This window comes from Arachis hypogaea, chromosome 9 (genome assembly GCF_003086295.3).
Source record: "Arachis hypogaea cultivar Tifrunner chromosome 9, arahy.Tifrunner.gnm2.J5K5, whole genome shotgun sequence".
NCBI classification, from domain to species: Eukaryota; Viridiplantae; Streptophyta; class Magnoliopsida; order Fabales; family Fabaceae; genus Arachis; species Arachis hypogaea.
Window position 1 is genome coordinate 74,059,762 of NC_092044.1, and position 72,089 is coordinate 74,131,850.

Here is a 72,089-nt window from a genome sequence, read left to right on the forward strand (position 1 = left end):
AACAACTAGCAAACTAAGGGGAGCTCTCTACCTATGGGGGTGCTAAATGCCAGACGCCTGGCAATCCGAACACAACCTCATCAAAGGAGCATATTTTGTGGGATTTAGCTTTTAATTATTATCTTATCTTTTATTTTTGTAATTTTTATTACAAACAAAATCTTTTAGGTTTAGAATTTATTATTTTATTTTAGTTCAAAACAAATTAGGTTAGATATAAAAGGGAAAAGATTCACCTTTTAAGGGGGATGATCTCACTTCCGTATGTTTCACTTTTCAGAACCCTTGTTTTCTCTGTAAGTCATGAGCCACTAAACCTCCTCAGTTAAGGTTAGTAGCTCTGTTTATTTCTATGGATTAAGACTATTGATTTTCTATTTTAATTTATGTATCAATTCAGTTTCAAGGATTGCTTTCGTTCCTCATCTTATGAATCTAGGTAGAATGACAATATAACCCTTATTCTACATGTGTTCTTGTGATTCTCGACAGAGCTATTTCGCTTGAATAACAACTTGAAAGCAAATTCCTCCTAAATTGATAATTACTTGAACTAGTCAGAATATGTGACATATAATCCGCTTAGCTTTCGGTAATTAGGGTTTTTGTGACAATAAACTAGAATTGCTCTTAACCCTCTAATCTAAATTAAGTGACTAAGATATTGGCGGTTGATTTGGGTTAGAGGAGACTAAATTACCAAGACATTAGGGTTTAGTCAATTACAGTTTGCTATGAAACAAATCTTTCATGATTAAAATAGTTGGTAAGAAAACTTAATCTAGAAGAGTAAACAACTCCGAAGCTTTAACTACTTTCCATAATATATTTCACATCACTTTTATTGTTTGCTTTCCAATTCTCTGAGTTTACTGTTTAATGCATTTTACAACCCTCAAAACACAACTTTCTGCTTGCCTGTCTAAGTGAATCATTTGACCATTATTGCTTAGTCCATCAATCCTCATGGGATTCGACCCTCACTCACCTGAGGTATTACTTGATACGACCCAGTGCACTTACCGCTAGTTTGTGGATTTTCAAAATCCGCATCAAGTTTTTGGAGCCGTTGCCAGAGATTGACTGTGATTGACAACTACCAATTGTCTGATTGCTTAGATTAGGCATTTTTAGATTTGTTTTAATTTATTTTCCTTCTTTATTTATTAATTTTCAAAAATTAAGTTTTATCTTGATGAAAATTTTTCCTTAATTTTTGAAATTAAGTTTGGTGTTTTCAATTTTTATTCTTATTTGTTTTTGTTCTTAAATTTTTGAATTCTTAGCTTTATTTTGTTTAAAAAATTTTTTCTTTGATTTTTGAAATTAAGTTTGGTGTCCCCTAGTTATTTTATTTTATTTTATTTCCAAAATTTTCAAAAATATTAGAGTTTATCTTGTTTAATTTTTGAATCATTTAGCTTATCTTATTAGTTGATTTCGAATTCTCCTAGTTATTTGCTTAATAGCTTTCGAATTTTATTACTTTGTTTATTTAGTTTATTTCAATTTATTTCTTTTACACAAGATACCTCATTGAAAATTCTCTACACTTTGGTATAGAAATTCTCACCTTTTCTTATTTTTTGTTTGTTTATGAGCAGGAGCAGGAATAAAGAACCTTTTCTTGATTTCGATCCTGAACTTGAGAGGACCTAGAGGTGGCATTTGCAACAAGCTAGAATTTATAAGGCCGGTGAGAATCTCAGAGATAATTTTGAGAAGGAAGCTGAAGAGCTCATCATGGATCCCAACAATATGGTTAATGCTAATGTTGAGAATCTGAATGGTAATGAGCAGCCTAGGAGGATGCTTGGCTTATACATTACTTCTACCCCCTGATTTCCATGGGAACAACATTGTGGTACCTCCTATTGGTGCAAAAAACATTGAGCTGAAGCCTTAGTTGATCACTCTAGTGCAGCAGAACTGGCAGTTTCATGAACTCCCGCAGGAAGACCCAAACTTGTTTATCTTTAACTTCCTGCAGATTTGTGATACTAATGCGGTGAACCCAGATGTCTATAAGCTGATGCTCTTGCCATTTACTATGAGGGAAAGGGCAAAGAAGTGGCTTGACACTCAGCTTAAGAAAATCTTGGATACTTGAAAAAAGGTAGTCAACAGATTTTTGACCAAGTTCTTTCCTCGTCAGAAGCTAACTAAGTAGATGACAGATGTGCAGACTTTCAAGCCGAGAGATGGTGAGTCTCTCTATGAAGTTTGAGAGAGATACAAGTCAATGATCAGGAGGTGTCCTCCTGACATGTTCTCAGACTGGATTAGGCTACAGATCTTCTATGACAGCCTTTTTGAAATGGCCAAGATGTCATTCGACAATTTTGCAAGTGGCTCTCTACATATGAAGAAGACTCCTGAAGAGGCTAATGAGTTGATTGAGATGGTTGCTAAAAAATAATACTTGTACATGATGCGCTACTATTTTGTGGTATATTTTGTGCGTAATTTAGAGAATTTCATCAACTTTCATCACACTTATTCACATAGAATGTATAGTTTTGTGTTTCCTTCCTAATTTTGCTTAATGGTTGAAAACATGCTTTCTAGGCTCTAAAATAAGCTATATTTTAACATCTCTTTATTACCATTCGATACCGTGATCTATTTGTTAAGTGATTTCAGAGCTTATAGGGGCAAGAATGGTCTAGAAGAGGGAAAGGAAGCATGTATAAGTGGAAGGAGCATGAAAAATGGGGTTTTGAAGGATTGGCATCGGCGCGCACGCGCAGCCCACGCGCACGCGTGGAAGCTCAAATTTGAGATTGGCACGCAAAAGTCGATGCTTCCGCGTAGCTGGGTTGATTTCTTACCAACGCGTACGTGATGACAAGTCATCTTAGGCTAGTTTCACAAGCCTTGTTCATTTGTTTTTACTTGGTTTTATGCACTTTCTTGAGCCACAAGTAAGCCATTTGGGTGGAATTTCATGTTTCCTTTGATTCAATCAACCATGGATAAATTGAAAGTCAAATGGGAAGTGGCGGATGTGCACTGACTACACAGATCTCAATAAAGCCTGTCCAAAAGATCCCTATAAACTCCCAAGTATCGATACTCTAGTGGATGCCCCCTCCTTTGATACAAATACCTCTCGTTCATGAGTTTTTATGCCATAATTACTTAAATTTCAAGAAGAAGAAGAACTCTCATGATTATAGTATAGCTTTGATGTTTTTGATTGATTGATGATAGGTGAAAAGAGCTTTGAAGAAGGTTGAAAAAAGAAGGAATGGCAAGGACTAAGAGAGAACAAAAAGCTTGAACCAAAGCTTGCCTCAAACTTTAGCTCAAACTTTAGGAGGAGTTGAATTCACCCAGGAGAGCAAAAGCTTGCGCCAACGTTTGCGTCAAGCTTTTAGGCAAACGTTGGCACCACAACAAACAAACCCAGGAGAGCAAAAGCTTGCGCCAACGTTTGCCTCAAGCTTTTAGGCAAACGTTGGCCAAGAAGCATTCAAGGGGGATCCACGTTTGGCTCAAAGTTTGACCTCAAACTTTGGCTCAAACGCGGATGACAGCAAAGAGAGGCTAGCTGATATGAAAAGCTTGAGCCAAAGTTTGCCTCAAACTTTGACTCAAGCTTTAATGGTTCATGGCCCGGTTCACAAGTGGGTTTCTCTCCAACTCCAAGAGCAATCAACAGAGGCTTTTGTCAACCCAATTCCATCAAGAGCAAAGGCCTAATTCAAGGCTTGAAGATCATTTGAAGAGAGTGTATAAATAGCTTAGAATTTAAGTTTTCAGGGGAGATTTCCTTTTAGAATTTTAAATACTTACAATAGAGAGCTCATCTTTACATTGGGGTTGTTGCTTTTAGAATTTGAGAGTTCCTGGGAAGGAGAATTGAATTCTCTTCCTCTGGGTTATTTTTGCTTTCTTTTCTACATACTTTGTTTGAGTCTTGGGTGTTGAGAATTGGGGAAATTCTGTCTCAATCTCACCTTGAGATCTCTTGTTTACTTTTTCTGCACAAATTGAATTTGAATTTCTCGTCACTGCTTCATCTTCTTTCTACTGCTTGATATTTACTTTTCTTGCAATTGAATTTTAAATTTGGATCTAGGAAGGCATCGAGATCTAGACTTGGTTATCTAGTCTCTTGGGTCCTGAGATCTGGAATTTTCATTTCAATTTCCTTGTTTAATTGCTACACCAAGCTTATTTTCATTTCCGTTTGAGATCCGGTTTATTTGAATCCATCTTTTACATTTCTGTTTGTTGAATTTTACTTTTCTCTATTTAATTTTTGCAATCCCACATCCCTGAACCATTTATAATTCAAGCCATTTATATTCCTTGCACTTCAAGTTTTTGCAATTTACGTTTCTTGCTCTTTACGTTTTTGTCATTTACTTTCTGTACTTTAATTTTCCTTGCACTTTACATTTTGCTGGTCATATTTCATCCAATTCACTAATGTTAGCTTGACTAAATTAATCACCCACTAAATTTGCTTGATCCATCAATCCCTGTGGGATCGACCTCACTCCCGTGAGTTATTATTACTTGATGCGACCCGGTACACTTGCCGGTGAGTTTTGTTTTGGATCGTTTTCCGCACATTAAGTTTTTGGCGCCGTTGCTGGGGATTGATTTTGATCAACAATGATTAAGTGGGTGAGAAGTCTAGATCAAGCATTTTCTTTATTTTTGTTCTCTGTTTTAAATTTACAGTAAGGTGTTTGAGCTATTGCCTCATTAAGAAATTCTTTCTCTGTGACATGAATTTCAAATTTCATTGATGTTTACAAAATACAAATGGAGTTCAACTCATCTTATGGTCAAACAAAATTTTATGGGATATCACCCACCGTCACCAATCTCTTATGATGGCTGGGAATATCACCAAGAGAATACACATTCTGAGCACTCCAATACATGGAGATTTGCTTCAGAGACACAAGCTGAGCAAGAGAATTATATGGGATACTTCCCACCACCACAAAATGATTCAAGTCATTATTCTAATGGCGGCTGGGAGTATCACCAAGGAATGAAAGAGCATCCACCCTCACGTCCCAGTTTCTCATTTGAAAGTTCTTCATCACTTGATTATGCCTCAACACAAAGTTTCCTCCAAAATCCATACAAGTCATCCCATCAATCACACAACTCATTCCACACCCCTCAACACAACTTCACCACAACACATCCACGTCACCAAAATTACTCTCAACCTTCATCTCTTGAACCAACAGATGAGGATTATCTTCAAGCCATTGAAATACATAGAAAACTCATGGAAAGATACACACAACCCCAATCCTGGAAAGAAATCATCCTCAAGAAGATGAATGGGCCCTTAGAGCAAAAGGAGGTTGTGGAGGTGTTTGAACCTGTGGCTTCATATTCACAAAAGCCACTTGAGATGACAAGGGAACATGAAAACTCACAACTCTCTCAAACTTCCCTGAAACAAAATGGCTCAACAATCCAATTTATGATTGAAAGATATGAAGAGGAGATGAAGAAATCTTGGGAAGATCAACAAACCTCCTCCATGAAAGAGCTATTAAAGCAAATGTTGAGTGCAAAAGAGGAAGTGGAAGAACAAGCTAGTGAGGAGGACAATCAAGAGAATCCACACTCAAGTGAAGCAGAGAAGCACATGAAGGGAGAGCTCAATAAACCATCAATTCAAAATGCTCTTGATGAAGAGAACACTCCAACAATCACACAACCACCAAAGCTTGGATTCAAGGAAGTAAAGGCAATCAACAAAAGCACCGAGAAGAGGATTGTGACCAAGCTACAAAGGACAATATTCATGAGGAAGAGAAGGTCAACTACAAGCAATCCTCCCCCTGATCCAGCAAGCAAGCTCAATCAAGCCATTAACCAAAGAAAGCTTGCTGAGGAGAGACCAAGACAGGGGGCAATAGCTGAATCTTCTCCTTCCTTGAGGTCATTGCTCTTAACAAACTGGAAGAAGAGGAAGAAAGTCATCAGGTATAGGTCAGTAGTTTGTCTTTCTTAGTTATTTCAATAAAGAAGTTAAGTAGATTTCTTTGTATTGCAAGGAGCTAAGTTTGGTGTTGCACATCAAAATAATTAGGGGTGAATGTTGGATGTTAAGTTTGGTGTTCCACCAAAAAAATTTTACTAAGAACACATTACACCCTCAGCATGACTAGTATCGGCTCCAAACAATCAGAAAAACTACTTAATGATTATCATAGTTTGTTCTCTAGTTTACAGCCATTTTCTAGTTCATAGTCCACTTTCTTAATAAAAGTATTTGATGTTTCATGCATGTATTTATTCTGCTGCATATAGAAGTAGGAAAGGAACTAAGTTTGGTGTTCCCACACCAACTTAGGATCAGAGAAACACAAGCATACATGCATGCAAACTGCGTCTCAAGTGCTTGGGGAACAAGCAACTTTCAATATCTTTTGTAGGAAGTCATTCAATCTCTTAGAGGAAAAAATACATCATCATGGACAAAAGAAGGACATGGAATCTAACAAAGATGATGACACAGCGGAAACAAATAGACTCCAAGAGGTTGTACTGTTCTCTGACTGACTTTAGTTTAAATATTCTAATTGAAAGTGCAAATGTCCCCCTGTTGAGTAGTGTTCTTTAGATTTATTTACTGTCTGCTAGTTTGTTTATTTTCATGCTGTTTTGGCTTGATAGTTTAAGTGCTTGATTCACTTTCATCTTATTTGAATTATATGCTTTGTCCCTCATGCTTGAATAAAGAAAAATAACTGTGAAATAGAGAAAGAGTAAAAGTCTAGTATGATATGAGACAAAATGAGGTTATGTGGTGGTATGTGCTGGTTCATTAGTTGATAAATAAGGCTGAATATTGGCATGAATTTGTGATATGAACTTGAGTTACATTTCATGAGACTTGAAAAATGAAAAAAAAGGTCCGAAATAAAGAAAAAATGTAAGAAAAAGAAGCCAAAAAAAAGAAATAAACAAGGCTGGGCACCAATGGCTTGAGATTTGGATATATGCCTGTGATGCTTTTGTACAAAGATAAGCTTGGATAACTAGGTTCTAAGGGGTGCTTCATCAGCCGGCAACTTGGGTTAACTAACCTGGGATTACCAACCGAAAGTCCACCATCAAGAACTACTTTGAGACAAAGCATTTAGTGACCCAAAGAGGTGCTGGGCATCAATTTCCAAAGAAAAAAACAAAGCCAAATGCCTGTGATGTGTGTGTGCTAAGGAGAGGCTTGAGCAAGTAAGCCCATAGGGGTGTTTCAACGCCTAGCATCTTGAACCAACTGGGGCGGGAATGCTGGCTGAAAGCTTACTCTAAAAAGTCGTATTACTACATAGCATTAAGCCTCAGCAAAGAAAGATAACAAGAAAAAAAAACTAAGGACCAAGCAATAACAAATCTCATTTTTTGTGTGATTCAAGTAAGGATCCAGAGGAATGTTGATGCCTCAGCCACAGAATAAAAATCCCTAAGATACCATGCATAAAAACCCCATTTACCAGTATTCAATGTCTTCTAATAAAAGGGTTTATACACTTCTCTGCTTCTAGTAATTTTTCTTATGTTTTACTGCTTGCTTGGGGACAAGCAAGATTTAAGTTTGGTGTTGTGATGACAAGTCATCTTAGGCTAGTTTCACAAGCCTTTTTCATTAGTTTTTACTTGGTTTTATGCACTTTCTTGAGCCACAAGTAAGCCATTTGGGTGGAATTTCATGTTTCCTTTGATTCAATCAACCATGGATGAATTGATGCATTTTCATGAATTTTTATGCCATAATTACTTAAATTTCAAGAAGAAGAAGAACTCTCATGATTATAGCATAGCTTTGATGTTTTTGATTGATTGATGATAGGTGAAAAGAGCTTTGAAGAAGGTTGAAGAAAGAAGGAATGGAAAGGAGTAAGAGAGAACAAAAAGCTTGAACCAAAGCTTGCCTCAAACTTTAGCTCAAACTTTAGGAGGAGTTGAATTCACCCAGGAGAGAAAAAGCTTGTGCCAACATTTGCCTCAAGCTTTTAGGCAAATGTTGGTGCCACAACAAACACACCCAGGAGAGCAAAAGCTTGCGCCAACGCTTGCCTCAAGCTTTTAGGCAAACGTTGGCCAAGAAGCATTCAAGGGGGATCCACGTTTGGCTCAAAGTTTGACCTCAAACTTTGGTTCAAACGTGGATGACAGCAAAGAGATGCTAGCTGATATGAAAAGCTTGAGCCAAAGTTTGCCTCAAACTTTGACTCAAGCTTTAATGGTTCATGGCCCGGTTCACAAGTGGGTTTCTCTCCAACTCCAAGAGCAATCAACAGAGGCTTTTGTCAACCCAATTCCATCAAGAGCAAAGGCCTAATTCAAGGCTTGAAGATCATTTGAAGAGAGTGTATAAATAGCTTAGAATTTAAGTTTTCAGGGGAGCTTTCCTTTTAGAATTTTTAATACTTACAATAGAGAGCTCATATTTACATTGGGGTTGTTGCTTTTAGAATTTGAGAGTTCTTGGGAAGGAGAATTGAATTCTCTTCCTCTGGGTTATTTTTGCTTTCTTTTCTACATACTTTGTTTGAGTCTTGGGTGTTGAGAATTGGGGAAATTCTGTCTCAATCTCACCTTGAGATCTCTTGTTTACTTTTTCTGCACAATTGAATTTGAATTTCTCTTCACTGCTTCATCTTCTTTCTACTGCTTGATATTTACTTTTCTTGCAATTGAATTTTAAATTTGGATCTAGGAAGGCATCGAGATCTAGACTTGGTTATCTAGTCTCTTGGGTCCTGAGATCTGGAATTTTCATTTCAATTTCCTTGTTTAATTGCTACACCAAGCTTATTTTCATTTCCGTTTGAGATCCAGTTTATTTGAATCCATCTTTTACATTTCTGTTTATTGAATTTTACTTTTCTCTGTTTAATTTTTGCAATCCCACATCCCTGACCCATTTATAATTCAAGCCATTTATATTCCTTGCACTTTAAGTTTCTGCAATTTACATTTCTTGCTCTTTACGCTTTTGTCATTTACTTTCTGCACTTTAATTTTCCTTGCACTTTACATTCTGCTGGTCACATTTCATCCAATTCACTAATGTTAGCTTGACTAAACTAATCACCCACTAAAGTTGCTTGATCCATCAATCCCTGTGGGATCGACCTCACTCCCGTGAGTTATTATTACTTGATGCGACCTGGTACACTTGCCGGTGAGTTTTGTGTCGGATCGTTTTCCGCACATCAGTACACATGCTTGACGTGTACGCGTGAATCGCAAAAACCCATCAACGCGTACGCGTGACCTACGCGTACGCGTGACGTGCACACATGACCTCTTTAATAATGACGTGTCTGGCGATTTCAGAGAGCTTTAGATCCAGTGTAGAGCAAAATTTTGGCGGAAAAAGACATAAAGGACCAATGATTGAAGGGGATTGGGATCTTTGCTCATTTTTTTAGTTAGTTTTGGGAAGTTATACTTTTAGAGAGAGGAACTCCAACTTCTCTCTAGGTTTTTGGCTTTCTCAATCTCAATTGTACTTGGATTCTTTGGTGAGATCTGAATTTGATTCAATTATACATTGTTCTAGTTGTAGAGCTTCTTCTTCTACTCTCAATTTAGTGTGCTTGTTGTTCTAGCATTGTGATCTAAACTTTGTTACTTTGATTTCCATTAATGAATTGAGGAATTTCATGTTAATTGTTGAATTTTGTTAATTGTTTGCAATAGATATTTTTAATTCAATTTCCTTTCTCAATTTCATGATGTCTTCCATTGTTACTCACCAATTATTTGAGAAAATGTCTACTTTAGCTATGGAGTAGAATTTCACTCTTGGCTTAGGGGTTGGATAATTGGAGACACTTGAATTGTCAAAGCTTTTGTTGATTGATAATTGAAAATTCTTAATTGGCTTGAATGACACTAACTCTAGTCTCTCACTAGGATTTGACTAGGACTTGTGACTCAAGTTGATTACTTCCACTTGACTTTTCTTCATAGTTAGAGGTTGACTAAGTGGAGCAATAACCAATTGATATCACAATTGATAGAGATAGTGATGATAGGACCTCCAATCCCCAACCCTAGCCAAGGGTTTTATATTGGTTGATTGTTATTCACTCTGCTTGATTTCAAATTCTTGTGTCCCTTAGTTTCATTGCTCTTTGTTCATTACTTTTATGCGAGCTTGTTTACATTCTTCGTATTCAATCTCAAACACCAAGAGACTCCTAGCCGATGATATGCACTTTAGGGCAACTCCTAGGGAGAATGACTCGAGAGTAATACTCTTGGTTATTGATTTGAATTGTGGAAACACTTTCTTTGTTTGATGTATTATAGCTTGTTGGTTTAGACTATACACACGATGAACTCATTTGGTAAAATTCTATACCGACAAAATATAGCTCATCAAAATGGCGCCATTGCCGGGGAATTGCAATGGTGTTATGTTATTGGCTATTGTGAATATGTTCATATTATGAATATCTTGCTTTTTGGCTATTTCTTGGTTTTGCTAGTACTTAGGAGTTTATTTCTTTCTTTATTTCTTTTTGATATACTTTGTTTTGATTTCCTCTTTTCCATATGAATTCTCATCCTTTTGGTTTTGGATATGGTTATGACTATGTTGTAGGTGATGAAAACTTTAGTGATGGCTCACATTATGGGAGAGATGAATTCTTGAGAAGGGAGCCACATCCATGTGAGCAATCACCATGGCAACCTCCTCATTCAAGCTACTATGATGGTAATCCCTCCTATAATGCATATCATTCCAATGGATATGATGGTTCTTATCATGATTATGCCACTCAACCACCATCATTCCATGCACTATACTTTCAACATAGTCCTCAAACACCATCATTCCAACCATCATATTCTCAATCCACATCCTATTCCCACCAATTACCTCCACACAATCCTAATCCATATTCCCCCTATAAATATCCTTGTGATAATTATGAACAAGCAACCATTGAATTACCACCACTCTAACATCTTTACTCCTCCAACCAAGCCCCTATGGATGACAAACTTGGTATCATTTCTCAAGAGCAAGAAGAGCTCCAAACCGCACTCTCCGGTTTCACCTCTACCCTCCAAGAACTTATGTCCCGCATACTTTCATCCTCTACCAACAACTAAAATACCTTCCAACCTCCAAACTTTGATGAACCTCCTTTCCAACCATATGATGAATATCCTTTCCATCACAACCCTCCATGGAAGAATATCCATGTCCATCAATCCAAGAGCAATATGATCCTACTTATGTTAGCAAGGTGGAACAAGAATCAAATGATCATCTCAAGGAAGCAATAGATCGGTTTCAAGCAACCATCCGTCAAAAGTTGGACTCATGGGATTCATGCCACAAGCAAAGCAATTTCACAGATGATTGTGGAGAATCAACCGAAGAGATGAGTATGAGAGAGATTTTAGAGGCTCAACTTGAGAACAAGGAAATAGAGTGTGTTTTGCAACAAGTAGAAGGGATGGAGATTGTTGAAGAAGAAGAATTTGAAGAAGATCTAGGAGAGGTTGAACAAGAAGGAAACTCCATCATTGAAGACAGCTCTACACCAAGTGATAATGGTGATCTTGTTGAAGCTTTTCCCATTGAATGTGAAACCGATGTTGAGGAGGGTGTGCAACCTCCAACACATGACTTGATCAATGAGGAAGAGTTGCAAAAAGTTAGCAAACAAGTAGAAATTGAAGAAAGTTGTCAAAAGATGGAAGTCATCAAGGAGGAGCCAAAGGAAGTGGAGCCTACAATGTCAAGACCAATGGATATCTTCCTTGCTAAGTCACCATCCAAATTACAAGTTGAATGGGTAATCATCTCATCTTTAAATTTCCTTGGCCCATATCAATATGGATTGTTAGAAATGGATGGTCAACTTAGAACTCTTTGTGGGTTAGAGAGTAAGAAAGAGTTGGATGTTGATGGACAATTTGAATCAAGGTGCACAAGGGATGGATGTTCAAACTTTGAAATCCAAAAGTGGAGTGAAGCTCAATTCTATGGAATTAAGATGAGGATTAGGAGTTCTAAGGAGGATTCAAGAAGTTTGCCAACCAAGTCACCCAAGTGGAAGCATGAAGATCAAGAAAGGGGGTTGACAAATAAAGTATAGGACCCCGATATATATATATATATATATATATATATATATATATATATATATATATATATCAACTTTGGGGCCTTGGCACTCACTTGAGATCTCTTGGAAAAAAAAACAACAATGATAGATAAAGGGGGTTTTTTTCCTACTAGACCTCTAAGATACCTGTTCTTAGCAACCTAGGTCACCGGAAAGGATTCCCTACTAGACCTTCAAAGAACCTGTCCTTGACAACCTAGATCAGAGGGATGAAAATTGAATCACTCAATTTTCTCCATGCAACAAGCGAAGCAAATCACTCACCTCACTTAATCACACAATAAAAACATGCATAAAGCACTAAGGAAATTTTATTCATCAAAAGTTATCTAAATTGTCTCACCAAAGGTATTTAAATAGGCACCTAACAACTAACTAAAAGATAAAATAACTAATTTAAATCAGATTTGATCTTATTGGATTAGATCAGATTTGATTTAAATTTTAAAACCCTAAAGATATGATAACTAATTTAAATCAGATTTGATCTTATTAGATTAGATCAGATTTGATTTAAATTTAAAATTCCTAAAAATACTACTAAGCAAATCAGGAGTAATTCAAATCTTTCAACAAACTCTAAGAACAAAACAAACTAACATAAATGCCTAAAAATTCAAAAATTAATAATAAATTATGCCTCTCATTGAATTTGGAAAGTATTATTGGGCTTCTTGCTGTTCTGACTTAGTCCAATGGGCTTTATGAGTTGTCGCCCTTTCAGCTCCACTATTTTGGAGACGGACTCTTGGTCTTCTTGATGTCCAAGATTGGCATGATACAATTCTTCTAGTATTCAGATCCTTGAATATGACAAGATTACCATTCCGTCCCTTAGCTCTAAGATGACGAAAATGCCCTCCTGACCACGTATCAATGATACATGCTCGGAAAGACAACAGGGGCATTCTAAGACAAAAGGGCAGAATGGGAATTTCACACTTCCAGAAGGCCCCATCACTAGAGCACGTGCAAAGAAGCTCATGGAGAGTTTTGGAAACCTGGCAGTGCTTGTGCATATGGAGTTACATCAAGTTCTAACCAAGGAAGAATGGGCAAGGCCCATTGGGCTAAGTCAGGACAACAAGAAGCCCAATAATGCTTTCCAAATTCAGTGGGAGGGATACTTTATTTTTAAATTTCGAAATTCTAGACTCTTGTTTTAGTTTGTTATGTGGTCAAAAGTTTGTTAGAAGACTTATTTTAAATCTGTTTTTAAATTTAAATCAAATCTGATCTAATCCAATAAGATCTAATAGGGAATCCTTTCCGGTGACCTAGGTTGCTAAGAACAGGTATCTTAGAGGTCTAGTAGGAAAACCACCCCTTATCTTTCCTTTTTGTTTGTTTTTAATTCCTTATCATCTGGTATCAGTTACAGGTCGTAGGTAAATTATTATTTATCTACACGTTCCATGGGTCTTGTTTAATCTCTTTATTTTTCTCTTCAATTTCTGCAATTCACTTTAGATTAAAAAAAACGAAATTTTAAATTTTCCCGTTGTTTAACTTTACAAATTTTCCTTGGGTTCCACTTAGGATCCAATTTTGCTAGTTTTTGTCATTTTAGTATCACTCATTGTTTCCATTTTTTCACATACTTTAATTGTCTTCTTGTCAAGTTGAACATTTCTATCATTCAGATTATCTTAGTTTGGTGTCTCAATTCCTCATCTTCCGAAGTGCAACTTGTTAAGGCAATCCAAGACTGGAAAAAGACAAGAGTGGTAAGCTCATCAGAGGGTAAAAGCCACGTATTGAGTTAAACACGAGTGTCTATTTCGAGTGATACACGTGAGAAGAGTGCTGTAAGGTCTTTTCTTTTTTAGATTCACTGATGGCTAACACTGAAGGAAACCCCGATCCGCAACTAACTTTCCGCCTCGACGCATTTGCCAGCATCCTTACAGGGATTTAACAACGTCTTGATGACATGGATTCTCGAATTAACTCTTTTTCTCTTAGGCAAAAAGCACGGTCACGAGAATCTATTCATAATGATTCTACGGAGTCTGAAGAGGAGACTTCATCCAGAACCCGGCATCATAGACAACCGGTAGATGTGGATAATAACCTTAATGCTATCAAGATGCGCATCCCAGAATTTAAAGGCAGAAGTGACCCTGAGGCGTACCTGGAATGGGAACGCAAGGTAGAGCTCCTATTTCAGTGTCATGACTACACATATGTAAAAAAGGTAAGGCTAGCGGCTGTCGAATTCTCAGATTATGCCCTTGTCTGGTGGGCCGAGCTGGACAAACAGAGGAGGCGTAATGGAAAACTACCAATTCTGTCTTGGAAAAAGATAAAGAAAGTCATGCGACAACGGTTTGTCCCTTCTTACTACTACAAGGAGCTACATCAACGGCTCCAACGGTTATACCAAGGTTCTAAGTCTGTAGATGAGTATCATAAGGAGATGGAGATGCTACTAATCCAAGCAAACATTGAGGAGGAGTCTGAGGCTACTATGGCATGTTTCTTGAGTGGAATGAACTGAGACATTGCAAATACTGTAAAACATCTTCCATTTGTGACTATGGAAGACTTGGTGAACCTAGCTATCAAAGTGGAAAGACAGCAAAAAGCGAAAGGACTGCATAATTCTACTTCAAGGTGGGATTCGAGAGGTGCTAATTTCAGGGAGAAGACTGGATCCAAACCTACCGAATCAAAGGAGAAGCCCACAGAGAAGCACAGGAAGCCGCCCACACCTAATCCCACTTCTAAACCTCCTGCACGGCATCGTGATATTACCTGCTTTAAGTGCCGCAGATTAGGCCATTATGCTTTCGAGTGTCCAAATAAAAGGACCATGGTAATTAAAGAAAATGATATTTTCTCAGAATCTGATAACTCAGATGGGTATGAAGACATGCCATATACGGATGATGCTACAGATAATGAAGATATACTTGAGTATGCTGTTAGTGGCGAGACCCTTGTCACTAGGTGGATCTTAAATGTACAAGCCAATGATGATCGTCTAAAACAGCGAGAGAATATCTTTCATACAAAAGTTTTATTGGGAGGTAAGGTTGGACTCATGATCATTGATGCTGGAAGTCATACAAACGTTGCTAACTCTACTTTGATCACAAAATTGGGGTTGAAATGCACCAAACACCCTAACCCTTACAAACTGGAGTGGCTAAGTGATGTTGGTGAGTTGAAGGTTATGAAGCAAGCCCGCATACAGTTCTCTATTGGGAGATATAGTGACGAGGTACTTTATGACGTGGTTCCCATGCAGGCTTGTCATCTACTCATAGGCCATCCATGGCAGTATGATAGGAAGGTGGTCCATGATGGTTTCACAAATCGATACTCCTTCACTTATCTTGGGAAGAAGATTACCCTTGCACCTTTGACACCTAAAGAAGTGTACCTGGAGCAACTAAGCATGCGCAAATCTACTAAAGAGTCTTTAGGATGTGAGAAAATTGAAAAACAAGAGGGTAAATAGAGGGCTTTGAGAGATGAAACGTGTGAGAAAAAGAGTCAGGGTCTGAGTGAAAAAGAGAGTTCTAAAAGAAAAGCATATGTGGAGAGTGAGAGTGCTCACAAAATATGTTTTTATGCCAAAGAGAGGGATCTAAAACATGCTAGTTTAGGGCAAAAAACATTGGTGTTAGTACGATTTAGAGTCTTTACTTTCTACCATTGAAACTAACCATAACCTGCCTAGTACTTTTATTTCACTCTTGCAGGAATTTGGCGATGTATTTCTGGATGAGATGCCCTCAGATTTACCTCCATTACGAGGTATTGAACATTAGATTGAGTTTGTCCCCGGATCGAGCATTCCTAACCGGCCAGCTTACCGGACCAATCATGAAGAGACGAAGGAACTGCAACGGCAAGTCGAGGACCTTTTGGCTAAGGGTTTTGTGAGAGAAAGCATGAATCCTTGTGCTGTTCCGGTATTATTGGTGCCCAAGAAGGATGGCTCATGGAGGATGTGTGTTGACTGCAGAGCTGTAAATAAGATTACGGTAAAGTATCGCCATCCTATTCCTAGACTTGATGATATGCTTGATGAATTGCATGGTTCTGTTATTTTTACTAAAATAGATTTAAGGAGTGCTTATCATCTAATACGAATGAAACTTGGCGATGAATGGAAAACAACTTTCAAAACTAAACATGGTTTGTATGAGTGGTTAGTTATGCCATTTGGTTTGACTAATGCACCTAGTACATTCATGAGACTAATAAATCATGTTTTGCGAGAGTTTTTAGGTAAATTTGTGGTTGTTTATTTTGATGATATCCTTATCTACAGTAAATGTCTTGATGATCATATTTTGCATGTTCAATCTGTTTTAGAGGTACTTAAAAAGGAAAAATTGTATGCTAATCTCCAAAAGTGCTCGTTTTGTCTGAGTAAAGTCGTATTCCTAGGTTCTGTGATAAGTTCTACAGGAATTGAGGTAGATGACGAGAAGGTGAAGGCTATTAGAGAATGGCCCACACCTCAGAATGTCTCTGATGTTAGAAGTTTTCATGGTCTTGCGGGTTTTTATCGAAGGTTTGTTAAAGATTTTTCTACTATTGCTGCACCTTTAACTAAAATCATCATAAAACATGTCAACTTTAAATGGGATCAGGAACAAGAACTTGCCTTTAACACCTTGAAAGAATTATTGTGTTCTGCCCCCATTCTTATTTTACCAGATTTTTCTAAAACTTTTAAAATCGAATGTGATGCTTCCGGAATTGGTATAGGTGCTATTTTGATGCAAGAAAAGTGAGCAATTGCCTATTTCAGTGAGAAGTTGAATGGGCCCGTCTCAACTATTCCACTTATGATACAGAGCTTTATACCTTGGTGCGAGCTTTGGAAGTGTGGCAGCATTATTTGCTACCTAAGGAACTTGTGGTACATACTGATAATGAATCCCTCAAACACTTGAAGGGCCAAGGGAAGCTGAACAAGAGACATGCAAAATGGATAGAATTCCTTGAATCCTTTCCATATATAATCGCCTACAAGCAAGGTAAAGAGAATGTGGTTGCTGATGCATTATCTATAAGGTATTCCTTAATCACAACCCTTACTTTTAAACTGTTAGGTTTTGAGTGTATGAAGAAATTGTATACAACTGATTCTGCTTTTGCCTCTATCTATGCTGCATGTGAACATGGTGCATATAACAAATTCTATAAGTATGATGGCTTTCTTTTTCGGGGTAATAGAATTTGTGTACCTACTTGTTCTATTAGGGAGTTACTTGTTCTAGAATCACATAGTGGGGGTTTGATGGGTCATTTTGGTGTGCATAAGACTTTGGATGTTTTATCTGAGCATTTTTACTGGCCCCACATGCGTAAAGATGTTGAGAAAGTTTGTGCTAAGTGCATTGCATGTAAACAAGCTAAATCTAAGTCTTTACCACATGGTTTGTATACTCCTTTACCTGTTCCTGTGCATCAATGTGTTGATATTTCTATGGATTTTGTTCTTGGTTTGCCTAGAACTAGGAGAGGTCGAGATAGCATTTTTGTTGTGGTAGATAGATTTAGTAAAATGGCTCATTTCATTGCTTGCCATAAAACTGATGATGCCACACATATTGCTGACCTATTCTTTCGAGAAGTTGTGCGTTTACATGGTGTTCCCCAGACTATTGTTTATGATCGTGACGTCAAATTCTTAAGTCACTTTTGGAAAGTTTTGTGGAGTAAGCTGGGAACAAAATTGTTATACTCAACTACTTGTCACCCTCAAACTCATGGTCAAACTGAAGTCGTAAATAGGACATTGGGAACCTTATTGCGTGCTGTTGTTGGTAAGAATTTGAAAACCTAGGAAGATTGTTTACCTTTTATTGAGTTTGCTTATAACAGGACAATCCATTCTTCCACTGGTTTTTCACCCTGTGAACTTGTCTATGGTTTTAATCCTCTCACTGTCTTAAATTTAATGCCTTTACCTTTGAGTGATATTATTAGTTTAGATGGAGCTATCAAGGCTGAGAAAGTTAAAGCAATACATGCAAAGGCGTGACCTAATTGAGAGGAAGAACAAAACCACGGCTGAAAGGGTTAACAAAAACCGAAAGCATATAGTCTTTGAACCAGGAGATTGGGTTTGGGTATATTTGAGGAAGGAGAGATTTCCTGCTCAGAGGAAGACTAAACTTGATGCTAGAGGGGATGGCCCATTCCAAGTGCTTGAGAAGATCAATGACAATTCCTACAAGATTGACCTACCAGGTGAGTATAATGTCTCTGCTACTTTCAATGTTTCTAATCTCTCTCCTTTTGATATGGACACAGATTCGAGTACGAATCTTTTTGAGAAAGGAGGGAATGATACATGCTCGGAAAGACAACAGGGGCATTCTAAGACAAAAGGGCAGAATGGGAATTTCACACTTCCAGAAGGCCCCATCACTAGAGCACGTGCAAAGAAGCTCAAGGAGAGTTTTGGAAACCTGCCAGCGCTTGTGCATATGGAGTTACATCAAGTTTTAACCAAGGAAGAATGGGCAAGGCCCATTGGGCTAAGTTAGGACAGCAAGAAGACCAATAATGCTTTCCGAATTCAGTGGGAGGCATAATTTATTTTTAAATTTCAAAATTCTAGACTCTTGTTTTAGTTTGTTATGTGGTCAAAAGTTTGTTAGAAGACTTATTTTAAATCTGTTTTTAAATTTAAATCAAATCTGATCTAATCCAATAAGATCAAATCTGATTTAAATTAGTTATCTTATCTTTTAGTTAATTGTTAGGTGCCTATTTAAACACCTTTGGTGGGACAATTTATATAACTTTCATGAATAAATTTCAGTTGCTTTTAAACACTTTTTATTGTGTGAGAAGTGAGGTGAGTGATTTGCTTCACTTGTTGCATGAGGAAGATTGGAGGATCCAACACTAAGGTGATCTGCGTGGTGGCTTCTTTCAGTTTTCGCCCCTCAGATCTAGGTTATCAAGGACAAGTTCTTTGAAGGTCTAGTAGGGAATCCTTTCTGGTGACCTAGGTTGCTAAGAACAGGTATCTTAGAGGTCTAGTAGGAAAACCCCCTTATCTTTCCTTTTTGTTTGTTTTTAATTCCTTATCATCTTGGAAGCTTGGTGCGCCTAATTTGGGATCCTGGAGGCTATTGGAAGTACAAACATTAGTAGGGATTCACGGAAGAGTTCAAGCATAAGCCACCCTAGCAAGGACCCCATCAATGGTTGATAAACCACTATTTCATGGTTTATCTTGTGCTCAATTGAGTGGATTTTATCAACTCTTTATTCACTTATTCATACTATTTGCATGGTTTTACATTTGCCTTCCTAAAAATGTGCTTTGATTGAAAACATGCTTCTTTGGCCTTAAGTTCCCTATGTTTAATCCTCTCTTATTACCATTAGATGCCTTGATATGTGTGTTAAGTGATTTCATGGATTACAAGGCAGGAATGGTTTAGAGGATGGAAAGGAAGCATGCAAAAGTGGAAGGAATACAAGAAGTTGAAGGAACTGCAAAGCTGTCCAGCCTGACCTCTTCGCACTCAAACGGTTATAACTTTTGCTACAGAGGTCCAAATGATGCGGTTCCAGTTGCGTTGGAAAGCTAACGTCCGGGGCTTTGATTTGATATATAATATGCCATAGTTGCCCTGAGGCTAGGCGACCGACCGCGTGCTCCATGCGGCCGCGTCACAGTGACGAAAAACCAGCGTAGCAGATTTCTTCTCCAGCGATTTCTGGGCTGTTTTCGACCCAATTTTCGGCCCAGAAAACTCAGATTAGAGGCTAGGAAGTAGGGGGATTGCATCCATTCATAATCATGCTCTCATAATTCATAATTTTAGTTTTAGATGTAGTTTTAGAGAGAGAGGCTCTCTCCTCTCTCTTAGGATTTAGGATTAGGATTTTTAGGAATTAGAAATTTGTCTCATCTTCACATCAGGTTCTATATTTCTTTATTTGACTTCTCTTCTACTTTGAGATACTTAAATACTTTCATTTGTATTTGATTTATGTTGCCCAATTGGCTTATGAAATTTTCCATGTTAAATTTTATTGCTTTGAATGTATTGTTATCTGAGGTATTCCAGATATTGATGATTTTAAATTAGCTTTCTACATTTTTGGTTTTGATTAAGAAATCAGTAACTCAGGAGTTACCTCAACTCAATATAATTGATAATTGTTATCTATGCTAATTGAATTGAACTTCAATAATCCCAACCTTTTCTTAGGAAATAAATAGGATTTGAAGATCAAACTAATTAGTCGCTTGACTTTCCTTTGCTTTAGTAAAGGTCAACTAAGTGGAATTAAGATTCAACTTTTATTATTAATGATAAGGATAACTAAGTCTGGACTTCCAATTTCTTATACCTTGTCAAAAGTTTATTTTATAGTTATTTATTTATTTTAATTGTCATGTAAATTATTTGCCATATTTATTCCTCATTCTCAAAACCCCAATTTACAATCCCCATAACCAATAATAAGAACATACTTCCCTGCAATTCCTTGAGAAGACGACCCGAGGTTTAATACTCGGTTATCAATTTTAAGGAGTTTGTTACTTGTGACAACCAAAACGTTTGCACGAAGGAATTTCTGTTGGTTTAGAATCTATATCTACAACGCAACTATTTTTATAAAATTCTTTACTAGCAAAAATCCTAACGTCAGAATGGCGCCGTTGCCGGGGAATTGCAAACGTGTGCCTTATTATTGGTTATTGTAAATATTTTTCAATTTTTTTTTCCTTTTTTGTTAGTTTTTGTTTTTATTATCTCTCACTACTATGAACTCTCACCCCTTTGGCTATGAGACTGGTCATAATTTTGTCGCAGGAAGAGGAGATTATAATGACAACATGCACCATGGTTGGAACAATCAAAGATGGGAGGAGCCACAAGGATTTGATCAACCCTCATGGCAACAACCACCTCCAATGGACTATCAACAACCATTCTGTGATGCATATCAAGGCAATGGCTATGGTGAGCACTCTTTGGACTACCAACAAGACCTACCATATGCCTATGAACCCCTTCCTCCTCAATATAATTTTGAACCACCATACTCACAAGCCCCTTTTCACCATTCACTTCCACATGACCCTAACCCTCAACCACCATACCAACCACCTTATGAGCTATATGAACCATATATAGAACCACCCTGATTCCAACCTAATTACTCCCAAGAACCACCACCTCAATATTTGCCATCTCCATATCCATCAATCCAAGAGTCTTATGGTCGTACTTATGATACCCAAGCGGAACAAGAATCAAGGGATCGTCTCAAGGAAACAATGAAAAAATTTCATGCAACCTTTCACCAATTAAATCAAGGGATAAGTCAATTAGCTTCTTGACGTTCGGACACTCAAGGAACCCCCATGGCTTCATGTGAACAATTTAATGAAGAACGCAGCACGAAGGAGATACTAGAAACTCCAGTGGACAGTACGGAACATGACTTTGTACTGGAACAAGTGGAGGAAGCTATAATAGTTGTAGAGGAAGAAGTGGTTGAAGATTTAGGAGATGCAGAACCTCCACGGGAACCTCAAGTCACAGAACCCTCTTCTAAGGAGTTTGAATTTGTTGTTGAGGAGGGTGTACAACCTCCAAGGCATATCATGGCTGAAGACTTGGAAGAGGTTGATCAAGAGATGGAGTTTAAAGAAGAAGAAGCACAACCTCTCATGCCCTTGGTAAGGAATAAAGAAGAGATTAAATTGGAAGAAAGCTACCAAGAGGACGAGGTTGAAATTGAAGAAGCTTGCAAAGAGGTGGAAGATGTCAAAGAAGAGCACAAGGGAGTGGAGCTTGCACGTTCATTAAAAACACCTCCCCCTAAGTTGCCATTTTCCTTCACAACATTCAAGTGGGTAAAATTCATATCTCTTAGCTTTCTAATTCCACTTGAATACGGGCTATTGGAGACGGATGGTCAACTTAGAGCTCTTTATGGCATTAAGAGTAAGAAGAAGATGGTCAGTGGTAAGATCTGTCCTGCAAGGTTCATTATGGTTGGAAGCTCGAAATTTAAACGCAAAGGTTGGTATTGAGCTCAATTGAATGGGTCTAGGAAGTTGTTTGGACTCTTCAGTGAGAATTCTAAAGCTGAACCACCCGAATGGAATCATGATAATCAACTTGAAGACGGGTGTAGAAACAAGATTTGGGATCCCGGAGGATATTGGATTTGCAAACATTGGTGGAGATTCCTGGATCAGTACAAGCACAAGCCACCATAACAAGGAGCTTACCAGAATGTCCAACTTAAGGACTTTAACTAAAAGTGCTAGGTGGGAGATAACCCACCATGGTATGATCGTTTCTTTTTCATTTTTATCTAGTTTTATTTGTTTCCGAGTCTTATTTTCTCTTATTATATTGAACCTGGAGTTTTGCTTAACATTCATATTAGCATTGCATTCTGCATTTTTCATGGATATAAAAAAATGCCACGCGACGCGACCGCATCAGCGACGCATCCGCGTCGCAAGGAGAGGGGAGAAAAATAAAAACGAACAGAGAGTCATGCGAGAGCGTGGCTGGAGGCGTGCCAATGGCACAATCGTCCCACGCGACCGCGTCGCTGACACGACCGTATCACATGGGAATAATGGCCTCCCACGCGACCGCGTGCCCCACGCGGCCGCGTGCCCTGGATTTCGACGTAAAAGGGTGCACAACCAATTATTGTGCTAGAGTGGTGCTGGATTGGCGCTGAATGCACAATTCTACCCATGCGGCCGCGTGACCCATGCGACCGCGTCACATTCTTCTAAAGCCCACTCACGCGATCGCATGCCCCATGCGATCGCGTCACTTAAAATTTGGCACTAATAATAATTTGAACAGAGAGTTGTGCGAGCGCGAGGCTGCCCTCGCGCCAGTAGCATGAATTGTGTCACGCGACCGCGTGACTGACGCGACCGCGTCAATCAGTATCAGCGCAAGTCGCGCGACCGCGTGCCCCACGCGATCGCGTCACTTGCGCCGCACAGCTTATTCTAATTTGCCAAATATCTTATCTTTTCTTCCCCAATCCTATTTTTTCCTCCCTCCTTTCTTACTTACTTCTTCTTCCCTTCTTTCCCTTCTCATTCTTCTTATCTCTTATTTTATTTTACTTAATTTATTTACATATTTCATTCATTGCATCTTCATTTTGTGCATAATTTTTATTTTATTTTCTAAATTCATTATTTTTCCTTTGGTGTTTGATTTTCTTATTTAACTGTGCATCTTCTCTTGAACTATTTTGGGTGCTTAATGACTTGTGTTATTCTGGTTAGGTAATATTATCAATGCCAATATGTTTTTTTTTTCTTTGTATTACTTTTGCATTGACATGAATTTATATTATCTCTCCTCCTCCACTCTCTTCCCCATTGTTGTACATTTTGTACCACTGGCATGCCATGACTTCTATTGTTTTCTCACTTACATGTTGTAGCTACCATGTAATTGAGACTCTCATTATTTGGCATTAACCCACCCATACTTCATTTATTTTCTTATCTTTACTTTTGGGTATTACTGTTCTTCTTTTTCTCTTCTTCCAGGCTGGCCACCGAAGACGGAAAAAGGGAGAAACTTCTAAAAGGGGAGACAAAAACAAGTCTATCTGCACAATCCTTGAAGGAAAGCATCAGTTGGAACAACCTGTCCACCTGCACATCTCAGCATGCACCGAGGACGGTGCAATCTTTAAGTGTGGGGAGGTCGATACCGATCTCCATGGGTTAGTCACTCTTCTATCTCAACACCAATGGTTTATTCTTCTTGTTAGTTGTTGCATTTGTATATTTGATTGCATATTTATTTGATTTTGTGCATTTAGTTACTACTTGGTTGAAGTAATATTTTCTTTTTCAAGAAATTTTTATAGTATTTCACTAATTTAAATTGAAATTTTTTTTAAATTTGTTTGAAGTTGTATTTGGAACATGGTTTTTGAGCCAAAGAACACACAACCTGTGAGATTTTGAGCTTAATTGCATGGTTACATTATTTAACCATAATATTTTATTCTTGTGTATTTTCTTCCCTATAATTGTAATCTTTACTTTGTTTCAGCCTATATGTCCATTGTTTAGTATATTTACATGCTTGCATATGATTGAGGCCATTGTTTGATTTTAGCTCACTTATCTCAAATAAAGCCTACCTTATACATCACCCTTGTTAGCCCCTTTGAGCTTTTAATCCCCTCTTGTTTTATAACCACATTACTAGCCTTAAGAAGAAAAACAAAATAAAAATCCCAAGTTGAATCATTGGTTAGCTTAAGATAGAAATTGTGTATTGTTTAAGTGTGGGGAACCTTATGGGAACATGGATGATAAAAACAAAGATAGAGAGTTAAAAAGAATAAAGACATTTCAAAATAAAAGTTTTGGGAAGCATGCTCATGTGAAATAAAAATAATTAAATTACCATGTGCATTGAAAAAAAAAATTAAGTAATTAAATAAGGGGATACAAAAAAAAAGAGAGAGAAAAGAAAAGAGAAGAAAAATAATATTACCCAAATGAAAAATAAAAAGGATCAATGCACATGGGACAAAATTCAAAAAAAAGTTTGATACATGAGTTTGTAATACAAAAGTGGGAAAAATTTGGGTAGTTAGGTAAAGTATTCTAAAATTGTATAAAGTATGTTAGGTGAGATCTTAGACTAATCAAGGATTCACTTTATAAAGCTCTCTTGGCCATACATATATCCTTACCTTTACCTCAGCCCCATTACAACCCTAAAAAGACCTCATGATGTTTGCATTGGTATGCTAAATATTTGTTGATTGGTTAGATAAAGAACAAGGTTTAGAAAGCATGACTAGGGAAGATTAGAGTGATTGACCCTAGACACTTGAGAGATTAGAGTGATATACACTTCATGTGAGGGTTCAATGCTTGATTCTATGTTCCCTGCTTTCATGAGCTATCTTCTTACAAGTTTACATGTATTTTATTGTATAATTTGAATTAGTGAAATCTGATTTATGTTTGTCTTGGAGAACTTATTTATTTTTAACCAAGTAGGTAGAAGCATTTCACATTTAGTTGCATTCATATAGATATGATTGCATTTCATACTTTCTACCATTCCTCTTCATCTTTATAGCTTCTCTTGAGCTTAGCATGAGGACATGCTAATGTTTAAGTGTGGGGAGGTTGATAAACCACTATTTCATGGTTTATCTTGTGCTCAATTGAGTGGATTTTATCAACTCTTTACCCACTTATTCATACTATTTGCATAGTTTTACATTTGCCTTCCTAATTATGTGCTTTGATTGAAAACATGCTTCTTTGCCCTTAAGTTCCCTATGTTTAATCCTCTCTTATTACCATTAGATGCCTTGATATGTGTATTAAGTGATTTCAGGGATTACAGGACACGAATGGTTTAGAGGATGGAAAGGAAGCATGCAAAAGTGGAAGGAATACAAGAAGTTGAAGGAACTGCAAAGCTGTCCAGCCTGACCTCTTTGCATTCAAATGGTTATAACTTTTGCTATAGAGGTCCAAATGACGTGGTTCTAGTTGCGTTGGAAAGCTAACATCCGGGGCTTCGATTTGATATATAATATGCCATAGTTACCCTGACGCTAGGCGATGCGACCGCGTGCTCCATGCGGCCGCGTCGCAGTGACAAAAAACCAACATGGCAGATTTCTTCTCCAGCGATTTCTGGGCTATTTTCAACCCAGTTTTCGGCCCAGAAAACTCAGATTAGAGGCTATAAAGTGGAGGGATTGCATCCATTTATAATCATGCTCTCATAATTCATAAATTTAGTTTTAGATGTAGTTTTAGAGAGAGAGGCTCTCTCCTCTCTCTTAGGATTTAGGATTAGGATTTTTAGGAATTAGGAATTTGTCTCATCTTCACATCAGGTTCTATATTTCTTTATTTTGACTTCTCTTCTACTTTGAGATACTTAAATGCTTTCATTTGTATTTGATTTATGTTGCCCAATTGGCTTATGAACTTTTCCATGTTAGATTTTATTGCTTTGAATGTATTGTTATTTGAGGTATTCGAGATATTGATGATTTTAAATTAGCTTTCTACATTTTTGGTTTTGGTTAAGAAATCAGTAACTCAGGAGTTACCTCAACTCAATATAATTGATAATTGTTATCTATGCTAGTTGAATTGAACTTCAATAATCCCAACCTTTTCTTAGGAAATAAATAGGATTCGAAGATCAAACTAATTAGTTGCTTGACTTTTCTTTGCTTTAGTAAAGGTCAACTAAGTGGAATTAAGATTTAACTTTCATTATTATTGATAAGGATAACTAAGTCTAGACTTCCAATTTCTTATACCTTGCCAAAAGTTTATTTTATAGTTATTTATTTATTTTAATTGTCATTTAAATTATTTGCCATATTTATTCCTCATTCTCAAAACCCCAATTTATAATCCCCATAACCAATAATAAGAACATACTTCCCTGCAATTCCTTGAGAAGACGACCCGAGGTTTAATACCCGGTTATCAATTTTGAGGGGTTCGTTACTTGTGACAACCAAAATGTTTGCATGAAGGGATTTCTGTTGGTTTAGAATCTATATCTACAACGCAACTATTTTTATAAAATTCTTTACTAGCAAAAATCCTAACGTCAATGGTCCAACTTAAAGATAATAAATAAAAGTGCTAGGTGGGAGACACCCTACCATGGTAAACTCTTTCGATTCTCTTGTATATATAATCAATGAAGGAATTGAGTTGCCATTGTAGGAAGTTTTTCTTATTTTCTATACTCTTATACATTTTACTTTTATTGATAAGTTGTTTGTTAAATTCATGTTTTGATTAGAATAGTTGTTGTTGAGTAGTGTTTTACTTGAAGTGTAAGTTTTGTTTGTTTTGTATTTGAAAATTTTTCAAAAACCAAAAGATTTGTTGTTAAATTTGAATTTTGGTTAATTTAGAATGTTTATAGGTTAGGAGTGTGTTAAATTCTATTTTAGGCTTCTTTTTTGTTTAAAAAAAGTGTCAATCCACGCTTAAGCGTGGGCCATGCTTGTGGATTGTCATATGGTACAAAAACCAGAGAGCTGTGCCCACTTTATGCCTACTTTGTGCCAGTGCACCCACGCGTAAGCGTGGGCAACACTTACGCGTCGATTACCCCTGCTGCAATCCACGCGTGAGCATGGGCAACGCTTACGCGTGGATTGTCCATGTTGCAATCCACCCTGTTTTCTCTGCTTTCTCCTTTCTTCTTCTTTCTTCTTTTCTTCTTCTTTCTTTTTACCTTTCTTCTTCTCTCTTCTTCCTTTCTTCAATAAATAAATAAATAAAATAATAAATAAATAAAATAAATAAATAAATAAAAATAAATAAATAAATAAATAAATAATAAATAAAATACTAAAAAAATTTCTTTTTCTTTTCTTCCATTTTCTTTTATTGCATTTGCTTATTTTCATTCATTACATTTTAATTTTGTTTTTATAGCTTGTTCTTATTTTATTTTCTAAGTTTCTCATTTTAATAATGGTGTTGAATTGTCTTTCTCAATTTTTAAGAATTTCTTGCATTGTTTTGGTGATTCGTGACTTGTTTAGCATTAATGGTCATATTTGTTCCACACACAAGATTAGTGTTTTAGTCCTTCCTAATTCATTATTCTTTGTTTTTGTACTTCATTATCATTGAGTTAGGATGGGACCAAATGCTTTCATGCTTATCACTAATCTTATTTGTGTCAATTCTTGCTTGAACTTGGTGCAACATGCTCTTTATGTTATTCACTTATACTTTGATTTTTCTCTTGCATCAAGTATTGGTTGATATGCTGTTTGCCTATACTGCTCTCTCACTTATATGCGTAGCTAACATGTAGTGAGAACCTTACTCGTATTTGGAATTAGCCCCGCCTATGTTCTATTGCTTTGATATCTTTGTTATAGGCTTAATTTTCTTTCTTTTCCTTTTCTTTTAGGTTGGCCACCAAAAGAAGAAAAGGAAAAGCTTCTAAATGGGGCAACAAACAAGTCCACCCGCACAATCTTTTGAGGAAGCTGATCAGTTGTTTCAACCCGTCCACCTTGCTCTTCTTTGCATGCACCGAGGACGGTGCAATCTTCAAGTGTGGGGAGGTTCGATCGATGATCGATCACCATGGTTAACAATTTTCTTTTTCAACACCAATGTTAGCTAGTTTTTATATTGCATGATAGGTTGCATGTTAGTTAGAATTTGTACATATTTTTTACCACTTCTTTCTTATTAGGACTACTTGGTTAGGGTGATGATTTCTTTTCCAAGAAACTGTTTTAGGGCACCCTACCAATTTGAAATTTTTTTGTGTTAATCTTGCTTGAAAGAATTTATTTTGGAACATGGTTTTTGAGCTAAGAACACACAACCTTGTGAGTTTTGAGCCTAATTGTGTGGTTACATCTTATAACCACTTATCTTCCTTCTTGTGTGCATTATTCTCTTCCTATATTTGTGATCTTTGATTTGTTTGATTCTCTATGTCCATTATTTTGTGTATACATGCATTTATATGATTGAGGCCATCATTTCAATTAGCTCACTTACCCAAATAGCCTTACCTTTTATCTTCCATTGTTAGCCAACTTTGAGCCTACGATTAATCCACTCCGTTCTTTAATTTAGCACATTACAAGCCTTAAAGTGAAAAATAATAAATATCCTTAATTTAGATCTTTGATTAGCTTAGGCTAGTGAGTGTGTGTATCATTCAAGTGTGGGAAAACTTGGGACATTGGTTGAGGTAAAAGGGTGTTTTTGTTTGTATTTCTATATTTGGGAATTGGGTATATTCTCATGTGTTAATTAAATATTTAAACCATATGCATTGATACATTTTTATATAATTGCATAAAAAAATGAGAAAAAACAAAGAAAAAGAAAAAATATGTATATGAATAAAAAGACAAGAAAATAGAAAGAAAAGAAAAAGAAAAAGAAAAAAAAAGAAATAAAAAGGGGACAAAATTCCCCAAAGTGAAGTACAATAAAAATCAATGCATATGTGTTGTGATAAAAAAGAAAATGCATGAGTATGTGAAAATGTGAAGAATGGGTAGTTAGGTTAGCTTTCAATTGTATAGGTTGTCATAGGTTAGGTGGGAAGCTTAAGCTTATCAAAGATTCAAATTCTAGTCCACTTAACCATATACAATCCTACCTTGACCCTAGTCCCATTACAACCTTATGGAAAGACCTTATGATAAATATATGAATTCATTGAATAATTGTTGATTGTTAGATGAAAAATAAATCTTGGAAAGCATGATTAGAAGATAATTGAGTGATCAACCCTATACACTAGAGCGACTAGAGCGGATACACTTCCAGTGAGGGTTCGATGCTCAATTCCTTGTTCCTGACTTTCATGAGCTTTCTTCTTACAAGTCTATTTGTACTTCATTTTGAGATTTGAATTGGTAGGATTCATGAATCATCATATTACTTGGCCCTACTTGTTCATGTATGTCTTGGAGATTGATTTACTTTTAACCAAGTAGATAGAGTCATATTGCATTTAGTTGCATGCATGTTAATAGGTTTATATAGTTTCTTTGCACTGAATAAATGTTCCTACCCTTTTTTTTGTCTTTCTTGGTTTAGCATGAAGACATGCTATTATTTAAGTATGGAAAGATTTGATAAACCCCAATTTTGTGGTTTATCTTGTGTTGATTTTAGGGGATTTTATCATCTTTTCACACATTTATTCAATGAAATAGCATGGTTTTGTAAATTTTCCTTTATTTGTGGTTAAGTATGAAAACATGCTTTTTAGGTCTTAAAATAGCTAAATTTAATTCACCTTGATTCCATTAGATGCCTTGATATGTTTGTTAAGTGATTTCATGTTTAGAAGGCAAATATTGGATTGAGGGAAAGAAGGAAAAGCATGTAAAAAAGGAGAACTCATGAAAAAATGAAGGAATCGCAAAGCTATCAATGCTGACCTCTTTGCACTTAATCGATTATAACTTGAGCTACGGAAGTTCAAATTAGGCAGTTTCAGTTGCATTGGAAAGCTAACATCCGGGGTTTCAAAATGATATAAAATTTGCCATAGTTTCTAGGCGTTTAGGGATGCGTACGTGTGGGAAGCTGCACGTGACTCACTAAAGGCAACTCGTGGCCAGGGATTTCTGAAGCATTTTGAGCCCAATCCAACTCATTTTTGATGCTATTTAACCCAAGGATTGAAGAGGGATGGACCAATTAGTTAGTTAGTGAGTTTTAGTTTAGTTTTCATTATGCTTTAGTTAGTTTCTAGAGAGAGAAGCTCTCCCTTCTCTCTAGAATTAGGATTAGGTTTAGATCTAGATCTACTTCTTCTCTTTTGTTTTAATTCTCCTTTTTCATCTTTAATTGCTCTCTTGTGGTTGTAGCGTTCTACTTCTCTTGTAGTTCTCTTGTATTGTTAGTTGTAGTTTATGAATTCTTTTGTAGATCTACATTTCCTTCCAATGTAATTTATTGTTTTCATGTCTTTTAATGCTTGCTTTAGTTTTCTAATGTTGATCTCTTACCTTGATTAGTTGTAGTTCCTTTAATTCTTGTAATTTATGATGTCTACCTTTATTGCCTTTTATGTGTTTGATGAAATGCTTCTTCTAGTTATGAGTTAGGTTTTTTCTCCTCTTGGCCTAGGTTGAGTAATTAGTGACTCTTGAGTTATCAAACTCTATTGTTGATTGATAATTGATAAGCTGCTAATTGAATTGCATGTCACTAAAGCTAGTCTTTCCCTTTGGATTTGACTAGGACTTGTGAATCCAATTTGATTATCTTCACTTGACTTTTCTTCACAGTTAGAGGTTGACTAACACTACAAGAAAATGGAGCATTTGTAACAAAAAATTTGTATCAAATTTAAAATTGTTACAAAATATTACAATATTTTGTAATAACGTCATTTCTTTTGTTACAAATTATGTTAGCTTTCGTATCGAACTGTTGTTTTGTTGCAAAATATTATAATATTTTGTAACAAAAGATTATATTGTTGCAAAAATTCAAAATATTTGTAACAAAAAAATTAATGTCACAAAATACAATATTTTTGTAACAAGTCATTTATTTGTAACCAAATGGTATTTTAAGAATAATTAATTTAATTATTTCTAATTCTTAAAATTAGAGTATTTATTTAAAAATAATTTAAAAATTTTTAATTAAATAATATTTTTACAAAATTATTATTAAAGATCTTATTATTAGTTAATTTCAATTTATTTATTTATTAAAAATTTTATTTTCATAAACTATTTTATTAAAAATAGCTAAACTAAGTTTTGATAATTAAACTAAAAATTTTATATAATTTTATAGTTATTGAACAATTTTGTATATTTAAATTATAAATCTTAATAATTTTAAAAGAATAAAAATTTTATATAATATAGTTTAATAACTAAAATTTAAAATTTTAGTTTTAAAAATAAAAAAATAAATTATATTATTTTTAATTTTTAATTAAAATATTTAATTAAAAACTAATTTTAAAAAATTAAATTAAATTTTAAATCAATACAATATATCCTAATTTTATCTAACCCTAAACCCACCCCCAACTAAAAGCAGCACCGTCTCTTTTCTTACCAAACTCCAAACCCCAGCTTTAACACAAACATACACACACAATGTCAAATTAGAGAAGAGAAGCAGAGGAAGAGCCATGCTGCTGCCCCTGTCCAGCCGCCTTGCCACCGTCGTCGCGTCACCGGTCGCATCACCATCGTCACGTCACCACCAAGCCATCGCAGGAGAGAGAGAGAGAGAGAGAGAGAGAGAGAGAGAGAGAGAGAGAGAGAGAGAGAGAGAGAGAGAGCTAGGGGGAGTTGCTGCGAACTCGCCAACAAGGGAGCCCGCGTTGCCATCACCTCGAATGCTCCCACCGCCGTTAGACCTGTCGCGCGCGTCGTCGACCAAGGAGCGCTTCTAACCCGTCGCTGCTGCCACTAGGGTTTACCGCCGCCGCTACGCCTTGTCATCGCCATTAGAGCCGCTGCGAATAAGAGAAGGAAGGGGCGTTGCTTCACGCTGTCGCCCTCGCCGTGGGTAGAGCCGCCGTCGGCAAGGTCTGCCGTGAAGAGAAACGCAAATGGGAAAGAAAACAGGGAAGTTGCTATTAGGGATTTGGGAAAAATGGCTCTGTTCTGCCTCTTCCGCTTCTCCTCTAGTATGTGATGAACCAACAATATTGATTATAATCCTTTTTCCCTTTTAATGTGTGTAGTTCCAATTTCTTCCAGATACAACGATTTGAGGCTCAGAATATTTTCCAAACACCCAGATTTGTTCCCTGCAGAGGTGAGTATCATTCACTGGAAGAAATCAGACTTGTAATGCTCCACTATTATTCATGTACTCATTCTAAGGATTGACAAGGTTGGGAAAATAGTAATGCATATTTCGAATGCCATATTTTTATAAAATTATTGAACTTTGTTATGTTTCCCTGAGTTGCTGAATACATTAACTTTATAGACTTTGCTAGAGAGGATGTTGTCAGTGTACTAAAACATAGAAAGTCTTCTTCCTGATTAAATCATTCCAACTGTGGGTTGAATATCGATCGTATTGAAGCTGCAAATAGGAAACTTGTGTTCTGGGACTTGGGAGGTCAGGTATGGGCATATGTTAAAAGGATGAATGATTAATAAAAATTGAATTGAATTTTGCTTGTTCTGTTTCTTGTTTTGGATTGATTAAAATGAATGATGGAATTTTTACTGTTGTTGAAATTTTTTTGTTAAATATTCATTTGATTAAAAAGAGAAAAAAGGAACCAAAAGAAAAAGAAGAAAGTTAGTGTATTTGTTGTTGGCCTGTTGCTGTTGTGATGAGACGATGATTTTATTATTTACATGAATATTGCTTTGGTGAATGGTGATAATTGAAATTAATTCTTATATGTTTTATTAATCATGAACTACAATGGTGAATTTTTGTTATTGCATTGAGTTCAATTGTTGAATTTTTGCTCTTATACTCTGACTATTTCTTATCTTGATGATGATGAGTTTGAAGAACTTCTCCCAAGACCTCCTCCTCCTGCTGTTGATAATGAAGATGGTAATGCAGAAGCTTGTGAAACTCGTGAAGATTTCATGATTGATGAAGAATAGAGTGACTATTAAATAATTTATTTAGACTTTAGTTAATTAGTTGTTCATCATAGTAGTTTGGTTGGTTTATTTGCTACTTAATTTATTTTAGTTGCGTATAAACTTGTATGTTATGAACTTGTGTTTTAAGTTGATTTGTGAATTTGTGTTGAGTATGTGACTTTTGACTTGCTATGGTATATATTAGTTATAGTCCAATGGATAATTTGGTTTATTTGATATTTATTTCATTGTTTGTAAAATTAATTTCTGCTATAAAAAATTTCATAATTTTTATATTTTACGAGTTACGATTCAACAAATTATGATTAAAGAAATTGTTATAAAATAAATATTGTGCTTTTGTAACTAAAAGAATGAAAAATGTTACAAAATCAAGTTATATTTTGTAAGTAAATTTTGTGATAGGAAAAATTATATTGTTACGAAAAATATTTTAAACGTCCAAAATTGTTACTACTTTTGTAACAAATTTTGGTTTTTGTATTAAAAAAAATTGTTACAAAATATTACTTTGAATTGTCAGTTTCAATCCTCTCTGCAGCAACAAGCGACTGTCCAACCCCAAAGCACCCCTGACTTAGCCTCTGTAGTTGCCGTACTCTCCAAGACAACTCATTGTTTCATACATGAGACCAGAGCTTCAATTAGAAACTTAAAAGTACAAGTGGATTAGTTAAGCAAGTGAATACCTGAGAGGCCTCTTAACACTCTTCCTGGTGATACAGAGTTAAATCCAAGAGAGGAATGCAAGGTCATCACAGTGGCTGATGAACCCGTGACAAAGGAGGAAGCATGTGTTGTTGAAATTGAAGAGAAGGCTGAGAGTACCGTAGTACACAACTTATCCAAGGCATCAGAGCACACGCCGAAGTCACCATGCTCTCAGAAGCTCCAAAAGGAGACCAAGGACGGGCAATTCTCACAGTTCTTGGAAATCTTAAAAAAGTTAAAAATCAGTATTCTTTTTACGGAGGTACTGGAGCATATGCCTCTCTAGTTGAGTTCATGAAGGGCTTACTCTCTAAAACGAAGACCCTAAAAGGAGATGAAACAGTAGTCCTCACTGAGGAATTTAGTGCATTAATTCAAAGCAAGTTGTCAAGAAAGATGTCAGATCCAGTAAGCTTCAGATTCCATGCACTATTGAGAGCATCAACTTTGACAAAGCCATGTGTGATCTTGGTTGCAGACATCAATCTAATGCGCTTGTTTGTAATGAAGAAGCTCGGAATTCAAGAGGCACAACCAACAAGTATAGCACTATAAATGGCAGACAAGTCTGTGAAACAGGCACATGGAATAGTAGAAAATATCTAGGTTAAGGTTGGAGAACTTTTTCTCCCTATAGATTTGTGATCCTTGACATGGGAGAGGATGCAAACGTTTCTCTGATCCTTAGAAGACCATTCCTAGCCATTGGGAGAGCTTTGATTGATGTGGAAAATGGGGTATTAGTTCTGAGAATGCATGAAGACTACTTGGTATTCAAGGTTTTTAGAACTTTACACTACTTTGATGAAGGAGGCACTTGCATGAAGGGTGAGCTCACTACCCCAAGTCTACAAGGACCCTTAACTGATGCAAAGCAGAGTTCACTGTTCAAGCATCCCTTAGCGAGAACCAATAAAATTTTCCCTAACATCAAACCTAAGTTTGGTGTTGAGAGTACATCATCCACCAAGGAGAGAGTTCCTAAGAAGAAGGTGCCAAGAGGTTGGAGGCACAAGAAGATTTCTACTGAAGACTTCTCACCCGGAAAGAAGGTGGTAATCACTAAGAGTCCAATTCTACCTCATACAACGAAAAGGATCTTGTCTCTTGAGAACATTGAGTTAATCCATGATAGTATAGGAAAGAGATTCACAGTGAGGGGTGAAGAACTAAGCCCCTATGATCACCCCCCTCCCTAGTGGAGTTAACCGTTAAGCTTGTGACGGTAAAGAAGCGCTTGTTGGGAGGCAACCCAATCATAAGTATCCATTAGTTTTTCTTTCAGTTTGATTTTCATGCATTTTATTTTTATTTATAGTTTTTCTTAGTTTAATTTTAATTGTGATCATTCAAAGTGTTTAGAATAGGGATAGGAGTAAGGATGTCAATGGGGCAGGGGCGGGGCAGGGGCGGGGGATGACTCTCTGCTCCCCGTCCCCACCCCTAGAATTAATCCCTGTTCCCGCCCCAATCCCCACCATGGGGGGACAATTGTCCCCATTCCCATTCTTTGCGTTTGCCGTGTTTTCTGTGGGACCCCATTCTCCAGCTCCCTATGTTTGACATTCATATGAAATACAACATAGCAAATCATAGTCCATAAAATAAAGAAAACAAACTACAAAATATTATTACAAACTCACAAACATATCTTATCCAAGATTATAAGTCTAGAAATACAACATAGCAAATCGTAGTCCATAAAATAAAATATTAAAATACAACTTTCATTCTAAAAAAAGCAATAAAATAAAGTCTTTAACATCAAATATTCTTTCATTGTCAGCATACAACTTCCAACAAACATCTCCACATTCTCTGTTAAAACAATACAAACATAAATATGTTAATATACATCATAAACAAGAATTTTATACAATAAATAAAAATTTGACATAATAGAAAAATAATTACCTTAATTCCTAAATCCCTCATATCCATCTCATAGTCCCAAAGAATTGAAAATTTCGACCCTGATTTACCTATATTATATCAATCAACAAGTTACGAGAGTTAAATTTAACATGAGATTAGACTTTAGTACCAGATAAAAATTTGAGTTATTAGTACTTTTACCTGAAGAGTGTATCCAATGCTGAGTGTAAATTAATGCCTCAACAAATTCATAATGCAATTTATTGCGATGTGGATGTAAAACTCGACCCTCGGTACTAAAAACGGACTCTGAGGCAACAGTAGAAATGAGATTGGGCAAAAAATCTCTTGTAATCTTTTGTAAGGTTGGATATTTCACTCCAATGTTTTTCCAATAGCCCAAATGTCAATTTTTTCCAAATTTGTTTTATCTTCCATAACACTCTCTTCCAAATAGAAATCCAACTCAGTTTTTGCAACATAGTCTTTAGATGTATCTTCCACAAATTGAAAGTAAATAGAACTAAATTTTTTCTTTGAAGATCCATCATCATCATCTCCAACATTCAAAGTGGAAGCTGAACTATCATCATTTGGAGTTCTTCTTTTACTTCTAGTCTTGAGTTGATATTCACATACTAATTCTTCTATCATTTTCTTGACCTTGCTCAATTGAAACTCATTTTGAGATCCATATATTTTAGGGAAAATAAACTTCAACAACTTTATCTTATATCTAGGGTCTAAGATAGCTCCCACATCCATGACTTCATTAATTTGATCCCAATACTTTTCAAACTTACTAATCATATTTGTTGCCATTTTATGAATCATGTCATTGAAACTAACCAGCCATTCATTTAATGTCAATCTCATTTCACACATGTTAGGAAAGTATAAATTTGTGGTTGGATATAAAGTGCCAGAGAATAATTCAGTCACACTATAAATAGCTTCTAATTTATCAACAAGTTCGTTTGTCATTTTTCACTCGTCATCAGATGGTACATATTTATACAGAGATTTACGGTGTCTTAAACATTCAAAAACGTCTCTATATTGCAATGCTGAAGCAAGAATTAGATAAGTTGAATTCCATCTAGTTCAACAATCAAGTGCAAGCTTTTTCCTATAATTAATATTAAATTGCCTACAAGTCTCTTCAAAATTTTTCCCCTCTTTTGTGTTGCAACCCAAAATGAAACACTCTCTTTGATTTTTTCAATGGAAACATATATTGCATTCATGCCATATTTTACAATCAAATTAACAATGTGAGCACAACAACGCATGTGAAAAAATTCTTCTCTCTTTATAAAGTTAGATGGTGAAATCTTGTCAAGCACAAGATGAATCATGGAATCATTTGTACTACAATCATCAGCCGTTAAAGTTGACAATTTTCTATCTATATTCCAATCATACAAGGAATTCACCAAAACATCACTAAGAACCTCAGCAGTATGGGGTGCAGGCACGTATGCAAACCTAAAGTAATGTAAATATAATAAACAATCAAGACATTAAAAATTCAAATATATAAAAGATACTAAAAGCACAAATGAATTAGAATAATACCTCACAAGCTGAAATTACAAGTTCCAATAATCATTAATAAAGTGAGCTGTAATTGACATGTAACCTTTGTTTTGACAATCAGCATTCCACATGTAAGTAGTTATAGCAATGCGGCTTGAATTTTTTCCAACAATTTCAGAAGCTTTGCCTTTTCAGCTTCATACATCTTCTCAACATCACCTCTCAGTGTATTTCTTATATAAAATTTGAACAAAGGTTGAGTCTCAACCATAAACTCATGAAGATCTTCTCGCTCAATAAATGACATAGGGTGCTCACTCCTAATAACCCATCTTGTAAGTGCTTGTCGTGTTGCCTCTTGACTAAATGTGAAATTTCCAACCAAAAGTGAATCCATTGGCCTTTCCACTTCTGTCGAACCTGATGATTGTTGCATTGTTTTCAATATTGATTGCTTTGGCCCCCTTACGGTACGAATCGGGCAAATTCTAATATGATCATGCAAGTGCTTAGTTCCTTTCTTTGTGTCACATCCAATCTTTCTTTCACAGTATTAACATATTGCCTTCCACTTTCCATCTATTTGCTCCCTCCTCAAATGTTTCTAAGCCTCAGAAGTTAATCCTCTTTTGTTAGGACTACTTTGCAGGCTTTGGCTAACTTCTTGTCCTTCCTCTTGTGTTTTTTTTGTCTTTCCTCTTGTGTTTCTTGGAGATGTGCTTCAATTGCTTGACCCTTATCACCTTGAGTTGGTTCTATCTCATTATTAACTTCAATAGAAGTAGAGGTGAAACTATCCATCCTGTACATAAACAACAAAATGAAGAGGGCGAATGGCACAGTGCAGTGATAACGTAATGAGTGGGCCGGCTGAAACGGATAGTGGCGAGGCCACGACGGAGGTGGTCGGAGGTGGCTGGCTGGGACGCTGGGTACAAAGATGAGGGAGAGAATGCAGAAAGGGAGGGGTTTCATGAGGAGGGAGAGGATGACTAAGGATAGGAATGCGGAGCTAGTGTGTGGGATTTGGGAGGAGGAGTTAGGGTTTCTAACTTTTCTATATATATGTATATATATATATATATATATATATATATATATATATATATATATATATATATATATATATATATGGAAGGTGAAATGACTAAAAAACCAAAGTAAAAAAATATTAAGGGTATTTAGGTAATTTAATATATTAGAGGATTGTGGGAAATACAGGGATGGAGACGGGGATCCTCGCTCGGGTCCCCTCATTTTCGTTGGGGAAATTTTGTCCTCCATCCCCGTCAAAAAATTCCTCAACATCGGGGCCCATTCGAGGCGGTCCCCGCGGAGATCGCTTCCTCCTAGGGAATTTTGACACCCCTAGACATGAGGATTCAAGAGGAAGAACAGAACATCCTAGAGATCGTTCAACTCGAAGTGTTTTGGTGCTAAACGCCAGGTGGACGTTCAACACCAGGCAAGGTAGCAAGGGTGCTTAAACGCCAGGAGGGTGTTTAATGCCCAGGATGGATGGTGCATGAATCCCCACGCTTCATACAACTAAACCAGCAAGTACATTGGGTCGTCGATGAAATACCTGAGCGAGTCAAGGTCGATCCCATGAGGATTGTGGTTTGAAGCAAGCTACAGTTATCTTGCAGGTCTTAGTCAGGCGAATAGAAGAGTTTTTGGATTTGTGGCATCTAAACTGGGTTGATATGTTTAATTGCATAAAAGGAATAAAGGGTATAAAATACTTTGTGAATTGAATTATAATTAGGGATAGGAAGATGGTTAAAGCTTGGAGTTGCTTTGTCCTTCTGGATTAACTCTGGTCTTATTGTATTCTTCAATTGTGAATGATTTCTTCAATTGCAGGCTGTATGTGATCAACACCTTTCTTGAGAGGTCACCAATGCTCTTCCAGATCTGAACACCAGGGTTAGTGTGCATCTAGTCTGATTAAGGGTGAAGCTCCTGCAGTCCATTCTCCTTAATGATTGATGAGTGGATTTTTGATGGTTTAGAATTTCACTAATGAAATCTCGTTGTAAAGTATAGTTTCTAAACCAAGCAATAATCCTTTCATACAAAAGATTGTTTCTCACAAGTAACAAACCCCTAAAATTTATAAACCGAAGTATTCAAACCTCGGGTCGTTCTCCCTAGGAATTACAATAAAGTGTCTTGTTATTGGTTATGAGATATTTTGGGGTTTTTGAGATTTTAGACAAGAAATATAAATGGAAAAGAAAATAAATTAACAACTAACAAAGCTCTTGGTAAGGTATGAGAACTAGAAAACCTATCCTAGTTATCCTTATCAATTGTGATGAGAATTGTGTATTGCTCCCACTTAGTTAACCTCTAACCATGGAGGAAAGTCAAGTGGATGAATTAACTTAGTTCCACTAGTTCTAGCCAACTCCCAAGGAAAGACTAGCTTTAGTGGCATCCAAATCAATTAGAAACTTCTAATTATCAATCAACAAAGGAATTAGATAACTCAAGTGTCACTAATTACTCAACCAAAGCCAAGAGGAACAAAATCTAACTAATAGCTAGAAGAGATATTTCATCAAACACATAAAAGGCAATAAAAGTAAACAACATGAATTGTAAAAATTAAAGTGAGATTTAACTACAATGGCAAGAGATCAATATAGAAAAGCAAAACAATTGTGAAACAACAAAGAAGTTACCAATTGCATTGAAGAAGAAATATAGATCTACAAAAGAAAGTTCATACACTACAACTAACAATACAAAGGAATTACAAGAGAAATAGAATGCTACAACTACAAGAGAACAATTAAGGAAGGAAAAGGAAAATTAAGAGAGAAGAAGAAGAAGTAGATCTAGATCTAAAACCTAATCCTAATCCAAGAGAGAAGTGAGAGCTTCTCTCTCTAAAACTCACTTTTCCTCCAAAACTAACCTAAACTAAACTAATGGTAACTAGATGCCTCATCCCTCTTCAATCCTTGGCTTAAATAGCATCAGAAATGAGTTGGATTGGGCCCACAAGGCTTCTAAAATCGCTGGCCACGAGTTGCATTAACTGGATCATGTGCCACCATCGGCGCGTCTGCATACTGTGCATGTGCGCGCCTCTATGCGTGATGCAACTATGGCAAATCTTATATTATTTCAAAGCCCCGGATGTTAGCTATCCAACGCAACTAGAACTGCATCATTTGGACCTCTGTAGCTCAAGTTATGGTCGATTAAGTGCGAAGAGGTCGGCTTGACAGCTTTTGCAATTCCTACATTTCTACATGAGTTCTCCATTTTTACATGGTTTTCCTTCATTCCCTTGATCCAATCTTTGCCTCATAAATCTGAAATCACTTAACAAACATATCAAGGTATCTAATGGAATCAAGGTGAATTAAATTTAGCTATTTTGAGTCCTAAAAGCATGTATTCACTCTTAAGCACAATTAAAGGAGAATTTACAAAACCATCCTATTTCATTGAATAAATGTATGTAAAAGGTGATAAAGTCCCCTAAATTAGACATAAGATAAACCCCACAAATGGTGTTTTTCAATGATCCTACTCAAAATGCCACAGACAAGGTCGGATCTTCCAAATCAGAGAATGCTGTGCCTTTTGATTCTAGCCTCTACCATAGAGACCCTAATCTCCCCATACGTCAGCTGAACTGATGTCTCAAGAAGTCCCAAACGAAGTCGTAGATTAGCCGTCTAAGAGATGTATAATCAAGCTAGCGGTTCGATGCTCTCTAATGACATATTCACACGAACCCAAGAAGAACACGGGTGGTTGTCAGGCATGCGGTCTTAGTATGAAGAACGAAGATGATTGTCACGGGTCATCCCATTCATCATATTGAAGAACGAATATATTTCTTAGAATTAAATCAATCACGGATTGAAGAGAAACAGTAATACTTTTATTAATTCATATAACTCAGCATGGCTTCTCCCCTTAGCCTAGGAGGTTTAGAAACTCATAGTGATAGGAAATATAATGAAAACAAAAATATGGTGTGTGTCCCCCTTATGAGAGGTGTAAAAGTTCTTTAAATACTAAACTAATAACTAAGGATTACATAAGAAAGGGTAAAACAGTCTTTTAGTGCTAATATCCACTTCTGGGGCCTACTTGGTGAGTGTTTGGGCTGAGCTTTAATGAGATCTACGTGCTAGGAGGCCTGTAGGGCGTTGAACGCTGGCTAGGGAATCCTCTTTGGGCGTTTGGACGCTGGTCTCCTCCTTTGGGTGCTGGACGCTTAGAATGGGGCAGGAGGCTGGCGTTGGATGCCAGTTTTCGGCCTTCTATTCTTAAGTAAAATATAGACTATTATACATTGGTGGAAATCTTTGGAAGTTAGCTTCCCATAGCCATTAAGAACTCTCCATTTGGACTTTTGTATCTCTAGAAAGGCTCTTTCGAGTGCAAGGAGGTCAGATCCGGACAACATCTGCAGTGCTTTCTCTGTCTCTGAATCAGACTTTTGCTCCAGCTCCTCAATTTCAGCCAAAAAATACCTAAAATTGCATAAAAGCACAAAAACTCAAAGTAGAATATAAAAATGTGATTTTAACACTAAAACTTATGAAAACTTAATAAAAAGTGAACAAAAGATGCTAAAAACTATATGAAAATGTTGCCAAAAAGCATATAAACTATCCGCTCATCACAACACCAAACTTAAACTATTGCTTGTCCCCAAGCAACTAAAAACACAGTAGGATAGAAAGAAGAGTAAGATACAATAAATCTTAGAGTTTCCAATGAAGCTCAGTTTCAATTAAATGAGCGGGACATAGTAGCTTTTTGCTTTTGAATAGTTTTGGCATCTCACTATCCATTGAAACTCAGAATGGTTGGCATCTTTAGGAACTTAGAATCCAGATGATATTATTGACTATCCTAGTTTAGTTCTTTTTTATTCTTGAACACAGCTTTTAGAGTCTTGGCCGTGACCCTAAGCACTTTGTTTTCCAGTATTACCACCGGATACATAAATGTTAGAGACACTTTAACTAGGTGAACCCCTTAATATTGTGATTCAGCTTTGCTAGAATCCCCAGATAGAGGTGTCTAGAGTTCTTAAGCACACTCTTTTTATTTTGGACCACGACTTTAACTGCTCAGTCTCAAGCTTTTCACTTGACACTTTCACATCACAAGCACATGGTTAGGGACAGCTTGGTTGAGCTGCTTAGGCCAGGATTTTATTCCTTTAGGCCTTCCTAGCCATTGATGCTCAAAGCCTTGGATCCTTTTACCCTTGCCTTTTGGTTTAAAGGGTTATTGGCTTTTTGCTCTTGCCTTTTGGTTTAAAGAGATTATTGGATTTTTCTGTTTCTTTCTTTTTCTATTTTTTTGCCATTTTTTTTGCATCCATATATAATTTTTTTTCTTTTGCAACATGCTTTTTCTTTTTCTTTTTGCTGCTTTTTCTTGCTTCAAGAATCAATTTTTGGATTTTTCAGATTACCAATAATACTTTTCCTTTTTCCTCATTCTTTCAAGAGCCAACATTTTAAAATTCCAACTTCAAATATGCACTGTTTATTCATACATTCAGAAAACAAAAGCAATGCCACCACATCAAAATAATTTAATTATTCTTATTATAAACTTGAAATTCATGTATCTCTCAATTCTTTTCAAATAAAATTTTCTTTTAGGCAAGGTAAGAGACATATGGAACATTTTACAACTTAAAGACATAAATGCAAATGATCATGCAACAAGAACAAGAGAATAGACAATACAATGTAACAGAAAACAGAAAAATACAAAAGAAAAGGAGATAAAGAGAACGAATCCACCTTTAATGGTGACGGCTAGTACTCCTCCTTGAAGATCCAATGTGGTGCTTGATCTCTTCAATGCCATTCCTTTGCCTTTATTGTTCTTCCCTCATAGCCCTTTGATCTTCTGTAATGGATCTTTGGTCTTCCCTTATTTCATTGAGGATGGTAGAATACTTTTGATGCTCCAACCTCAATTTTTCCATGTTAGAGATCGATTCTCCCATGGATGTATGCCATTGATCCCAATAGCTTTGAGGAGAAAAGTACATCCCTTGAGGCATCTCAGGGATCTCATGCTGAAGCAGCTGCATAGGCTCTTGTGCATGCTCTCTAGTTTGCTCCATCCTCTTCTTAGTGATGGGCTTGTCCTCCCTAATGGAGATATCTCCTTCTATCACAATTCCACCTGAATTGCATAGATGACAAATAAGGTGAGGGAATGCCAACCTTGCTTTGCGGGAAAGCTTCTCAGCTATGTTGTACAATTCCTGAGGAATCACCTCATGTACTTTCACCTCACTCCCAATCATGATGCAATGGATCACGATGACCCTTTCAATAGTCACTTTTGACCGATTGCTAGTGGAGATGATGGAACGTTGGATGAATTCCAACCATCTTCTAGCTATGGGCTTGAGGTCAAGCCTTCTTAGTTGAATGGGCTTGCCTTGGGAATCTCTTTCTCACTGTACTCCTTTCACACAGATGTCTGAGAGCACTTGATCCAGTCTTTGATCAAAGTTGACTCTTCTAGTGTAAGGATGAGGATCTCCTTGCATTAGGGGCAAGTTGAACGCCAACCTCGTACTTTTCAGGCTGAAATCTAAGATTCTCCCTCGAACCATGGTGCTCCAATTCTTGGGATTTGGGTTCACACTAGTGTCATGGTTTTTAGTAACCCATGCATTAGCATAGAACTCTTGTACCATTAAGATCCCAACCTCTTGGATGGGATTGGTTAGGACTTCCCAACCTTGGGTGCGATAAGTGGTAATGGAAAGCAAAAAGTAATACTTTTCCAACACCAAACTTAAAATCTTTGCTCGTCCTTGAGCAAAAATAAAGAAAAGAGAAGAATGGAGTAGAAGAAGAAGAAAATGGAAGAAGAAGAAGGGAGAGAGAGGGCTCGGCCAAATGGGGCTTGTGAGTGTGTGAAGGGTTAGAAGGAGGGGTATTTATAGGAGTGGCTAGGGTTGCGTTCGGCCATGGGTTGGTAAATGGGAAGAAAATTTAATTTTGAAGTGGGTAGGGGTTGGTGGGAGTTATGATGGTTTTGGAGAAGTGATATGGATGTGATTGGGCTATGGTTTATAGGAAAGTGTGTATGGGGAAGTGTGAAAAAGAGAGGAAAAAAGTGTGGTAGGTAAAGATGTTGTGGGACCCACTGGTCCTGAGACGCTAGGAAATTCAAATTCCCTGCCCTCTGTACTGGCGTTTGAACGCCCAGGGTTTGCCCCCTGGCTGACATTTAACGCCAGCAATACTCCATCTAGAGTGTTCTATTTTCACTGCTGAATTTTTCTGTCTCTATTCTGACTGCTTCACATGATCATGAACCTAAAAATGACTTAAAGAAAAATAAAATGAAAGAAAATAGAAATAATTTAATTAAGGTTGGGTTGCCTCCCAACAAGAACTTCTTTAACATCATTAGCTTGGCGGTTAGCTACTTACGGAGGTCAGTATGGGCTCAGAATTTCGCCCCTTACAGTGAACTTTCTTCCTGTCTTCTTATGAATGAGCTCTACATGCTCTAGAGATAGGACATGACTCACTGTATGTGGTATGACTGGCTTCTTGGTGAAGACAACTCTCATGCCAGGTGAGAGGCCTTCAGTGGGGACTTTCTTGTCCCTCCAACCTTCAGGTACTTTCTTCCGAGTAACTTTGTTCTCAGTGCTTATTAATGGCTGCCCAACACCAAACTTAGAATTGATGTTTAGGGGCTTAGTAAAGCTCTGCACTGAGATAGACGGTTGGAACACTAAGTGTTGCAGAGTTATCTTAGAGGGAGAGTTAGGGTGAGGCATCTTGAAAAAGATGTGATCCTCCCCTAGTTGTAGAGTCAATTCTTCCTTAGCTACATCAATGATAGCATTGGCAGTGGCTAGGAAAGGTCTTCCAAGGATGATAGAGTCATCCTCATATTCTCAAATATCCAACTGAACCAGCAAGTGCACTAGGTCATCCAAGTACTACCTAAGCGAGTCAGGGTCGATCCCACGAGGATTGTGGTTTGAAGCAAGCTATGGTTATCTTGCAGGTCTTAATCAGGCAGATAGAAGAGTTTTTGGATTTGTGAGATCTAAACTAGGTTGATATGTTTAATTGCATAAAAGGAATAAAGGGTATAAAATAATTTGTGACTTGAATTATAATCAGGGATAAGAAGATGGTTAAGGCTTAGAGTTGTTTTGTCCTTCTGGATTAACTTTGGTCTTACTGTCTTCTTCAATTGTGAATGATTTCTTCAATGGCAGGCTGTATGTGATCAATGCCTTTCTTAAGAGGTCACCAATGCTCCTCCAGATTTGAACACTAGGATTAGTGCGCATCCAGTCTGATTGAGGGTGAAGCTCCTGCAGTCCATTCTCCTTAATGATTCTACTCAAAACGCCACAGACAAGGTCGGATCTTCCATATCAGAGAATGCTGCGCCTTTGGGTTCTAGCCTCTACCACAGAGACTTTAATCTCTCCATACCTCGGCTGAACTGGTGTCTTGAGAAGTTTCCAACGAAGTCGTGGATTAGCCGTGTAAGAGATGTATAATCAAGCTGACGGTTCGATGCTTTCCAGTCATGTATTCACACGAACCCAAGAAGAACACCGGTTATTGTCAGGGACGCAGTCTTAGTATGAAGAATGAAGATGATTGTCACGGGTCATCCTGTTCATCATGTTGAGGAACGAATATACAACTTAGAATTAAATCAAACACGAATTGAAGAGAAACAGTAATAATTTTATTAATTCATAGAACTCAGCGGGGTTCCTCCCCTCAACATAGGAGGTTTAGAAACTCATACTGATAGGAAATATAATGATAAACGAAAATATGGTGTGCCTCCCCCTTATGAGAGGTGTAAAAGTCTTTAAATTCTAAACTAATAACTAAGGATTACATAAGAAAGGGTAAAACAGTCTTTTAGTGCTAAAATCCACTTCTGGGGCCCACTTGGTAAGTGTTTAGGCTGAGCTTTGATGCGATCCATGTGCTAGGAGGCCTCTAGGGCGTTGAACACTGGCTAGGGGTCCTCTTTGAGCATTTGGATGCCGGTCTCCTCCTTTGGGCCTTCTATTTTGAAGCAAAGTATGGACTATTATACATTGCTGGAAAGCTCTGAAAGTCAACTTTCCATAGCCATTAAGAATTCTACATTTAGATCTCTGTAGCTCTAAAAAAGCTCTTTCAAGTGCAAGGAGGTCAGATCCAGACTGCATCTGCAGTGCTTTCTCTATCTCTAAATAAGACTTTTGCTTCATCTCCTCAATTTCAGCCAGAAAATACTTGAAATTGCATAAAAATTCATAAACTCAAAGTAGAATCCAAAAATGTGAATTTAACACTAAAACATATGAAAACTTAATAAAAAGTAAACAAAACATGCTAAAAACTATATGAAAATGATGCCAAAAAGCAAATAAAATATCCGCTCATCAATGGACAAGCAGCATCTAGTGTTAAATGCCAAGTGGGAGTTTAATGCCCACAAGGGAGCTAAACCTTCAAGTCAAACCATGCCATATTGGTAAACGCCAGTTGGGTGTTTAGCGCCAAGTGACTTGTCCCAAAAAATGTGCTAACTCTAGCGCTAAAAGCTGAGGTTGGCGTTTAGCGCCAGCAACGGTAGTTAGAATTTGAAGGAGGAAGTGTAACCAATGGTTAATTCCCGTCACCCCGGCACTTTAACAAGTCAAACCACACACTCTCTCTCCCTTTTCTCCATTATACCATCCACATACATCCCCCACTTCTCCACACACTCATCAACATTTTCATCACTCAATCAAATCCCATCAATCTCTCCACTTTCACCTCTCCCACATTCACCTACTCCTATCACCATTACCCAAAATTGAAATTCATTTCCGCGTACCCTCTCCCCCTATAACCAAACCCTCCTTGTCCACCTAAAAATACCCCACTCACTTTTCACTTTCACCACACCATTACCTACTTCTTCTACATTTCTCCTCTTCTTACTTTCACTTCCTATATTCTTAATTTTCCTTTCTGTCCCCCCTTACTTACCCCATCATAGCCGAAACCCCCCAACCCTCCTTCCCTTATATATTTTCTTTTTTTTTTCATTTTATTTTCACTATCCCTCACCTATCGTACTTTTTTCATCTTTATTTCTATTTTTCTTGGCTTGGGAATGAGAAAAACTTTAAGTTTGGTGTTAGGCACTCTACTTTTCTTTTCTTTTCTTTTCTTTTCATACACAGTATGGCACCCAAGACCGGTGAATCTTCTTCAAGAAAGAGAAAAGAGAAGGCATCCACTTTCAGTCCTTATGTTTTCACATGGTTCCTCTCTAAGACCCACGAGGATAACTTCTATGAAGTTATGAACAAAAAATGTGATATCCGAGGTCCACTTTGATCTTCAACCAGAGGAGCACCCAGAGATCCAGGAGAAGATTCTGAGATGAGGTTGGAAAGTTTTGGCCAACCCTGTGACCGAGGTGGGCATACTCATGGTCAGGGAGTTCTACGCAAATGCTTGGGTGATTTACAAGCATGCCACAAGCATGAACCAGGACCCAAAGAACTGGGGCACAGCGGTCTGAGGGGTGATAATAGAGTTCAGTCCTGAGAGTGTGAGGGAAGCACTACAACTACCACCATCCAGAGAGGACACTCATTCTTACACTCAGAGTGTCAAAACTGACTAGAGGCTGGACCAGATCCTCACAGACATATGTCTCCCTGGAGAACAGAAGAGGAGGGACGCCAGAGGTTAGCCATACTAGCTGGGTAGGCATGACCTGATGCTAGTTACTAGAGGATGGTTGGAGTTCTTTCAGCGCTCCATCATCCCCACAAGCAACCGGTCCGGGGTCACTATTGACTGAGCCATGATGATCCACTGCATCATGCTCGGCGATGAGGTGGAGGTGCATCAGATGATCCCTCAGGAGTTGTACCGCATAGCGGCAAAGGCCTCAACCTTTGCTAGATTGGCCTTTTCTCAGCTGATCTTTCGCCTGTGTAAGGTAGCCAGAGTCCGCATTGATGGAGATACCCCTATTGAGGTTGATATACCTATTACTAGGAGGGGTATGGAGCATGCAAGGGAGCTTGGACATGCACCACCACGGGAGCCAGTTCCACCCCCTCAATAGGAGCTTCCGGAGATGCCTCAAGGATTCTATTTTCCTCCCCATGACTACTGGGACTAGTTGACCACATCCATTACGGAGTTGACATCTTCTGTAAATCTGCTGAGGATTGAGCACAAGGACCAGTTAGCCTTCCTCCATCAGCTATTGGAGGAGTAGCTGAGGCAGAGGCGCGACTTAGATGAACTAAAGCATTAGAGAGGATTCCCATGAGGGAGCAGTGATAGAAAGAATAACCTCTGGCTAATAATTTCTTCTCGTTTAGAGAAATAACTTTCTTGCAAGTATAGTTCCCAACCGACAAGAGATGCTCAAATCAAAGTTTTAATGTTTGGTTTTGTCACAAGTACTAACCCCAATGAAAATTAACCGAAGTATTCAAACTTCGGGTCGTCTCACAAGGAATTGCAATGAAGTGATCAATTATTGGCTATGAAGCAACAAGGGGGTTTGATTGATAAAAGGGAAAGAAAATAAATGACAAGAAAAGTAAAGTAAATAATTAAAGAAAGCAAGTAATAAAGAGAGAGACATTCATGGCAAGGATTAAGAATATAGGCTTTCTATCCTAGTCACTAATCATAACAATGATTAACAAGAATTTATCTTATTTCGTCATCTCTAACAATGGAAGAAGGTACAATATTATCTTCACACGAGAGAAAGTCAAATAAGACTAGTTAATCTCAATCCAAAGTCCTAATCAACTTACTAATTGAATTAGCAAAAGATTAGCGTCAATGGAAACAATATTAACTAACAATTCTAGATCACCAACATAAGTTGGGTATTCATGACTCAAGATTGCCTAATTCTACTTTCCATGCCAAGAATTCTCAAAGATCTACTCTAACATCCAACTAAGCATTTTTTCAAACGCTTGGAAGGCATAAAGGAAAGCATATTAAATTGCAAGAAATATAAAATCTAACAACTACCGAATATAAGGAATCAACAATAAATAACACAATTAACCATAAGAACATAAAAGAAACATCAATTGCGTTAAAGGAAAGCCAAATCCAACAATAGTATTCATAAACATAAAAGTGATATAAAAGGAAAATTAACACTACAAACTAAGAGAATGAAAGTGTAGATCTATGATGCAATTAACCCTAAGAACCCTAATTCTAGAGAGAGGATGGAGCTTCTCTCTCTAGAAAACTAACCTACATGATGCAAACTTAAAACTAATTGCTCCCCTTTTTGTTCAAGCTTGAATTCTGCATGAAATTTCCTCAGGAATGAGTTGGATTTGGGCTTGGGAAGCTCAGAAATCGCCCCTAGCAAATTCACTTTAATGAGGTCACATGATCAGCGTCACGCGTGCGCGTGGGTGACACGTGGGTGTCACTGGCCAAAATTCCTCCTCACATGTACGTGTTAGTGACGCATGTGCGTGGCTTGCAAATCTTCAACTCACGCGTACGCGTGGATGACGCATGCGCGTGGCCCTCAATTCTCCAAATGCTCATTTCTTCATGAATTATTCACTTTGCATGCTTTTCTCTTCACTTCTTCCATCCACTACTTGCCTTATGAATCTAAAATTACTCAACAAACACATCAAGGCATCGAATGGAATTAAAGTAAATTAAATCTAGCTATTCTAAGGCCCCAAAAGCATGTTTTTACCCTTAAGCACAAATTAAGGGAGAATTACAAAACCATGCTATTTCATTGAATAAATGTGAGATAAGTTGATAAAATTCTCCAAATTAAGCATAAGATAAACCACAAAATTGGAGTTTATCAAACCTCCCCACTCTTAAACCAAGCATGTCCTCATGCTAAACACAAGAAAGAAACAAAAGGTATCAACATTTATTCAATGCACACTATCTAGATGCAAGCTATCTACATGCAATCTATCTAAATAAATGCAACAACTTGGTCAAAACAAATCAATTTCCAAGAATATATATATATGCACATGAGGGCTAAAGGTATTAACTACCAAGTCAAACCCACAATTGAATTGAGTTATTAAAAAGATTTATAAACTTTCAAGAAAAGATGATCATGGGTGAAAACATGTAATTGAGCAATCGAACCCTCACCGGATGTGTATTTGCTCTAGTCACTCAAGTGTATAGGGTTAATTCACTCAATTCTCCCCTAATCATGCTTTCCAAGATTTGTTTTTCATCTAACAATCAACAATTATTTCATGCATGCATACAAATATCATGAGGACTTTCCCATAGGTTGTAATGGGGCTAGGTCAAGGTGGGATTGTATATGGTTAAGTGGACTAGAATTTGAATCTTTGATTAACCTAAGCTTTCCACCTAATCTATGACAACCTATACAATTTCAAAGCTAACCTAACTACCCATTCTTCACTTTTTCACACACTCATGCATTCTTTTCACTTCACCTCCCACATGCATTGATCACTATTGAACTTCACTTTGGAGTATTTTGTCCCCTTTTTATTGCTTTTCTTTTTCTTTCTTTTTTTATTTTTTTCTTTTGATATATATTTTTGTTTATTTTGTATATATATATTTTTTTCTTTTTAATAAATTATATACAAAGATACCAATACACATGGTTTAAACATGATTAATACATGAGTATGTACCCAATTCCCAATATTTTGAATAAAAATACAAAAACACTCTTTTATCCCAACCAATGTTCCCAACTCTCCCAAACTTGAATGATAAACACTCTCACTAACCTAAGCTAATCAAAGATCCAAACAAGGGACATTGTTTTTTGCTTAAAGGCTTGTAATGTGCTAAAATTAAGAACAAATGGGTTTAGCATAGGCTCAAAGTTGGCTAACAATGGAAGATAAAAGGTATGGCTATTTGGGTAAGTGAGCTAAATAAAAAAATGGCCTCAATCATATAAGTGCATTCATACACAAAATAATGGACATATAGAATCAAACAAATAAAAGATTACAATCATAGAAAGAGAATAATACATACAAGAATGGAAATAAGTGGTTATATGATATAACCACACAATTAGGCTCAAATCTCACTTGGTTGTGTTTTTAGCTCAAAGACATGATCCACAATATATAATTCAAGCAAGTTCTAGAATTTTTTTTTCAATCAATTGGGGTGCCCTATAGATAAAATTCTTGAAAAATTTTATTATTTTGGCTAAGCTTATTATATATATATGCAAAATAAGAAAATGCAACTAAAAGTCCTAAAAGACCTAAAATGAAATGCAAAAATATTGGGATTAGAAATTTGTCACCCAAAAGCGCCAACTGGTCGGACGACCTCCCCACACTTAAAAGTTTACACCGTCCTCGGTGCACTCAAAGATGAGCAAGGGGGTACGGCGACTTTCTGGATTGCCACCTTTAGCTGGTGGATCAACCGGTTGCTGCATGTTCTTTCTCCCGCTTCTATTTTTGCTTATGATAAATCATCCTAAGCAACAAAAAACAGGATAGTAAAAAAAATTCAAAATCAAGGAAGCACAAGTTATTGTAATCAGGTAAATCACTAGAATGAAGTGAGTGAATTAGTGTGACCTCAAGGAAGAGTAGTGTGTGGGTTCTAAGTTACGCGCGGTTTAGAACACACACACACTAGCATAAAAAATCTATGTCACAAGTACACAAGAGAAAGCATACACTTCACTCATTCTAGTTTGCTTGAAATATTTTAAAAGACTTGTAGGTTAAGATACAAACAAGTAGTGAAGAAGCATGAAAGCATTCAAGCAACAATCAAGCAATTGTGAAATTGGATAATGCATGGACATTGATTGATGTTTAGTGAACAAAATGGAATGTAGAGCTCACACACCAAACAATGACACATATTGAAGTTTGTTTGCAACACCTAAGTGACATAGAAGTGGAACACATGGGTGCTATGGAACTTAGGGAAAAGAAGATAGAAGTGAAAATCAATCACATAGCAAGCATGGTCCACAAAGCTTAGAAATCTCAAAAATATGTAACTAGGTAAGCTTTCGATCCAATTTCACAATTCTGAAGTCTCAATGCATGAAATAGGTGAAGTGAATAAGATCAATCATAAATAAGCATCACCTAAAAAAAATGCATTAATAATACAAAATTTTCTAGCAATGGATGATGAATGCACCCTGGCCAAAACATGCAATTCAAAAGATTTAGAAGCTTGAAGGCAATGTCATATGTACTTGGTTTTCAAAAACATTAAACATGAAGCATTCAAACCAAGAAAGAAAAGGTAACCTCAATAAAAAAACCCAACAATGAAAATAAAAAACAATTATGCTAAAATAGCATTCAGTTATTAATGAGCAGCAATTAACAGCAAATAAAATTAGTAATCCAACACTTATCATGAAAAATAGAAAATTAAATGAAAATTAAACTAACTAAATGACTAACTAACTAACTAACTAAAAGAAATGGTTATAGATGGTGATTGGTAGTATTGGATGATGGTTGATGGGTGGAAAGAAAAGAAGAGAAAAGAGAATAAGGAAAGAAATGGAAAGAAGAGAAGAAAAGAGGTGGGTGAAACAGGGCAGTCCATGCGTACGCGTGGAGTGACGCGTAAGCGTGGTGAGATGAAATAGGTGCGACGCGTACGTGTGGGTCACGCGTACACGTGATGTACGAATTAGAGAGGTGACGCGTACGCGTCGGTGGGTTTGTGCTAAAGGCACAATTCCAGCCTAAAACTCGCGCAACTCTCTGGAATTTGTATGGGAGGTAGAAATTTTGGATTCCACGCATACACTTGGGCAAGGCATACGCGTGGGTGGTCGAAATTCTTGTTGTCACGCGTACATATGAGTGATGCGTGCGCGTGGCATGGTGCTCTGTTTATCAAAATTTTTCCATGTTCTTGCACCAAACCAAGTATTCCAAACCTCCAAACAGCTACCAAAACACCATAAAACCTTATTTAACCTACTAGACTCCCAATTAAACTCAACTAACCAAACAAGACATGAAATTAAACTAATTTTTACCAATATTTACAAAAAGGAAAAAAGGAAAAGATGTTACCATGGTAGGATGTCTCCCACATAGCACTTTTGTTTATTGTCCTTAAGTTGGACTTATGGGGAGCTCTCATCAAGGTGGCTTGTGCTTGAACCCATCCTTGAACGTCCACCAATGCTTGGACTTCCAATAGGCTCCAACATTCAAAATTAATATCTGCAAACTTTGATGGAGTTCTTCACAAGTCATGAGCTCTTAAAGTTGATTCTCTTTGTGCGATCCGGGATCCCACACTTTGTTTTTACACCCGTCTTCAAGTTGATCATGGTAATTTCCTCCGGGTGGTAGAAAAGCTGAATTCTCACTAAGGCACCAAACTATCCTCCTAGACCCATCCAATTGAAAACTACACCAACTTTTGCTCCTCAAGTTTGAGCCTCAAACCATAATGAGCCTAGATTTACAACCCCAACCACTAAACATCCTCCTCTTACGCTTAATTCTACAAAGCACCTTAAGTTGGCCATCCGTTTCAAGCAAACCAAATTTAAGTGGGGTAATAAAGCTAAGAGTTATGAGTTTTACTGACTCAAATGAAGGATTGGATGATAACTTAGGTAGTGGAGTTTCCAACGGTCTTGATAAAGCATGTTTCACTCCCGTCCATGCTCTTCTAAAGGCTTCCACCACTTGGCAAGGTCCTTCAAGCTCTAGCTCTTGCCAAGCTTCCTTAAGTTCAAGTGCTTCCTCACCAATTTCTTCTAGCTCTTCCCCATCACTTAAGTCATATATTGGAGGTTAAGTGAAATCTACCTTATCATTAATTCCATGTTTAGTGGAGAAGGATTCATCAAGTTAAAAAAGGATCATATGTTGATGCGGAATCATCTTAGATAGGGGAACTTGGTGCTTGCCCCACTTCTTCCATTTCTTCAATCACATTATTCCTTGGGGGTTATGCACTATCCTCCTTGACATCACTTTCAAAATCCATGGAAGAAGGCTCTTCAACTTGAGATTCCTCCTTGCACTCAACATCTCTTAAATCTTCAACCACTATTTCCTCTTGTTCAATAATCTCTACCTCCTCCTCTTGTTGCACTTCTTGCTTTAACTCCTTTTTTTTACCTTGAAGCTTCGAATTCACTCCCTCACTATGCTCTATGGTTGCTTTTCCATATTCAACAATAGGAGTGCCTTGATTGCATAAGCTTAGGTGGGATAAAACCATGTTGCTAACGGCTTCTGCCATGGTAGCAATCTTGGCTTCTAGCTCCTTAAACTCCATTTTCGTCTCCTCTTGTTGCCTTAGGATATAAGATCTAAGATCTCTTTGTTCTAGCATGAGGGCATGGAGACCTTCGTTCATTAGGGGTGGTGGTGGAAGAGAGGGTTCATTGTTTGGAGGAAAGGTATTATAGTTGGAGGGTGGTTCATATTGGTGAAAGTCTTGAGGTGGTATATATGGAATTTGTGGTTCTTGGGAGTATTGGTGTTGGAAATGTGGTGGCTCTAGATATAGTTCATATGGTGGTTGGTATGGTGTATATGGGTTATGGTCATATAGAGGTGAATGGTGGTATGAGGCTTGTGAGTATGATGGTTGACAACAATATTGAGGGTTTGGTTCATAATTGTGTACATTGTGGGGGTGGATTGTAGCCATGAGAGGTTGGAGGAGGTTGTTGCCATGAAGGTTGACCATAAACATGTGGCTCCTCCCTACTTTGATATCCATTCCCACAATGTGGTTCCTCATTGAAGCTTTCATTCCCTACAACATAATTGTAAACAAATTCATAGCCAAAATGATGAGAATTCATGGTGACAAGAGAAAATAAAAACAAGAGCTAACAAGAAACAAAGAAAGCAAAGTCCTACAACAAGCAACAACTAACAAAGAAGTAAAAGGCAAACATATTCACAATATTGACATATATACAATAGCCAATAACATAGCACCATTGCAATTCCCCGACAACGGCACCAAAAACTCGATAGAAAGCATAACTGCCGGCTAAGAATTTCTTCTCGGTTAGAGGAAATAACTTTGTTGCAAGTATAGTTCCCAACTGACAAGTGAAGCTCAAATCAAAGTTTTAATGTTTGGTTTTGTCACAAGTACAAACCCCAATGAAAATTAACTGAAGTATTCAAATCTCAGGTCGTCTCACAAGGAATTGCAATGAAGTGATCAATTATTAGCTATGAAGGAACAAGGGGGTTTGATTGATAAAAGGGAAAGAAAATAAATGACAAGAAAAGTAAAACAAACAATTAAAGGAAGCAAGTAATAAAGAGAGAGACATTCACTGCAAGGATTGAGAATATAGGCTTTCTATCCTAGTCACTAATCATAACAATGATTAACAAGAATTTATCTTATTTAATCATCTCTTACAATGGAAGAAGGTACAATATTATCTTCACACGAGAGAAAGTCAAATAAGACTAGTTAATCTCAATCCAAAAGTTCTAATCAACTTACTAATTGAATTAGCAAAAGATTAGCGTCAATGGAAACAATATTAATTAACAATTCTAGATCACCAACATAAGTTGGGTATTTATGACTCAAGATTTCCTAATTCCACTTTCCATGCCAAGAATGTTCAAAGATCTACTCTAACATCCATCCAAGCATTTTTTCAAACACTTGGAAGGCATAAAAGGATATCATATTAAATTGCAAGAAATATAAAATCTAACAACAACCCAATGCAAGGAATCAACAATAAACAACGCAATTAACCATAAGAACATAAAAGAAACATCAATTGCATTAAAGGAAAGCCAAATCCAACAAGAGTATTCATAAACATAAAAGTGACAAAAGAAAAATTACACTACAAACTAAGAGAATGAAAATGTAGAAACAAGAAATAGTAGAGGAAACAAGACGAAAACAAAAGCTTAAACCTAGATGATGCAATTAACCCTAAGAATCCTAATTCTAGAAAGAGGAGGGATCTTCTTGATGAGCGGATACTTTATACGTTTTTTGACATCATTTTCATATAGTTTTTAGTAGTTTTTATTTAGTTTTTGTTGAGTTTTTATAGGTTTTAGCGTTAAAATCACATTTTTGGATTCTACTATGAGTTTTTGTGTTTTGGGTATTTTCAAGTATTTTATGGCTGAAATTGAGGAGCTGGATCAGAAGTCTGCTTCAGAGACAGAGAAAGAACTGCAGATGCTGTCCAGATCTGACTTGCCTGGATTAGGAAGAGCTTTTCTGGAGCTACAGAAATCCAAATGGAGCGCTCTCAACGGCTATGGAAATCTGACTTCCAGGGATTTTCAAAAATATATAATAGTTTATACTTTGCTTCGAATTAGAAGGCCTAAAACTGGCGACCAACGCCAGCTTCCTGCCCTCTTCCAGGTATCATACGCCCAAAGAGCAGAGCCCAACGTCCAAAGATCCAGAGAGGACCCCCTAGCTGGCATTCCACGCCCAAGGAGCCTCATAGCACGTGGATCTCATTAAAGCACATCCCAAACACTCACCAAGTGGGTCTCAGAAGCGGATTTTAGCACTAAAAAGATTGTTGTACCCTTACTAGTTATTAAATTAGTATTTAAGGGAACTTATTCATGTCATTCGATCATCTATCATCACTTTTCTCATTATTTTCATTTTCACCATTGTTATACACCTCAGTATGAGTTTCTAAACCTCCTAGGTTGAGGGGAAGAGTCCTGTTGAGTCCTATGAATTAATAAAAGTACTATTTCTTTTTCTTCGATCTGTGTCTAATCTATCTCTAATATGTATATCCCGATCTTTTCATCACATCAAGACAAACGTGCCTGACAAACACCCGCGTCTATTTGGGTTCTTGTGAATACTTGGTAGGAAAGCATGAGCCAACAGCTATGGATTTACATCCTTCAGATGGTTAATCCACGATTTCATTGGGAACTTCTCGAGACACCAGTTCAGCCGATCTCCAGGGAGATTAAGTTCTCCATGGTATAGGCTAGATCCAAGAAGCAGCGTTCTTTGATTTGAAAGATTCTACCTTGTCTGTGGAGTTTTGAGTAGGATCGCCAAGAGGATGAACTGCTATGCGCTTCACCCTTCATCAGATTGAATATCACGACCACTGGTCATGGCCGTGTTCAACCTATAGCAGAGGAGATCAAGGACCATTGGCGTGGCTTTGATCATTTACAGCCTGCCATAGAAGAAGATCATTCACAAGCAAAGAAATGATAGTACCAGAGTTACTTCAGAAAGACAAAGCAACTCTGACTCTCAACTCTATTCCTATCATTATTTCAACTTAACATCCAAATGTTTGATATTCCTATCTTTACTTCCACTTAATAACTAAAAATCTTCTAATTCGGCCTGACTAAGACCTGCAAAACAACCATAAGCTTGCTTCAAGCCACATTCCTCGTAGGATTGACCCTGACTCGCTCAGGTATTACATGGACGACCCAGTGCACTTGCTGGTACTGCTGCTGTTGTACGAAATAGTGTGGGTTTTACGTAAATGCGAACCATTTCTCTCTCTAGAAAACTAACCTACATGATGCTAATTTAAAACTAATTGCTCTCCCCTTTATCCAAGCTTGAATTCTGCATGAAAGAGCCTCAGGAATGAGTTAGATTTGGGCCTGGAAAGCTCAGAAATCATCCCCAGTGAATTCACTTTAATGAGGTCACGTGATTAGCGTCACACGTGCGTGTGGGTGACGTGTTCGCGTGGCTTGCAAATCTTCAACTCACAGATATGCGTGGATGACGCATGCGCATGGCCCTCAATTCTCAAGATGCTCATTTCTTCATGAATTCTCCACTTTGCATGCTTTTCTTTTCACTTCTTCCATCCACTACTTGTCTTATGAATTTGAAATCACCCAACAAATACATCAAGGCATCGAATGGAATTAAAGTGAATTAAATCTAGCTATTTTAAGGCCCAAAAAGCATATTTTTTATACTTAAGCACAACTTAAGGGAGAATTACAAAACCATGCTATTTCATTGAATAAATGTGAGATAAGTTGATAAAATCCCCCAAATTAAGCACAAGATAAACCATAAAATTGAGGTTTATCAAACAACAGCCACCATGACTGTGCTGATTGATTTTCTTTATCTTTTACTTTCCTTATTTTATTTTCTGTTTTCTAGTATTTTATCTTATTTTCTGTTTTCTGTTTGAGAGCCTCTGCATGATCAATAGTTGTATTTTATTGCTTTCTAGTTTAGTTATTTGTTTTGTTGTTTTATTTTCTATTTTGAAAAAAAATTGTCTTATGTATTACTCACTAAGCTTCGAAATAAATAAAAAGAAAAGAAGAAAAGAAGTAGTAAAATGCCTGAGACTTGAGTTATATATTATGTGTTATGCTGATTACTTTAATGTCGTGGTATTATTTGTGGCTCTGAATGCATGAATTGAATAGTGCGTATTTGTTATTGGAGTTAAGAATGTTGATTCCTGAGGTACAAGAACTTAGAGAAGTATTATAGATTCTATAAAGTAAGTAAGAAATTGGTCCTTGAAGCAAAACAAATAGCAGCAAGAAAATAAAAAAAAAAGTAAAAAGCAAGGTCCAAGGGTTTGAGCATCAATGGTTAGGAAGGTCTAAAATGATTAAAAGCTTAAATGAGTTATTTTCCTAACTATATGCCTGTGGTGTGAATATGTCAAATAACCCTTAAGACAGAACACTAAGAGTCGAGATAAAGTGCAACTACAGAGTATGCCAAGGGCTCTGAGCACCACTATCTGGGAGCAATTAATAGAAAAATTCGAACTCAAAGAGTTCCCCAGTTAAGTGCTTGTGGTGTTTTCTGTTCCAAGTCAAGCTTGAGAATAAAACACTAAAAAGTCATGGCTAGGGTCAATGTGCAAAGCACCAAACAAGAGAAAAGAAAAAGTTGTGTTCAAAGATTGATCAAAGTTTCAAAAGAATAAAAGAGAATCCATAATATCCTCTGAGTTCTAGTTCTGAAAGATATCAACATCTCTGAGCTTCAAAGGATAGTGAGATGCCAAACTTATTCAGGATCATAATGTCATCAACCGTCCTCAGTAATTAGGCAAGAGCTTAAATGAACACTCAAGTCTTGGACAAATTGTACTTTTCAGCCAACGTTGTTTTTAGTTGCTTGAGGACAAGCAACAGTTCAAGTTTGGTGTCTTGATGTGTGAGCATCATATGCCTATTTTTGGCCTATTTTCTAGTTAAATTTAGTTAGAATTTAGTAAGTTTAACTATATTTTAGTGTAAAATCCTTTTTTGGATGCTACTTTGAGTTTTTCTGGTGTTTTTATTATTTCAGGTGAATTTTGGATCGATTTGGAAAGGTTTTAAGCAAAAAGAAGAAGTTTTGAAGTTGCCCCCTTGGGCGCTAAACACCCAGTTGGTGTTTAGCGTCAGCAACCAGCAAACTAAGGGGAGATCTCTGCCTTTGGGGGCGCTAAACGCCACACCTGGCATTTAGCGTCAGGCAATCCGAACTCAAACTCATCAAAGGAGCATCTTTTGTAGGATTTAGCTTTCAATTATTATCTTATCTTTTATTTTTGTAATTTTTATTCACAAACAAAAGCTTTTAGGTTTAGAATTTGTTATTTTATTTTAGTTCAAATCAAATTAGGTTAGATATAAAAGGGAAAAGATTCACCCTTTAAGGGGGATGATCTCACTTTCGCATGTTTCACTTTTCAGAACCCTTGTTTTCTCTTTAAGTCATGAGACACTAAACCTCCTCGGTTAAGTTTAGGAGCTCTGTTTATTTCTATGGCTTAAGACTGTTGCTTTTCTATTTTAATTTATGTATTGATTCAGTTTCAAGGATTGCTTTCGTTCTTCATCTTATGAATCTAGGTAGAACGATAGTATAACCCTTATTCTACATGTGTTATTGTGATTCTCGACAGAGCTATGCCGCTTAAACAACTTCTTTTGAAAGTATATTTCTCCTAAATTGCTAATTACTAGAACTAGTCAGGATACATGACATATAATCCGCTTAGCTTTAGGTAATTAGGGTTTCTATGGCCATGAACTAGAATTTCTCTTAACTCTCTCTAAATTAAGTGACCAAGACATTGGCGGTTGATTTGAGTTAGAGGACTGATGAGCGGATAATTTATACGCTTTTTGGCATTGTTTTTATATAGTTTTTAGTAAGTTTGAGCTACTTTTAGGGATGTTTTCATTAGTTTTTATGTTAAAGTCACATTTCTGGACTTTACTATGAGTTTGTGTGTTTTTCTGTGATTTCAGGTAAATTCTGACTGAAATTGAGGGATTTGAGCAAAACTCTGAAGAAGGCTGACAAAAGGACTGCTGATGCTGTTGGAATCTGACCTCCCTGCACTCGAAATGGATTTTCTAGAGCTACAGAACTCCAATTGGCGCGCTCTCAACGGCGTTGGAAAGTAGACATCCAGGGCTTTCCAGCAATATATAATAGTCCATACTTTATTCGAAGAATGACGACATAACTTGGCGTTGAACGCCAAGTACACGCTGCTGTCTGGAGTTAAACGCCAGAAAAACGTCATTATCCGGAGTTGAACGCCCAAAACACGTCATAACTCAGAGTTCAACTCCAAGAGATGCCTCAGCTCGTGAATTAATCAAGCTCAGCCCAAGCATACACCAAGTGGGCCCCGGAAGTGGATTTATGCATCAATTACTTACTCATGTAAACCCTAGTAGCTAGTCTAGTATATATAGGACATTTATCTATTGTATTAGACATCTTTGGTCTCAGTTTTGTTTTATTCTTCATCTTAGGAGATCATTGATCACGTTAGAGAGGGCTGGCCATTCGGCCATGCCTGAACCTCTTTTGCTTATGTATTTTCAACGGTGGAGTTTCTGCACACCATAGATTAAGGGTGTGGAGCTCTGCTGTACCTCAAGTATTAATGAAATTCTATTATCTTTTATTCAAATCTCTCTTATTCTTATTCCAAGATATTCATTCGTACCCAAGAACATGATGAATGTAATGAGTTAGATTACCCTCATTATTATTCTCCCTTATGAACGTGCGTGATTGACAACCACTTCCGTTCTACATGCAACAGAGCTTGAATGTGTATCTCTTAGATTCCCCAACAGAATCTTCGTGGTATAAGCTAGATAGATGGCGGCATTTATGAGGATCCGGAAAGTCTAACCTTGTCTGTGGTATTCCGAGTAGGATCCTGGGAATCCGGAAAGTCTAACCTTGTCTGTGGTATTCCGAGTAGGATTCCGGTAATGAATGACTGTGACGTGCTTCAAACTTGTAACCTGCTGGGCGTTAGTGACAGACGCAAAAGAGGGATTCTATTCCAGTAGGAGCGGGAACCAACCGGTGATTAGCCGTACTGTGACAGAGTGCGTGAGCATTAGTTTTCACTGCGAGGATGGGATGTAGCCATCAGCCATGGGTGATGCCTCCAAACGATTAGCCGTGCGACTGACAACCGCATAGGATCATTTTCCCGAGAGGATGAAAGTAGCCACAGTTGATGGTGAACCCCTATACAAAGCTTTCCATGGAAAGGAGTAAGAAGGATTGAGTAGAAGCAGTGGGAGAGCAGGCGTCCTTGGGCTCTACAGCATCTCCATCCGCTTATCTGAAATTCCCACCAATGAATCTGCATAAGTATTCTATCCCTTTTATTATTCCTTTTTATTATTTATTCCAATAATCACAATTCCCCTTTTTTCTGCCTAACTGAGATTTGCAAGGTGACCATAGCTTGCTTCATACCAACAATCTCTGTGGGATCGACCCTTACTCACGTAAGGTTTATTACTTGGACGACCCAGTACACTTGCTGGTTAGTTGAACGGAGTTGTGTCCACTCGTGCCAATTTCTAAAATCCAATTACAATGAATATGATCACAATTTCGTCCACCAAGTTTTTGGCGCCGTTGCCGGGGATTGTTCGAGTATGGACAACTGACGGTTCATCTTGTTGCTCAGATTAGGTAATTTTCTTTTCAAAAATCTTTTTCAAAATTTTTTCTTTTATTTTTCGTTTTTCCAAAAATGTTTTTCGAAAAAAAAAATTAATAAAAATACAAAAAAATTAGAAAATCATAAAAATAAAAAATATTTTGTGTTCTTGTTTGAGTTTTGTGTTAATTTTTAAGTTTGGTGTCAATTGCATGCTTTTAAAATTTTTCTTGCATTTTTCGAAAATCTCATGCATTCATAGTGTTCTTCATGATCTTCAAGTTGTTCTTGATAAGTCTTCTTGTTTGATCTTGATGATTTCTTGTTTTGTGTCTTTTGTTGTTTTTCATGTGCATTTTTGCACTCATATTTTTCATGCATTAAAAATTTCTAAGTTTGGTGTCTTGCATGTTTTCTTTGCATCAAAAATTTTTCAAAATTATGTTCTTGATGTTCATCATGATCTTCAAAGTGTTCTTGGTGTTCATCTTGACATTCATATCATTCTTGCATGCATTCATTGTTTTGATCTAAAAATTTCATGCATTGAGTATTTTTGTTGTTTTTCTCTCTCATAATTAAAAATTCAAAAAAAATCAAAAAAAAAATATCTTTTCCTTATTTTCCTCCAAATTTTCGAAATTTTGGGTTGACTTGGTCAAAAATTTTTAAAATTAGTTGTTTCTTACAAGTCAAGTCAAAATTTCAATTTTAAAAATCTTATCTTTTCCAAATCTTTTTCAAAAATCATATCTTTTTCATTTTTGTATAATTTTCGAAAATTTTAAAAAAATCTTTTTCAAAATCTTTTCAAAATCTTTTTCTTATCTTTTATATCTAATTTTCAAAAATTAGCTAACAATTAATGTGATTGGTTCAAAAATTTGAAGTTTGTTACTTTCTTGTTAAGAAAGGTTCAATCTTTAAGTTCTAGAATCTAATCTTGTAGTTTCTTGTTAGTTAAGTTAATTTTAAAAATTAAATCTTTTTCAAAATATCTTTTTATTAAAATTTTTATCTTATCTTTTTATCTTTTATCTTATGTTTTTCAAAACTTTTATCTTTTTTCAAAATTTGATTTCAAAATATCTTATCTAACTTCTTATCCTCTTATCTTTTTCAAAATTTGATTTCAAATCTTTTTCAATCAACTAACTAACTTTTTGTTTGTTTCTCATCTTTTTCAAAACCACCTAACTACTTTTCCCTCTCTAATTTTCGAAAAATTCTCCCTCTCTTTTTCAAAAAATTCTTTTTGTTTTAAATTTTAATTATATTTTGTCTTTAATTTTCGAAAATCACTAACCCCTTTTTAAAATTATTTTCGAATTTCTCTTCTCTTCTCTCCTCTTTTATTCTTTTTAATTATTTAATTACTAACACTTCTCTTCACCTCTCTTCATCCAAAAATCCGAATCCATCTTTCCTCTTTCTTCTACCCCTTCTTCTTCTACTAACATAAAGGAATCTCTATACTGTGACATAGAGGATTCCTTTTTCTTTTCTTGTTTTCTTCTCTTTCATATGAGCAGGAACAGGGAAAATGGCACTCTTGTTGAAGTTGATCCAGAACCTGAAAGGACTCTGAAGAGAAAATTAAGAGAAGCTAAATTACAACAATCCAGAAATAACCTTTCAGAAATTTTCGAACAAGAGAAGGATATGGCAGCCGAAAATAATAATAATAATGCAAGGAGAATGCTTGGTGACTTCACAAAGCCAACGTCCAAGTTTGATGGAAGAAGCATCTCCATTCCTGCCATTGGAGCCAATAACTTTGAGCTTAAGCCTCAACTAGTTGCATTAATGCAACAAAACTGCAAGTTTTATGGACTTCCATCTGAAGATCCCTATCAGTTCTTAACTGAATTCTTGCAGATCTGTGAGACTGTAAAGACTAATGGAGTTGATCCTGAAGTCTACAGACTCATGCTTTTCCCTTTTGCTGTAAGAGACAGAGCTAGAATATGGTTGGATTCACAACCTAAGGACAGCCTGGACTCATGGGATAAGCTTGTCACTGCTTTCTTGGATAAGTTCTTTCCTCCTCAAAAGCTGAGCAAGCTGAGAGTGGATGTTCAAACCTTCAAGCAAAAGGATGGTGAATCCCTCTATGAAGCTTGGGAAAGATACAAGCAGTTGACCAAAAGATGTCCATCTGACATGTTTTCAGAATGGACTATGTTAGATATATTCTATTATGGTCTCTCTGAATTTTCGAAAATGTCATTGGACCATTCTGCAGGTGGATCTATTCACCTAAAGAAAACGCCTGAAGAGGCTCAAGAACTCATTGACATGGTTGCAAACAACCAGTTCATGTATACCTCTGAGAGGAATTCCGTGAACAATGGGATACCTCAGAAGAAAGGAGTTCTTGAAATTGATGCTCTGAATGCCATATTGGCTCAGAACAAAATGTTGACTCAACAGGTCAACATAATCTCTCAAAATCTGAATGGATTGCAACATGCAGCCAACAGTACTAGAGAGGCAGCTTCTGAAGAAGCTTATGATCCTGAGAACCCTGCCATGGCAGAGGTTAATTACATGGGTGAACCATATGGAAACACCTATAACCCATCATGGATAAATCATCCAAATTTCTCCTGGAAGGATCAACAAAAGCCTCAACAAGGCTTTAACAATGGTGGACGCAATAGGCTGAATAATAGTAAGCCATATCCATCATCTTCTCAGCAACAGACAGAGAACTCTGATCAAAATAATTCTAATTTAGCCAATATAGTCTCTGATCTGTCAAAGGCCACTTTCAGTTTCATGAATGAAACCAGATCCTCCATTAGAAATTTAGAGGCACAAGTGGGTCAACTGAGTAAGAAAGTTATTGAAACTCCTCCCAGTATTCTCCCAAGTAATACAGAAGAGAATCCAAAAGGAGAGTGCAAAGCCATTGACTTAGTCAACATGGCCGAATGCATCAAGGAGGAGGAGGACGAAAATCCTAGTGAGGAAGACCTCCTGGGACGTCCATCAAGCAAGAAGGAGTTTCCTATTAAGGATCTAGAGGAATCTGAGGCTCATCTAGAGACCATAGAGATTCCATTAAATCTCCTTCTGCCATTCATGAGCTCTGAAGAATATTCATCCTCTGAAGAGGATGAAGATGTGACTGGAGAGCAAGTTGCTCAATACTTAGGAGCTATCATGAAGCTGAATGCCAAGCTGTTTGGTAATGAGATTTGGGAAAGTGAACCTCCCCTGCTCATTAGTGAACTAGATACTTGGATTCAGAAAACTTTACCTCAAAAGAAACAAGATCCTGGCAAGTTCTTAATACCTTGCACCATTGGCACCATGAGCTTTGAAAAAGCTCTATGTGATCTGGGATCAGGGATAAATCTGATGCCACTCTCTGTAATGGAGAAGCTGGGGATCATTGAGGTACAACCTGCCTTGTTCTCATTACAATTGGCAGATAAGTCTTTGAGACAAGCCTATGGAATGGTAGAGGACGTGCTAGTAAAGGTTGAAGGCTTTTACATCCCTGCTGATTTCATAATCCTAGATACTAGGAAGGAAGATGATGAATGCATCATCCTAGGAAGACCTTTCCTAGCCACAGCAGAAGCTGTGATAGATGTCAACAGAGGAGAGTTAGTCCTTCAATTGAATGGGGAATACCTTGTGTTTCAAGCACATGGCCATCCCTCTGTGACAAAAGAGAGTAAGCATGAAGAGCTTCTCTCAGTTCAAGGTCAAGAAGAGCCCACACAGTCAAACTCTAAGTTTGGTGTTGTGAGGCCACAACCAAACTCAAAGTTTGGTGTTCAAATTCCATATCCAAACTCTAAGTTTGGTGTGGAGACAACACACTAAATTGACCTGATCATCTTGTGGCTCCATGAGAGCCACTGTCAAGCTATTGACATTAAAGAAGCGCTTGTTGGGAGGCAACCCAATTTTATTTATCTAATTTTATTTTATTTTGTTTTAGTGTTATTTTTGTGTTGAATTAGGTACATGATCATGAGGAGTCACGAAAAAATCAAAGAAATTAAAAACAGAGTCAAAAACAGAAGAAAAAAAATTTTCACCCTGGAGGATGCACGGGCTGGCGTTCAACGCCCAGAAGGTGCATCTGGCCGGCGTTCAACGCCAGAACAGAGCACCATTCTGGCGCTGAACGCCCAAAACAAGCAACAACCTGGCGTTAAACGCCAGGATGGTGCACAGAGAGGACAAACTGGCGCTGAACGCCAGTAACAAGCATGAAACTGGCGTTCAACGCCAGAAACATGCATTACATGGGCGTTGAACGCCCAGAATGTGCACCAATGGGCGTTTAAACGCCAGAATGGTGTGCCAAGGCATTTTACATGCCTATTTGGTGCAGGGATGGAATTCCTTGACACCTCAGGATCTGTGGACCTCACAGGATCCCCACCTACCTCGCCCTCTCTCACTCCATTCATGGTCATCCCTTCTATTTTTCATTCACCACCTACATCTACCCACTCTTCCCCATACACCCCACCTACCTTTATAATTTAACTTCTCTTCTTCTTCTTCTTCTCTTCTTTCTTTTCTTGCTCGAGGGCGAGCAATACTTTAAGTTTGGTGTGGTAAAAGCATAGCTTTTTTGCTTTTCCATTACCATTAATGGCACCTAAGGTCAGAGAAACCTCAAAGGGAAGACAAAAGCTTCCACCTCTGAGTCTTGGGAGATGGAAAATATAAGCCGTCATAGCTCAGTGGTATAACATGTAGCTGCAAATCAAGAGATCCCTGAGATACCTCAGGGGATAAGTTGTCATCCACACAACTATTGGGAGCAAATAATGTTAAAAACACCAAAATCACTAGGGATCATGCAACAGAAGCAAGGAAAAGACATAAAGAAGCTCAAAAAGCACCATTGGACCTTCAAGAAGGCGCCACCCTCACTCAGGTGGATTCATTCTTTGTTCTTTATTTCTTTTTGTTTTCGTTTTTAATATTGTGTTTATCTATGTTTTGTGTCTCTACTTCATGATCATTAAGTGTGTAACCATGCCTTAAAGCTATGAATAAAATCCATTAGTCCTTCACTTATCTTAAAAGAAAAATGTTTTAATTCAAAAGAACAAGAAATACATAATTTTCGAAATTATTAGTGAATTTAATTTAATTATATTGATGTGGTGGCAATAATTTTTGTTTTCTGAATGAATGCTTGAACAGTGCATATTTTTGATCTTGTTGTTTATGAGTGTTAAAATTGTTGGTTCTTGAAAGAATGATGAACAAAGAGAAATGTTATTGATGATCTGAAAAACATCATGAAATTGATTCTTGAAGCAAGAAAAAGCAGTGAAAAAAAAATGTGGCGAAAATTTTAAGGCAAGGATCCAAGGCTTTGAGCATTAATGGATAGGAGGGCCCAAGGAAATTAAAATCCAGGCCTAAGCGGCTAAATCAAGCTGTCCCTAACCATGTGCTTGTGTCATGAAGGTCCAAGTGAAAAGCTTGAGACTGATTGGTTAAAGTCGTGATCCAAAGCAAAAGAGTGTGCTTAAGAGCTCTGGACACCACTAACTGGGGACTTTAGCAAAGCTGAGTCACAATCTGAAAAGGTTCACCCAGTTATGTGTCTGTGGCATTTGTGTATCCGGTGGTAATACTGGAAGACAAAGTGCTTAGGGCCAAGGCCAAGACTCATAAAGTAGCTGTGTTCAAGAATCAACATGCTTAACTAGGAAAGTCAATAACACTATCCAAAATTCTAAGTTCCTAGAGATGCCAATCACTCTAAACTACAAAGGAAAAAGTGAGATGCCAAAACTGTTCAGAAGCAAAAAGCTACAAGTCCCGCTCATCTAATTAAATTAATATTCATTGATATTTTGGACTTTATAGTATATTCTCTTCTTTTTATCCTAATTGATTTTCAGTTGCTTGGGGACAAGCAACAATTTAAGTTTGGTGTTGTGATGAGCGGATAATTTATACGCTTTTTGGCATTGTTTTTATATAGTTTTTAGTAAGTTTGAGCTACTTTTAGGGATGTTTTCATTAGTTTTTATGTTAAAGTCACATTTCTGGACTTTACTATGAGTTTGTGTGTTTTTCTGTGATTTCAGGTAAATTCTGACTGAAATTGAGGGATTTGAGCAAAACTCTGAAGAAGGCTGACAAAAGGACTGCTGATGCTGTTGGAATCTGACCTCCCTGCACTCGAAATGGATTTTCTAGAGCTACAGAACTCCAATTGGCGCGCTCTCAACGGCGTTGGAAAGTAGACATCCAGGGCTTTCCAGCAATATATAATAGTCCATACTTTATTCGAAGAATGACGACATAACTTGGCGTTGAACGCCAAGTACACGCTGCTGTCTGGAGTTAAACGCCAGAAAAACGTCATTATCCGGAGTTGAACGCCCAAAACACGTCATAACTCAGAGTTCAACTCCAAGAGATGCCTCAGCTCGTGAATTAATCAAGCTCAGCCCAAGCATACACCAAGTGGGCCCCGGAAGTGGATTTATGCATCAATTACTTACTCATGTAAACCCTAGTAGCTAGTCTAGTATATATAGGACATTTATCTATTGTATTAGACATCTTTGGTCTCAGTTTTGTTTTATTCTTCATCTTAGGAGATCATTGATCACGTTAGAGAGGGCTGGCCATTCGGCCATGCCTGAACCTCTTTTGCTTATGTATTTTCAACGGTGGAGTTTCTGCACACCATAGATTAAGGGTGTGGAGCTCTGCTGTACCTCAAGTATTAATGAAATTCTATTATCTTTTATTCAAATCTCTCTTATTCTTATTCCAAGATATTCATTCGTACCCAAGAACATGATGAATGTAATGAGTTAGATTACCCTCATTATTATTCTCCCTTATGAACGTGCGTGATTGACAACCACTTCCGTTCTACATGCAACAGAGCTTGAATGTGTATCTCTTAGATTCCCCAACAGAATCTTCGTGGTATAAGCTAGATAGATGGCGGCATTTATGAGGATCTGGAAAGTCTAACCTTGTCTGTGGTATTCCGAGTAGGATCCTGGGAATCCGGAAAGTCTAACCTTGTCTGTGGTATTCCGAGTAGGATTCCGGTAATGAATGACTGTGACGTGCTTCAAACTTGTAACCTGCTGGGCGTTAGTGACAGACGCAAAAGAGGGATTCTATTCCAGTAGGAGCGGGAACCAACCGGTGATTAGCCGTACTGTGACAGAGTGCGTGAGCATTAGTTTTCACTGCGAGGATGGGATGTAGCCATCAGCCATGGGTGATGCCTCCAGACGATTAGCCGTGCGACTGACAACCGCATAGGATCATTTTCCCGAGAGGATGAAAGTAGCCACAGTTGATGGTGAACCCCTATACAAAGCTTTCCATGGAAAGGAGTAAGAAGGATTGAGTAGAAGCAGTGGGAGAGCAGGCGTCCTTGGGCTCTACAGCATCTCCATCCGCTTATCTGAAATTCCCACCAATGAATCTGCATAAGTATTCTATCCCTTTTATTATTCCTTTTTATTATTTATTCCAATAATCACAATTCCCCTTTTTTCTGCCTAACTGAGATTTGCAAGGTGACCATAGCTTGCTTCATACCAACAATCTCTGTGGGATCGACCCTTACTCACGTAAGGTTTATTACTTGGACGACCCAGTACACTTGCTGGTTAGTTGAACGGAGTTGTGTCCACTCGTGCCAATTTCTAAAATCCAATTACAATGAATATGATCACAATTTCGTCCACCAAGGACACTAAATCAGTAAGACATTAGGGTTTAGTCAATTACGATTTGCTATGAAACGAATCTTGGATGATTTAAATAGTTGGTAAGAAAACATAATTCTGAAGAATAAACAACTCCGAAGCCTTAACTGCTTTCCATCATATATTTCACAACACTTTTATTGTTTGCTTTCCATTTCTCTGAGTTTACTATTTAATGCGTTTTACAACCTCAAAACATAACTTTTTGCTTGCCTCACTAAGTGAATCATTTGACCATTGTTGCTTAGTCCATCAATCCTCGTGGAATTCGACCCTCACTCACCTGAGGTATTACTTGATCCGACCCGGTGCACTTGCCGGTTAGTTTGTGGATATTCAGAATCCACCTCAACCACCAGGTTCCTAAAGGTCAAGTGGGTAAATTGAGTTCTATTGTCCGTCGTGATGGAATGTGGGACTCTAAATATGGTAGAAATGTTCTTATAGAGAAACTTTCGACTTCTTTGAGCTATGATGGTTGCCAAAGGCTTCGCCTCGATCCATGACGTGGCAGAAATTGGCGAGTTAAGAATTTATTAATAGGGACACGTTGCAAGTACAGTCCTTAATCAGCCAAAAATCTGCTTATCAATTTAAAAAAAAGGGGTTGTCACAATATTGAAAATTAAAATACTGGGAGTATGAATCCCAGGTCGTCTCCCAACGAGTTGCAAGGAGATGTGCTATTTCATCAATCGGGTGTTTTCAAAAATGGTTGAGTTGAGAAACAGAAATTTAAATTAGAGAATTTAATTAATTTTAAATAAAAGCCTTGATTGGGGATGGATTAGTTGGAAGCCCTATTCTTGTTGAAATACTCTCAAGATTAATTAATAATTGGAAGTTACTCTGCTTAGTTAATCCTTACTAGGTAAAGGAAAGTCAAGCAAGTTGGAAATTGATTTCTAGTCATAAGTCCTAATCCTCTCCCTTGGGAAGGATTAGAGTTAATGATTAGAGGGTGATTCAACAATAAACCCAATTTTAATTTCTCTCCTGAGTAGTTTAACTCAAGGGTTCCTTTCAATCATCCCCAATCAAGTCATGGAACTACTCACTCATCATAATTATAAAATTCACAGAATTAATGGTGAAAATAAAAGAAGACATGATAAACAATAATAAAAGGATTAATTGAAAATAAAAATAGTCTATATTAATAACTTGTAAGAATAAGCCAAAGTCAACTCTAGAGGGATTAAAAATATGGAAGAATAAATATAAAAGGTAAATAACAAAATAAGATGACTAGTACCGGAGGTAGACTCTTCTCAGAAGGTAAAGCCAAAATCTTCTCAAAAATCCTAATTATGAATGTCAAGTGATAAAAACCTAGGGGAGGAGTAAATCCAGATCTAAAACTAAAAATTGTGCAGAATGAATTGTTGTCTTCGTTTCTGCATGTTTCCTGACTCTAGTCTGTAATTCCGGGCCAAAAACTGGGTTAAAATCCGGCCCAAAAACTCTGCCAGCGACTTTTGAAATTCTGCAGATCGCGCACGTCATGCGGACGCGTCGTTCGGTGCTTTTCTTTTCCATGCGGGCGCGTCATCCATGCCTCTGCGTCGATTTTGCTTTTCCAATCCGCGCGTCCGCGTCACTCATGCGGCCGCATCACTGCGAATTCCTTTCTTCCGCGCGGTCGCGTCGCTGACGCGTACGTGTCACTTCTCGCTGGTCATCTCCTCAATTTCTTGTATTCCTTCCATTTTTGCAAGCTTCCTTCCCAATCTCCTACTCATTCATGCCCTGTAAAGCCTGAAACACTTAACACACAGATCACGGCATCGAATGGAATAAAGGGGGATTAAAATACCTAATTAAAGGTCTCCAGGAAGTAAGTTTTCAATCATGTAATAATTTTAGGAAGGAAATATAAATGCATTCTAATTATATGAATAAGTGGGTAAAGACCATGATAAAACCACACAATTAAACACATTATAAACCATAAAAT

The 72,089-nt window shown here is 37.1% G+C and overlaps 1 non-coding gene and 1 pseudogene across 1 annotated transcript; one reads left to right on the forward strand and one right to left on the reverse strand.

Annotated features, from left to right (window-relative positions):
- The first annotated feature begins 11,399 nt into the window (after positions 1–11,399).
- LOC140175139 (uncharacterized) lies at positions 11,400–33,278 on the forward strand (annotated as a pseudogene).
- Positions 33,279–64,454: 31,176 nt separating this feature from the next.
- LOC112713632 (small nucleolar RNA R71) lies at positions 64,455–64,558 on the reverse strand. The gene has a single exon (XR_003158603.1). It is a non-coding gene; the product is annotated as a small nucleolar RNA R71 (small nucleolar RNA).
- Between the last annotated feature and the right edge of the window lie 7,531 nt (positions 64,559–72,089).